The sequence below is a fragment of the Urtica dioica genome, chromosome 9, assembly GCF_054948205.1.
Source record: "Urtica dioica subsp. dioica isolate 48M chromosome 9, U.dioica_male_clone48M_v1_H2, whole genome shotgun sequence".
Taxonomy (NCBI): Eukaryota; Viridiplantae; Streptophyta; class Magnoliopsida; order Rosales; family Urticaceae; genus Urtica; species Urtica dioica.
In genome coordinates this window covers 19,753,263-19,825,351 of record NC_142764.1, presented here as the reverse complement: position 1 = coordinate 19,825,351, position 72,089 = coordinate 19,753,263, and the positions used below count along the sequence as shown (strand labels likewise).

The 72,089-nt window shown below is 37.3% G+C and overlaps 5 protein-coding genes across 5 annotated transcripts; 1 reads left to right on the top strand and 4 right to left on the bottom strand.

Annotated features, from left to right (window-relative positions):
- Positions 1–305: 305 nt before the first annotated feature.
- Positions 306–5,019, bottom strand: LOC149385596 (GDSL esterase/lipase 2-like). The gene is made up of 5 exons (XM_089626369.1): positions 4,764–5,019; positions 1,644–1,765; positions 1,309–1,539; positions 959–1,214; positions 306–793 (listed from the first exon to the last, which is right to left on the bottom strand). The coding sequence occupies exons 1-5, from the start codon at positions 5,017–5,019 to the stop codon at positions 570–572; spliced, it is 1,089 nt and encodes a 362-aa protein (XP_089482495.1). The 3' UTR covers positions 306–569.
- A 12,449-nt stretch (positions 5,020–17,468) lies between these two features.
- LOC149385595 (GDSL esterase/lipase 2-like) lies at positions 17,469–20,923 on the bottom strand. The gene is made up of 7 exons (XM_089626368.1): positions 20,689–20,923; positions 20,541–20,600; positions 19,497–19,618; positions 19,180–19,368; positions 18,342–18,377; positions 17,995–18,250; positions 17,469–17,803 (listed from the first exon to the last, which is right to left on the bottom strand). Exons 1-7 carry the CDS (start codon positions 20,921–20,923, stop codon positions 17,568–17,570), a joined length of 1,134 nt encoding a protein of 377 aa, XP_089482494.1. The 3' UTR covers positions 17,469–17,567.
- Positions 20,924–30,980: 10,057 nt separating this feature from the next.
- LOC149385593 (GDSL esterase/lipase 1-like) lies at positions 30,981–39,587 on the bottom strand. Its single transcript, XM_089627483.1, has 5 exons — positions 39,249–39,587; positions 39,028–39,149; positions 31,870–32,106; positions 31,520–31,766; positions 30,981–31,444 (listed from the first exon to the last, which is right to left on the bottom strand). The coding sequence occupies exons 1-5, from the start codon at positions 39,505–39,507 to the stop codon at positions 31,188–31,190; spliced, it is 1,122 nt and encodes a 373-aa protein (XP_089483609.1). The 5' UTR covers positions 39,508–39,587; the 3' UTR covers positions 30,981–31,187.
- LOC149385594 (uncharacterized) lies at positions 33,397–37,497 on the top strand. The gene has a single exon (XM_089625295.1). It carries the CDS (start codon positions 33,397–33,399, stop codon positions 37,495–37,497), a length of 4,101 nt encoding a protein of 1,366 aa, XP_089481421.1.
- A 24,290-nt stretch (positions 39,588–63,877) lies between the features above and the next one.
- LOC149385592 (GDSL esterase/lipase 2-like) lies at positions 63,878–66,654 on the bottom strand. Its single transcript, XM_089625952.1, has 5 exons — positions 66,288–66,654; positions 65,257–65,378; positions 64,899–65,129; positions 64,551–64,806; positions 63,878–64,358 (listed from the first exon to the last, which is right to left on the bottom strand). Exons 1-5 carry the CDS (start codon positions 66,544–66,546, stop codon positions 64,123–64,125), a joined length of 1,104 nt encoding a protein of 367 aa, XP_089482078.1. The 5' UTR covers positions 66,547–66,654; the 3' UTR covers positions 63,878–64,122.
- Positions 66,655–72,089: the final 5,435 nt, after the last annotated feature.

Sequence of the window (72,089 nt, the reverse complement as noted above, 5' to 3'; positions counted from 1 at the left end):
ATCCTCCACTTGGAAGGAGAGTTGTGTTACCACTTGGCCAAGCAAGCTTGGTAGTAAGTCATAGTTTTGTTGGTTAAAAGTCAATCTTTCGAGATGAAACCACACTATCTTAGTAGATTCGGTCCCATTAAATGATGCTAGATATAGCACCTGTCATTAATTTATTTCTTGCTTTGTGTGAAAATGAGAAATTATATAGCTTTGTTTAAGATATGCTGTTGGACAGCACAATAATGCTTTTTCCCTTGATTTTATCACACTTTTCTACGGAATAAAATCATATGTAAGTTGTATATCTACCAATCTTACAATAGTATATCGCTTATATATTATTCCATATCCACGGAATGAAATCATATGATCGTAAAAATATTAACAATAAGATAATACAAGCAGACACGCACAGTCCCCCAAAACAACAGCATATTGGGTATAGCTTCATAAGCATTATTAACTATTCCACACACAAAAAAAAAAAAAAAAAATGCATGAATAAAACAAGATTATTGCAAACAAGACAAGCATTATTTCATGAGAAGAATTTAGAGGATATCTCTCATGACCAATAATTAATGCTGAAATAACTCTTTGAGATTGTAAGGCTTGGTGAGATGAGAATCTCCACTCCACATGAGCTCGGCGAGTTGTTTGTAGGCCTGTTGAGTCGGATGAATTGGGTCGAAGAAGAAGTAGTCCCTAGGATCTTCACACAGCTCAAAGTTTTCTGTTCCGCAACTGAAAATTCCTCTAAATGGTCCGCTTCCACAACATGCCATATCCGCGTCTTTGAAGCCTTAATAGTTGATAAAAATTAAAAGAGTCGAAACAAAAATAAATAAGTACCATCAACAAGAGTAAATGATAAAAAGGACATCATTTTTCAAAATTCAAAAGTGAATTATTTTTTGCTTCTCTTTTTTAAATTCTTTTTCTTCATTGTTGCTTCTCAATAGATTACCATATTTTGATGGGTTCGCTAGTCTCTGGCTCATTGAAGTGTACATATCATGAAGTGAATACTTGAAGCCTGGAAGGTGAGGCTTAATCGATTCTAGGACTTTAGGAAGCTTATCGTTGTGCATCTTTGTTAGTTGATTAGCTTCTTCAAAGCAAGCGCCGGTGTTTCCCGGTACCAATAATTTTAAGAAAGGAGTACACCCCAATGGCAGCACTGTTAGGAACCCGAATTTCCTCGCCCCGATTTCGTACATTTCCTATCAATACACACACAAACCAAGATATTAGCTATTTAAATTTGAAGAATTGAGACTCAATATTAATGAACAAGTTAAAGCAGTAGTTATGTACTTGGATAACTTGGGTCATATTGCCAAGAGCCATGTTAATGTATTCTTGCTTAGATGTTTTGTAGTAGAAGCTGGAATTGTTTGTGAAAGGGTCGAGATAATCGTTGCCACCGATGCTGAGTAAGTAAACGGCCGAGGAGATCAACGCCTTTGATCTCTCAGCCCCGAGTTTTTGCTTTAATTGCTTCTCCACTTTCTTAAAATACGTTAGTTGAGTTTTAAGGTCTACCACCTTGTTGAGAAAAAAATAAACTAAATTAGAACATTAATCAAGTGAGTAATACTAATAACATTATATAATTCAAAATTTAGTAGTAAAAAAAATATGTTACTTACTAGACCTTGATGAGTTTCAACGAGAGCACCGGCGCCAGAAGAGGCGAAGTTCACACCGCGCGCATAGTCGTGGACTTCGGGATTTAAATACGCTGGAATGAAAGGTTGTTTTGTGTACTCGCCTATAATAACGATAGTATAAAACACTATCATAATCAACTAAAAAAACACAATCATGATAAACAACGAGAAAAATTATTAAATATTTCTGTTACATTTTCCAAGTTAGTGATAAAAGAAAAATATAACTAATTAAGGCCATTTGAAACAAATAAATTACAATTTAACCAATGTTTTATATATATGTTTTAAAAAAGGGAAAATAACACATTTATATCCTGTGTTTTAGTGAAATGTCGAGTTTAACCCTCGGTTTTCAAAAAATGTCGAGTCCATACCCTCTGTTTAACTAAAATGACGAAATTATACCATCTGTTTAACTAAAATGACGAAATTATACCCTGAAATAGACAACAGTGTCACGAATATTCTTTTTATTGACTTTTCATTGACGTTGACTATAATATTTATATATAAACACCAATTATCTTTATTCATTTGCGCCATATATGTAATTTATTTAAAAACTAAAAAATAAACAACAGTCTCTTAATAGTGAAGAACACAGAAAAAGACAAAGGGGTAAACATCGGTAGTTGATAGTCATCAAAATCGCATATTCGAATAGAGAATCCAGGATTTAGAGTTACAATTCGAACACAGAATGAAGTCATTTCTTAGGAGGTATGAGTTTTATTATTTAATTTCAATTTAAGGCTATTTTTATTTCAAAATTGAGAATTTGGAAGTTAGGGCACTGATTTAGATTTGATTTGATTTTTCTTATATAAGAGTTAATATCAATGAAAGAGAGATTTGTGACGCTGTTATTCATTTCAAGGTATAATTTCGTCATTTTAGTTAAACATAGGGTATAATTTCGTCATTTTAGTTAATCATAGGGTATAATTTCGTCATTTTAGTTAAACAGAGGGTATGAACTCGATATTTTTGAAAACCGATGGTTAAACTCGACATTTCACTAAAACACAAGGTATAAATGTGTTGTTTTCCCTTTAAAAAATAGCTAATTATTCTTACGTTGCAGTTTTAATTATATGCATATTACGTTCATAATCTTTATAAGTTTCTCATCCAAAAAATGAGTAGTACACAATGTTTCGAAAAAAATTAAGAATTAATTTCATTTTTGCCCCCTGAACTTTTTGACGAATCACAGACTTTATCTCACTTTATTTTTCATAACAAACATTTACCATCAACTTATTACTTTTTTCATAACCCGTCCTTCCGTCAAAATTTTTAACAGAATTTGACACATGTCAACATATCAATGAGTTTGGAAATAAATTTACTAATATACCCTTAAAATATGTTAATTTTAATAGTTAATCATCTCTCTCTCTCTCTCTCTCTCTCTCTCTCTCTCTCCTGAAAAGAAAAAAATATTAAAACTCACGCATTGTATTTTCTCTTTCTTTTACTTTCTTTTTTCCTGTTCGACATTCATGGCCTTCGATTTCTTTTCGCTTCAGCTTTATGATTATATATTATATCAGTTTTATAGTATATTAAATATATTATATTAAATATAATACCAGTTTACGATTTTACGGTTTTTACGATGAATATAATACCCTGTTATTAAATATATTACATTTAAAAAGAAAAATAAAATAAAATACTAGTTTTACGATTTTACCCTTAATTTTTAGGTGAATTCGTTAAATATTTGACGGAATGATGAGTTTTGAAAAAAATTAATAAGTTGATCAAAAAACGGTTGTAACGAAAAATAAAGTGGGATAATGTTTGTGGTTCATCAAAAAGTTCAGGAGGGAAAAATGAAATTAATCCAAAATTTAATTAATCATTTAACTTTTATTTTTTATTTTATGAGAGTTATTAATATTTTAATCTTGCTGATCTCCCTTAAATTTAAGGGTTAGTTTAATATTTAGAATCCATTTTGATCTACATTATTTATTTATTGAAGCATCGTGAATACTCTATCTTCAGTGAAGAAAATGGAAGAGATGAAGAATTGAGAGAGAGAATGATTCTAGATTGTTTCCGTTACGAATGAGTAATTGTGATTCTCATTAACAATTCACTAAAGCTTCGTTGAGCTGAAATACACAAGTTTGTTCTAACAGACTAACAATAAGTTAGTTACAAGTGACATGGCTTACGCTCGTTGGTACACGATGTGGATGAACCAGCACGTGTTGTGCAGTAAGTTCAAAAATAAGAACTACCATTTATTTCATTTTGAACCGATTTAAACTTCACCTTTTTGTTTGAAAATAAATTTAACCGTGATTGTTTTATAGACAGATTAAGACGGGGGTATTAAGCGTACATAAAGGATATGAGAAAGATAAGAAAAATAGATAAATAAACAAATAATGAGGTATTTACGGATAACGATATTTATATCCGAAAAAAAAAATTGTAAAGTTTTTCAATTTTTTTTCGGATATAAATATCGTTACCCGTAAATACCTCATTATTTGTTTATTTATCTATTTTTCTTATCTTTCTCATATTTTCAATTTTGATGTTATAATATATATTTTATCTGATTCATTTTTTGAAAATTTCATCATATCATCAGAATTTCCGACAAAAAGAAAACCTACTTAACTATTCTCTTAGAGTTGAAAATTCGGTTAACTTCAATTAACCATTTAACCGAATTTGTTTCTCACGGTTAATTGTTAACCGAAATAAAAAAGTGGACAATTAATTGTTTTAACCGAAAAAATAATAATAGTAATATAACAATTCGGTTAATGTATACCACTCAATGTAATGTATACCACTTTTCGGTATAAATTATTATTATTTTTTTCAATTAACCTAGGTCAATTGTTTTTTATTCGGTTAAAATTAACCGTTCGATTAATTTTAACCGAAAATTCTATTAAAATTAACCGTATGGTTAATTTTAACCGAATAATTTCAATTAAAATTTAAATCAAAATTTTTTCTTTAACCGAATTTTTTTCTTTACTATGCACATACAGCTGAAACGAGACCCAAAATCATATTTATTTATTTAGTATATAAGAAAGCTATAGTTTGATGGAATATTACTTATGAAGTCAGGAATGAGACGGCCGTCGGAGGGTCTTCCGGTTGGGACTCTGAAGTATGACTCGCCGTAAGGCGGGAAATTAGCCTTGAAAATTGTTTGGATGTAGTTGTTATTTCCCGGGTCGTACAGCGAGTCTCCGAACACAAACATTGCCACGTGTCCTTCTGGAAGCTGGTCGGCCACTGTGGCATCGAGGATGATCGCTAGGCATATCACGGCGCTGAAGCAGTAGTGGCTCAACAATTTAGTTCCCATGTCTATATATGTCTGTGTGTTTCACACCTCTATATATTTGGTTATATATATAGTGGATGCAATCATGAACGTGATATCAGATTGGATTTAGCCAGCTTTTTTGGCCAACAAAAATTAATATTATAACATGAGTTGGAAACTTCTTGAAGATGTTAAGCATTGAGTTTTATTGAAGATGTTTCAATCACGTCATGCATTTAAAAGTCCAATTCTTAAAGGTGTGAGGTTCCATCTAAAACCAAGCTTGATTTTAGATGGAAACCCACACCTTTAAGATGGTATCAGAGCGGGGCCCATTCTCGGTTGTGGGCTACTTGATCGGGTCTATACTTCACGCTTCCAGTGCCTGTGCCAATGTGTGCATGTGCCTGTGCGCGTGAGGGGGTGTATCAAGGATAGTCCCACATCGACTGGGTATTACGATCCTGGGCTCTTTATAAGGCTTGTGGGTTACTCCTCTAATTACCAAGCTTGGTTTCAGATGGAAACCCACACCTTTAAGACCAATGATAACTTTTCTTCAGGTTAATTTAAATTTAATGTTGCAGTAATATTATAATTTACAAAGGTCACGGAACCACTAATAACCGCCTGAATAACACATATAATTATAATATATGTTAAGGCGATATCTTCAGTTCTGTCTGTTAGTATTCGGAGCTCAATTTATGTTCTTGATCGTTTCTCACGTTTTCACATGTCGAACTGGATTTGTTCGGTGTTATGTGACTGTTCGTTATCATATGACTGTCCAGTGATATGATAAATTCCGATCATAACACATATACATATGCATATATATACCACCAGATGAGTTATTTAAAAGTGAGCTGACCTCAAAAGTAAGGAGCAATATATATATATATATATATAACAGAACTAGATTTACTAATATTCGTGTTTATGTTTATTTTCACAAAGTTCATATATTTCCTTAGTTAGAAATCTCATTAAATAATAAATTGATAATCTATTATCATAACGTTCTACATGTTATATTATAATAACCAAGACACCAAGAACATTTACAAGTATAAAAGATTAGTTTCGTGATGGACAATGTATGGGCCTGTTTGGAAGTTCACTCAAACTGTTTTTGTTTTCATATAGTTGTAGTCTAAAATTTTTTTGCAGTTGTTTTCAAATAACTGTTTGGTAAGGATTTCAGTTTTTTTTTTTATTCAGTTTTTTGTAATTGTAGTGTAATAATTCACATAAGAATTAGGCGTCGAAATATATACTAATTGAAAGTCTTTGCTGCGAATATAATGGTCGTACTTTTAGTAATAATGATTGTTCACAAGTTCATCGGAAAACACCGTTTGTCTTTGTAGTCAATACAACAAATATCAAATTTTGATACCTAATGTTGACTAAAAATAGTGAAAACTCATGTGTTCGACGAGAGGATCACGACCAATTAATAGTTTGTAAAATGGAGTTCCGATTGTTTAAAGTTTGCCATAATTGTAAAACTTAAGTTTTTCAGGGAACGAAAACAAATTCGATAATCAAAAGTGAGGAAAATGAAATGATGTTGATAGGAGAGAAAGAAATGCCAAGAGGATTTATTAAAAAAAAAAAAGAAAAAAAAAGTTAAAAAAATTGAGTGAAAAAATTAGAAAACACCTAAAAACAGTTTTCTAATTTTCTTCATTAAAACAGAAAACAGTTTGAAAACTTTATGAGTTGTATTATGAGAATCATCAAACAAACAGTCAATTCAGTTTTTTCAAAAAATTGTTCAAGTTAGAAAAATCAAAAACAGTTTTCAAATGAAGAAACAAACAGAGCCTATATATGATTGGCCAGGCAAACACTGTTGACATTTCGTGTCTGTCGTGATCTAAAATATCCGATTTAGTTGAATTGGGAATATGTCTATACGTAAGAGAGAGAGAGAGATGATATGAGCCTAGCTTCACGCTAAGTGAACGAATAGCTCACGTGTAACTATTTATTAAGGCTACAGAGATGTTGTGTTAATCAACACGCAAAAGTAAACTAAAAATGTCTATTACAGTGATTACGTTTTAGAATTATAAAAATATAAGGTTAATTTTACAATAAACAAAGTGTGATTAGCGGCAACTGAGTATTTCAATAAAACACATAAGATATTAATAATATATATTTACATATGATTTTGACTAGCACATGGGGCAATACAAAGATACGGCAATCGAACACAAATTTTTATTGTGATGATAATTTCATGCGGCAACACAGATATGCGGCAATTGAACATGATTTTGACTAACATGTGGTGATCTTAGTTACTATGGCCAAGGCCTTAGTATTTGAGTTGGGTTGCAATTGAACATAAAAATTCCTTCGATCAATACAATAGTCCATAAGAGACAAGGTGCAACAAAAACCTTTTTGTAATTTTTTTTAATGAGGAAACAGAAAGTATGGCTACGATACCTAATTTATATGTGATGGTTTCGGTGATGGTAAAAAAGGCGAAGGAAGGCTATGAATGAAAGCCAAGGAGCAGGTAGGAGGAATTTTTTTTTTTTTTTTTGGCAAAGTAATTTGGTCAATTAAGATCAAAATATATTGGTGGCTGTTTGTTTGTGTGTGTTGATACCTTGATAAGTTTGGAGTTTGGAAAAACAAGATATAATTGGAAGTTTACTTGAAATAGTCAAGTTAATTTGGGCTTCGTGACATTTTAAAGATCACGTACAATTGTAAACGTTGATCGAACACTTAATGAGTTGATTTGGGTAGGGATTTTATATTTATGAGAGCTTTAGTAGAAATTCACGTGTAATATTAAGAAGTAAAAAAATATTGAAAAATTGATCATTCAACTAAGATTATTATATACTATTTCTACCTAATAAATTTATTTTCACTGAGAGTATCATATCTCTCTATGCAATTGTTGGTCAATTTTGTGTCTTATTTATTTATCTACTTTTACTTTTGTGCATCCAATTCGTGTGTATGTTTATTTTCACAAGTTCATATATTTCTTTAGTCACTGTTTAGGAATCTCATTAAATAATAAATTGATTATATATTATCATATCGTTCTACAAGTTATATTATAATAACCAATAGCATTACAAGTATAAAATAGTAGTTTCGTTTCGTAATGGACAATCTGTGTAATCGGCCAGGCGAACGCCGTTGACATTCCGTGCCTGTCGTGATCTATAATATCCGTTTCAGTGGATTTGGGAGTATCTACGTAACGTGTATTAATATTATATCTATCAAAAGCTTAAGTGACGGACAGAAGAAACAGTATCAAATATATATATATATATATATATATACACTACCCATTTTTCATGCTTCAAAAGCGATATATATGAACCTAGCTACACGCTAATTGTACGAATAGAGCACGTGTGTAAGTGTAATTATTATCATAAGGCTACTAGCGGCAATCGTTAATTTTTGGGTGTATTGATAACAGCGGCGCCATCGCCGCGATTCTTCTCTCCGAACTCTCTCTGATTCGCTCTCTATCTCTCTCTCTAGTTCACTCTCTAATTCACAAATCAGTTAATTAATTAACTGATTAAATTATGTTAGGTTAATTAATTGACTGACTGATTGAATTAAGAATTAGCTTAGGTTCTGATTTTTTTTTAATAAAGTTAATTTACTAACTGACTGAATTATGAATTAGGTTAATTAATTAAATGTTTTGAATAAGAATTGACTTAAGTTTTATTTTTGTAAATTGTTTGTGAATTTCGAATTCAAACATTCAGTTAATTAATAAACCTAACTCAAATCATCAATCTGTTAATTAATTAACTGATTCGCGAAGGGTATAATTGTCTGCTAAGAAAAAATGGGCTATTTCGTTAATTAAATGAAACTTGAGCTATTTCTCTAATAAGAAGTGTAAGATGGGCTAGTTACCACAAATTTTCATAATTATTTATTTATTTTTTTACATAAAAAGAGAAGATGAACCATACTTAACTAATAAAGATGATCGTATATATATTTTAATGGGTACGTAGTGTTAATCGCGTTTTTGGATTAGCACTAAGAACCGTCCGTGGTTCGATCTAGGGTCGGATCCTATGAACGCACGTAGGTTAGGTTTGGTGAAGTTCTTCTATTCTCTTTGTCCTTGCCCCACCGAAAAATGGTTTTCGGCTCCTCGTCACTCCGCCAATAGTCGGCCTTCATGTTCTTCGCGTTCTTCAACCTGAGAATCAAGAAACATGAACTAGGGGACGCGGAGGGTTTTCCCCCGACGCGCACTCCGACGCTCAACATTAGTAGAGGTGAGAGGTCTCATCTCGTCTCTAGAGGGTAGAGAGATGAAATATTTCTCTAGTGAGAGAGCAGCAGAGCTTTTTCAAGTCCAGAGAGAACTTGCCTTGAGAGAGAGTTGAGAAGGGTATTTATAGAGGCTTGGGACTTGTCTTTATTATGAGTTCAATGAAAGAGAGGTTGGATGTGAGTTTTGCCATGTGGCAAGTGGGGTTGGTGGCAAGAAGCCCTTGGCAGGTTGGCGGCAAGGAGCCTTGGACAGGTTGCCGACATCATAGCTAGATGAGTTGGCAACAACTGCCTTTAGGTGAATTTTTGGGGTTGGCGGCAACCTGGAGTGGGCGGCATTTTGGGTTGGCGCCGTCAGGTTGGCGTCACCTCTGGTTGGTGCCAGAATCAGGTTGACTGCGTCATCAGGTTGGCGCCATCAAGTTGATGTAACCAGCAAGTTGACGGCATGACAGGTTGGCGACGTCATCAAGTTAATGGCATCGTCAGGTTGGCATCACCTCAAGTTGGTGCCACCATCAGGTTGATGGCATGGCAGGTTGGCGACACTATCAGGTTGGCGGCGCCATCAAGTTAGTGGCATCGTCAGGTTGACGTCACCTCAAGTTGGTGCCACCGTCGATTGATGGCATGCCAGGTTGGCGACACTATCAGGTTGGCGACGCCATCAAGTTAGTGGCATCGTCAGGTTGACGTCACCTCAAGTTGGTGCCACCATCAGGTTGATGGCATGACAGGTTGGCGCCATCAAGCTTGTCGTTTTTGCTCTCGGGGTGTCATTTCTACCTTGCGAAAATCTGACCCAACGCGTAGTAAAACTCTTTTTGTGTAGAATAATTTTGGGCTTTTATTTAATGTTAGAAATTCATTTCGATTTTTTATTGTGATCTACAAATAGACTTGTTAACCCTATTATATTTCTACAATGTTGCCATGTGAATAATATTAGAAAAATTTGTTGCAATTAGTCAATTTTTAGTTTTTTTTTTTTAAGATTTTAGTCAAAATTTCATTTTATTAAAAAACCCACCAGACTAAGGTAAATTAAATTTAAAAAGTTAATTTAATTTACTTTGGGATGAGCTAATTTTTTTTTTAATGAAATGAAACTTTAATTATTTAAAAAAAAAATGTGGACTATTGAACTACTGACATAATTATCCCATAATATTACAGTAAGATGGCACACCCAAACTATATATATATATATATATATATATATATATATATATATATATATATTCTTAAGATCAAGACTAAATGCATTATATGCAGGTAAGAAGTTGGAAATTGTTGGGGCTGACAATTAATAATTTATAATCTTATAGTTTTTTTTTTTTGTAGAACTCGATAATGTTATTGATTAAATAGTTCTATAAAAAAAAATTAGTGATGATATAATAAAATACTTAATATATATATATATACATAATATTTAAGATGAAAAATAATTAACACAACATTTTGTATTTAATATTTGTTTGGTTTTAATCACAACTCTTTTTCCAAGTCTAAAGAATGACATATATGTTTCCTATACTTGTGTGTGTGTGTGTGTGTGTATATATATATATTAAACTCATGTAGAAATTAAAAATTAAAAATAAAATATAAGTATGTCCATTAGACTATGTGGATATTGATGAATAAAATATGGGGCTTCAAAATTATTTATGTAATTGAAATATTCAAAAATTAAATACATATATATAAAACTATAAAATACTAATTAGTCTCGTAACATGGTTTTAAAATTGGTAATTATAACATTATTTTGACCATAAATCCTATTTCTTGAAGTCAAATTCATTTAAAGTTCAAACCATGTAAAACATATAGAAAAATCTCAATGGCGTAGCTCATTTAAAACGTTAAGTTTAAAATTTAGCCAACGTCTCAAACATGTTTTAAGTCTAGTCATATTTAATGACGTGACCTTATTAATTATACAACATTTTACATGATTGTCTCTAGTATTTTCATGCATTGATTTTTGTTAATTTTGATAAATAAATCATTTGCAAAAATAAATGAAATGTTGACTAATTTCTTAAAATCAAGTTTGAAATTGACTAAATAACTATGTAACCCAAATATATGCAGGCACGAAGCCAGGTGGATTCGAAGGGGGGTTATAGCCCCCCTTAAAAAAAAATTGCACTTTTTGCCCATTTTTTAATTTTTTTTTACATTTTTTTACCCTCAAAATTTACAAACCAATCCCCCTGAACTTTTTGTTGCAAATTAGCCCTCTCCCCTTATTCTATATTCTTGGCTTCATCCCTGTATGTATGTATACATCCTTCGATAGATAATAACTATCTTTTTGGTTATACATCATCTGATACATCATTAATAACTCCACAAAAGATCTTTTTTGTGTGTACACTACCTCTAAAAGAATGAATGAGTTGGCTATAGCATGATCTATGGGTCCCTATATAATTGGTGCTTAATTGCTTGGTGATTAAAAAAGAAGGAAAATAGCTTCAAATGAGCCACATAACGTTTCAACATTCTTTACAGACTAATCAAATTGATGACGTGGCAATTAATCTATTTTTTTGTTTCTCGATTTTGTCCCTATTAATTATTTATAAGAAAATAAGAAAAATAGTCAACTTCTATTTGTAAATTTTAGATAAATAGTCTTAAATGATGACGTAATTTAATACATGAAAGATGTTATTTACCTAAGATTTATGTCTGTAAATATATGAAAGTGAGTATTTACCTAAGATTTACCAAACGTTGACTATTTAGCAATGTCAAATGTTCAAAATTGCTATTTCCCTATTGGACTCATTATTTATACGAAAAATGTATATAAAAAATTTTCCCACAAAAAAAAAAAAAAAAAAAAAACTTTAAGTATTTAGTTATTATTGTGATATTTTGTTTTATTTACCTCTCTCTAGGTGTCTCGTGGACTATAATCATGAAAAAGAAGATCAACAAGACTGCTATGTTTTTTTTTTCTATTAGAGGGCTTAATTTTTTTTACGCCGCGCCAATAGTGGTGGACTCAAAATTTAAAAATGGTTGGGTCGGGAAACAAAAAAAAATTGGCTGAAAAAAAATAGCTAATTTTTTTTTTTTTTTTTTTTTTTTTTTTTGCGAGAAACTAGCATTCTAAAGGATGCACTTGGATCCGTCACTGCGCCTCAAAAAACCCTTCAAACACAAATTGTGATGGTTCGGTAAGCATTTACAACTATTGATTATTTTTTTCAATTAATATATCATTTGTCTGTATGTAACTTCATACTAAAAAAAAAAGATATGTCTTCATACTTCTTCAATGTTTATTATTCCGCATAAGTGCATAACTTTACGTGGAACTCTTGTATTTCATTTCATACAAACAACTATTGTGTTTACACAATTAATATGTTTCTTTAAGCACACTTTGAACATCAATTTCTCATTCATTATAGCTTCGATTTTGACAAACTTATAACCGATATTATACTTCATTTCGCAAGGAACAATAATACGCTAGAATTATCTAATTCCGTCGAGTGAAGCATACTAAAATATTTTTCAAAAATAACCGCTCACAAGATAATAAATAGTCTTTATTATTCATAATCTCTACTTTATTTCAACGTGGAAATGGCATCAACTAGTAGCAATTTGAATAATTTGGACAAAGACAAAAATAGTAGCACCTATTGTTGTCGCTCGTTTTCAGACAACGATTTAGGAGCCTAAAGTGGTTAGACCCAATGCCGGACCAAGTGGTCTCACTTCGGCTCGAGCATGTCGGACTTGGTATCCCAAGTCGTCCCTTAGCTGTGAATGTCCCTTGAGTTCGTCTAAGTACCTGAAAAGGAAGAAAGAACAGGTGAACGAGGAAGGGAAAATAGAGGGGGTGCCTTTGTTTACCTCTCCGATGCTCAACATTAGTAGGATTGAGGTAGAGTATAGAGGTTTTAGAGGTGGTGAGAGGCCAAAGATGAGCGAAACGAGTGAAGTACGAGTTCGACAGCGTTTCGGGACTCAAAATTGGATTACCTTTGGGAGAGGGCGGACCTCTCTATTTATAGGCGACCAAGGGGTGTTTTGGGCAACCCCTTGGCCGAGTGAGCCTTTGGGTCGGCCATTGGCCGAGTGAAGTGCTTGGCCGACTGAAGGTTCACTCGGCCATTGGCCGAGTGAACTGCATGGCCGGCTGAAGGTTCACTCGGCCATTGGCCGAGTGAACTGCCTGGAAGGTTCACTCGGCCATTGGCCGAGTGAACTGCATGGTCGGCTGAAGGTTCACTCGACCATTGGCCGAGTGAACTGCCTGGAAGGTTCACTCGTCCATTGGCCGAGTGAACTGCATCGCCGGTTGAAGGTTCACTCGGCCATTGGCCGAGTGAACTGCCTGGAAGGTTCACTCGGCCATTGGTAAGTACCAATTAATGATGGACACAATTAGAGGGACACGGCCAAGGGGATTTGGCGCAAATCTTGTGCCCAACTCTCCTTAAAATTTGTCCATCTCATATTGTGCAAGACCCAATTGCTTAAAACCCAATTAATTATTTATTTACTTGGTCCAACAATAAACAAATAAGTAATTGATTAATTTTTTACTTGATCAAACAATAAATATTAATACTACCATAAATAATTATTTAATTATGCAAATACTCATATTTCAAAATTGATGCTGTCAATCACAATTACAGCTAGTGAGATTATAATAATAAAAAAATTATTATTCGAAAGTTCTTATCCGCCTTTATCAGAGCCGAATTGAGGACTATGGACCTAGTCTTAGAAGCTTAACAAATCCGATGAAAAGACAAAAAAGTCATTTATCTTAACTACATCAATTTGTCTAATCTTGGTCAGACTCCACCTGGCAAGCCAAGACTGAATCCTCCTTGGTACTAGAATTATATTTAGTCATTGTGACGAGTGTCCACTGATATAGTCAGTTCATGATCAAGATCCCCCAGGTTCAATCTGTTGAGAAAAGTCAATTATTCTATTATACTTTTCTTGACACCTATAAGCTCTAAGCATTGTTGATTCCCCAGCGAAAGATTCTTCCGAACGTATAAACTTCGGAAGTGCGCGCAATATATCGGTTCTGGAATTTACCCTTAGGTGAGAGAACATTTACCTTATTTCAGGAACGTTGGATTCTGTATCTGTAAATCACTTCCCACTCGAATCATGTTCCGCAACTCCCAAGACATAAGCTGTGATTAACATGATAGTGTCCATGATCACTTCAGTATTTAGATCAAGTCTTACTGTGACTATCATTTGTGACCTCGGTTAGTGTGTCGTAATGGTCCTTAAACGACACATCTACAACCAAGACTTGTCCGGGTCGTACACTTACCACAAGTGTAAAATGCTCCCACTAAGTGATCAACCTTAACTTGTGTTCCACATATATGATTTCAGATTCAGCTACCCAGGCATGAACCAATCATCGACCAGTTTTAGTTCATTGCCCAAGCTCAGATGCCGTGCATGTGACTTAGTTCGATACAGAGACTATGAGTTGATAAATGTTTGATAAATCTTAATATATAAGAAATAACGCTTTCAATTCAAATAACTTATAAATGTCAAAAATATTATTTTATTAATATTTCAGTGAGAATTTACAAAAAACATCTTTTCGTGGGCAAGAATTCTTGACACTGATCACTATATCAGAATGTGCTCTAGCCGGATAATTAGGACAAAGTCACCGGTGAATTTTGACGTGGGCCCACGATGCCCATTGGAGGTTGCAGTGGTTGATGGAGCTCAGGCCATGCCGGCGTTGCTTAAGTTCGTGGCGGTGGTGGCCGGAAAGAGGCGGCAGAGAGAGGATTGGGAGGCCATGAAAGCTTTTAAGATTTTTTTTGCTATGTGTTGAAAGAGAGAGACTGAGAGAACAAAGAATGAGAGATTGATTTTGTGGGGAAAAAAAGAAAATAAAGTCTTTGCACAGTTGGCCAACTAGTAGAATTGTCCAAATTAACATTTGATGGAAATAGGAGGTGGGTCATCAAATGGCAGTAGATATGTCAATTTCTCTAATATTTATTGAAATGAGTATTTACAAGAATCCCCCCTGAACTTCAACACGGTTAACACTTTGCCGTTTGTACTCGAAAAACGTACATAACAAACCTTGAAATCTAGAATTGTATCAAAATGAGTCCTTCTGTCAACAATTTTTTACAGACATTGGGTTTTTTGTCACGTTTTTAGCACGTGACATGGTTGTATTTTGGAAAGTATCAAAATATCCCTATATTTAAAGATAAAATTGTAAATTCAATTTTAAGTTATTTTTGATTTTTTATTCACACCTCTCTCTCTCCAACACAAAAAACATGTACGATATCATCTCAAACCCGATGCCCTCTCTTGGGCTGCCGGAGCTTCGCCACCAAAACAACCGAAGTCGGACTCTCTTCAGCAACGCTGATGACTCGTCCTCTCCGACGACAATCACCAGTCCGAAAAACCCTTAATTAAACCACTTCACTGTCCTCATGCCTGACGACTTCGACATCGATAATTCTTCCTCTCCTCAGACCACTCATCCCTCAAACGTGTTAATGGATCGGTTTAGCGACTCTGACTATTACTCATCACGTCCTCTGATGATGGGCTTCACCGAGAACGGTTTGACGAGAAAAAAAAATCAAGATTTGGGGTTTCAATTGATACCCACTTAGCGTAGAGGTGGAGAAAGATGACAAATTCGGAACTGGGATTACAATTCATCGCATGAACAAAGAAAAGTTTCAACACAAAAGACTTGAGATGAGAGTAGGGATCGGATATAGGGAAAGAGATTTGGCAGGTTTTAGGGTGAGGATCTCTGATGGCTCACTTTCGAATCGCGTTGGCAGCAACATCGGAATTCAACTCGATCCTCATCGTTCGCTCCACTTAAAGTGAAGATTTGGTCCGAGAAGAAGAAGAAGCCCGAGGATATGACTGGATTTCCTTTCGGTCAGGGTGGTCTCGGATTTGGGCGATTACTTCGATCAGGTGGTACGGTGGGGAAGAGTTGGGGTTTGGAGATGGGTAGGGTTTCCAGCCATGAAATTGGAGGCGGTGTGGTTTGAAATACATTTTAAACAAAATAAAAAATATAAAGAAAAGGAAAATACGTTTTACCCTTAACTGCATAACACCGTTTGAAATTTTTTGACAGAATGATTTATTTTGATACAATGCAAGATTTCAAGGTTTTCTTGTGTACGTTTTTCGAGTATAAGGGGCAAAGTGTTACTCGTGTAAGACTTCAAGGGGATCCTTGTAAATACTATATAGAGGAGAAAAATATATTTTTTAAGTGAATCTTATTTGAACTTGTATTTGGATAAATTTGAAATTTATGATAAAATCGGTTTCTTGATGTCACAATATAGTGTTATTGACAAGATGGGTTATGCAATTTCAGTGTGCAAAGTATGCAACACAAACCCTCTAGACGCATAATTACTTCAAACTGACTATGAATTCAAGCACCATTGATCATCACCTATTTTTAGCACCTTTTTTTTTTTTTTTTTCTTTCTCTACTTACTTATTGTATTCAAATTCGTCTAATATAAGATCAATCCGATCTAAATCTCCGGTGTATGGATTGATCACCCTATTCAGCCAAGACAATTATTCTCATAATTTTTTTTTATCATCAACGTTAACGGTAACAATAACTATTTCCGTATAAACATTGAAGAAAACTCATCGACAGAAAAAGGCAAAATTCATATGCGTGCCACAGATGATAAAGCTTCAAAATATATACTAGCAAGCAATAAAGCTTCACTTTATACGAGACAACCGACCAGTATAAAATGTCACCAACAATCCAGAAGTAGAAATGGAAAGTGCTCCCGTGTTATTAAAGAACAACGTCCTAATAATATATCGGAATAATATGAATTGAAATAAATGAGAGGATGACAAATATGTGACACGACAAGTTTTTTTTGTTTTTGTTTTTATTATTTTTTATTTTTTTATTTTTATCATTATCTCCTCTATATGCGTGTTTATGAACATTTAGAAATACCTTGTAAAGTTCAAATTGAAAAATTCAGTTCCTTATCCATGCCAACATTTAATATATATTTATAAGAAAATGTACGTGTATAAATACACATGATACATGATAGAAAAAAGCAGACCTGAACTAATACAATCTCACAAAAACAACACCAATTATTAACTATCAGTCACACTACTGAACAAAACAAGATTATTGCAAACAAGACACCCATTAATTGATGAGAAGAAATCTTCAGGATTTCTCTCATCACCGGTAATTAATGCTGAAAAAATGATTTGAGATTATAAGGCTTGGTGAGAAGAGAATCTCCACTCCATATAAGCTCAGCAAGTTGTTTGTAGGCCTTTTGAGATGGATGAAATGCGTCAAAGAAGAAGTAGTCTCTAGCATCCTCGCAAACCTCAAACTCTTCAACTCCTCTCTTCCCTCCACAGCTAAAAATCCCTCTAAACGGTCCGCTTCCACAACACGCCATATCCGTGCCTTTGAACCCTAAATTCAAACAAATTACAAGATACAAAAATATATAACCATCATATCAAGAGTAGATGATCATCAACAAATTACCGGCTATTACAAGGCCGGACTAAGGGCAAGGCAATCTAGGCCATCGCCTAGGACTCCCAAACCCAAAAGACTTCATTTTTCAAAATTCAAAATTATATAGTTAATCATAAGGTTACCATATTTTGATGGGTTCTCTAGTCTCTGGTTCATTGAAGTGTACATATCATGAAGCGAATAGTTGAAGCCTGGGAGGTGAGATTTAGTCGATTCTAGGACTTTGGGAAGTTGTTCGTTGTGCATCTTTGCGAGTTGATTAGCTTCTTCGAAGCAAGCTCCGGTGTTTCCCGGTACAAATAATTTTGACCCAGGAGCACAGCCTAATGACACCATTGTTAAGAACCCAAATTTCCTCGCCCCGATCTCGTACATTCCCTATAACCAAATCGATCAAAACACCATGTAATTATCCATTTGAAGGGTTGAGACTCTAATATTAATAGAACAAGTGACATATAGTAGTTACATGGATAACTTGGGTCATATTGCCAAGAACCAGGCCCGGCCCAACATGTAAGCCACTTAAGCAATTGCTTAAGGCCTCCAAAATTTTGAGAAATAAAAGGCCCAAAATGAGGCCTATTTTATTATTATTTTCTATGTTAAAATGTAGTTGAATATGTGGCAATCCGGTTGGTTAATTGTTATGAGAATCTGATAATTGTGATTAATGAGCCTCATTGTGCTATATGTGTTCAGCCATCCATTAATTGTGATAAGGCCCCATTATTTATTTTTTCCCAGTCACTTATTTTGTTAGATTATATAGCCACGATTGAGATATTTAAAACCTTGAAATTATAGAAAACATGGTCAAGATTATAAGTTTTTTTTTTTTTTTTTTTTTTGTCATAATACTTTTTAAAAATTTTGGAGCAAATACTCCCTATCTTTTGTGATTATAGCAGTATTTATTTATTAAAAATACTTAACATATTTACAAACTAAAAGAGGTTATTTATAGTTTTAAAAACCCATTATTAGAATAAAAAAACACTAAAAATCTAAAAATGTTTAATCTATATTTAATGTTTTAGGATATACAATTTATTTATTTTCTTTTGTTAAATTAAAACGATGTTTTAGTTTAAAAATATGTTTTAAGTTGTTTAGGTTTTGAGTTAAAAAAAAATGAAAAAGCACAAAAATATTTCAAATCTAATAGTTTATTGACCAAAATGATCTAAAAAAATTTAGAGACCAAAATGATATGTATATGTACTATTTGCATTAAAAAAAAAATATGAGGCCTAATTATTAGTTCTCGCTTAAGGCCTTGGTATTGGGCCGGCAAGAACCATGCTAATATATTCTTTTTTAGTGTATTGGTCGTAGAAGCTGGAATTGGCGGTGAAAGGGCTGATATAATCGTTGCCTCCGATGCTCAATAAGTAGACGGCCGAGGAGATCAAAGCCTTTGATTTCTCAGCGCCGCTCTTTAATTGCTTCTCCACTTTCTTGAAATACTTTAGCTGAGTTTTAAGGTCTACCACCTAATTGAAAGAACCAAAAATGAAATAAGAAAACACACTAGATTATACATCAAACCAATGAAGTAGCAATAGCTATAACTAAAAATAAAATAGCAATATTACAAATTTTCACAAAATCTGTCACTTACAAATCCTTGATTAGTTACACTGAGAGCGCCGGCCCCAGCGGAGGCAAAGTTCACACCGCATGCATAGTCGTGGACCCCGGGATTTAAATACGCGGGAATTAACGGTAAGTTTGCATACTCACCTGCAGTTTTAATAATAATAAAAAATAAGATAAATGAAAAAAACAACCATAAATAACCCCGCCCTTTAATCATAATAACAAAATATTGCTGTAAATTCATACAACTCATTGATGAAGCCAATGTGATCCGGTACTTCCTCCTCATTTTGATATTATTTGAAATTTTATGAAAACGGAAAAAATATCTAATAGTTTTTCAAAATTTCAAAAAAAAAATGTTTTACTCATATTTTGGACGATGTTTTCTTTTATAATTTATTGTAAACGTTTTTTAATTCTTACATTTATTGAAGTTGTTTACAATTAACGAAATTGTTTACACACATATTTGAATACCTAAATGTAAATATTTCAATAAGTAGTCATTAGAATAACAATAAGTTTTTAAAATCTAAACAAATTCCATAAATATGACATTTGAATAATTAAAAACAACACATGTCAAAATATAAACAGTTTTGATAAATGTAAACAACTTTTAAAATGTACCTATATATTTTGAAAAAAAATAAATAAAAGATACAAACATTTTTACTAAATTTATTCATAAATTAAAGCTATAAAATGATCAATTTAAATAAATGCAAAACACAAATGATTAAAAAAATAAAGTCATTAAAAGAAATTAACAAAAAATCCAAATAAAAGTACTAGAAAAGAGGAAAAGTACAGATTTAAAAATGAGTATATATACTCTAAGAATTAAACTATTTAAGTTGGTATTTTTATAAATAAAATTAAAAAAATCCGCAATAAAATGTATCATCGCCCCATATTCAAAGAAATGACTACTAGAAGAAATGACCACATAAGCGACCCTTATACAAAACCTTGGCTATTTAGCAATTTCTAAGGTTTGAGTTGGCTATTTTGCTAAATTACCTTTATTTATATACTTCTAATTAGTATATATATACTTAACAGACGAAATCAGGAATGACCCATACGAGAATACCACAGATAAAAGTCAGACGATAAATGACTCAAACGAAAGGAAAATAAATCCACACTAGAAGCATCCACATTCGATATTTTGAGTTCATCCAAGACATAGAGTCCATCTTGCTTACGGCCTATCCCAATCACCGTCTGAGTTTGTGGATCCTGAACACAATAGGTAGAAGAAGAAAAAGTGACCAATAAACCAGAATCACACAATTGACTGACAGAATCACACAATTGACTGACAGACACAAGATTCATAGCAAGACTAGAGATATAGTAGACATCAGGAAGCGAAATATGAGATGCGACAACAGAACAAACACCCTCCTCCGATGGCATTGGGGTGCCATTGACAGCCATAATGGGAAGAGATGAATGACAATGCAATGATACAAATGATAGAAAGTGAGGGGACATATGGTTGGAAGCATAGAATCAAGACAGACATGGCCCGCTGCTGCGAATTAAGGAACTATTGGAACTGCTCAAACATGTACGGATCAACAAATAGGGGAGCAAAATCTTTGGTGAACTGAGGTACCCACGGAGCCATCAGATGAGGTGCCCACAGTTGGGGTAGACGTTGTTGTTGAGTTGGTCGTTGTTGTTGCTGCAGTTTGCCTATGCTAAACAAGAGTGGACACTGAGCCTTCCAATACTTTTTTCCTTATAAAAAGACACACTTATCCAAAGGGACTGCCATCGATGTCCTGGGCGCACTACCATCGGACGACCGATATGGGGCAACAAGGACATCAGGTGTTGCGGGTGGTGAAGTCTCCTTGTCAATCTTAGACTTGAGACGAACCTCACCGGCCAGCAGCTTGTTAACCACATAATCAACAGAAGGAAGATGATTGCGGTGAAGAATCGCACCACACAATCCCTCAAAGTTGTCGTGAAGTGCCATAAAAGACTGAATCAATCGCTGCTCTTTACGCCGAGAGATGTAAGCCACCACTGACCTTAACTCAGCCGACTCAGTAAATTCCAACTGATCCTACAACAAGAACATGGCAGAATAGAACTCTTGAGTACTCATACTATTTTGCCGAAGCGCACGAATATCCTTCTCCAACGGATACTGCTTGGTAGATTGAGTGTAGAGTCTCTCCAAATGTTCCCAAACCTCATTCGCAGTCTCGTACTTCGTCAACTGAGCACCGATCGAGTGAGTAACATAATTGTTAATCCACATGATAATCTTTGCATTATCAGCCTCCCAAACATCCGTTAGAGTCATCAAATCATCGACCTTCTTATCGGAAGGCTTAGGTCGCCCACCTGTCATAAAACTCTACACGCAAAAAATTCCTCATAACGTAACTCCAATATGAGTAATTTTTGCCATCTAGTTGAACACCAAACGCCTGAAGGGAATCTCTCTACGACCCGCCATATCGAAAAACATCAATCCAAACATCCAAAAACGAAATCCAAACAAACAGAGAGAAACCCCAAAATCGAAATCCAAAAACGCAATCACCAACACATTCAAACAACACAAAAAGGGAGGACGAAACAATCACCCAATCAATTACGACATCCACAAATGAAGAAAAAAAGACGAAAATATCAATTGCACGGACGAAAAACGTAGTTCGATTTGCAAACAGCGTGGTTGATATATTAACTTTCTTCAATCAATCAACAAAATCATGGGTGAGAGAAGATGATTTTGATACCATGAAGATTTAGAGATTCAGAGAAAAGAGAGTGTCTGAATAATGAAGCGTAATAATGAAAATACAATAGTTTGGATATATAACCCTAATACAATCAAATAAGTAAAAGACTAAAATAACTCTACATAAATAAAATAATGATGTGGGGGTATAAAAATTCAAACATTTAAATATTATTTCGGATGGGCTTTGACCCGACTAAAGCCCATAATCAGTTTGAAGACCGGCCCACGAAATCAAGTACGGGCCTAATTCGCTCTCCGCAGATCGGCCCAAGCCCAACGACACTTCCCGCCTCGATGAAGGACTCCAGCTCGACCACGTCTTCTCGATCAGAAGGATCGGTCAGTCAGAGTAGACCACGCCGCGAAGACCGGATCTCGGACGACTTCAGCCTTGGCGAGAAGTGTGGATTGAAGAACACGTGTCTTCGGCCGGAAGATTCCATTTCGCCTATAAATAGAAGAGGAGAGGACGATTTTCGCACATGCAAGCTCTACATCTCAGTTTTCAATTAATTCTATTTTGTATTCTTATATTCACGATCTTGAGTTCGACCTGTTGAGTTCGTCACCTCGTCCATTTGTAACCTTCTCTAAATAAATAAAATTAACTAATATTCGTATATTATTATAGTTCTTTATAATTGAATTGTTTCTTATACGACGTCTTTCTAAACCCCTTTAAAATATTCTATCATTTCGCTTTTCATTTGTGATTGTTGATTGATCTAAAAATCGACATCAACAAATGATAAATATACTATGCTAATAGAAACAACCACAAAGTACACACTATGGATTGAGTCTAACCTACAGAGATCTAATATTATAGTTTTCATATAATAGAAAGTATAAATGTGTATATTATAAGGCAGTGTAGCAAAATAGCCAAAATGAAACTATGCAATTTGTTTTTAGCCTACGTTTCACAATTTTTAGGGCAATAGCCAACAAGTTTATGTGGCAATAATTAAGGTCTGATATGCCCTTATTTATTAACAAATTCGTCATTTTCTCTCTCCTACTTTTTTTCTACACTTTTTTAGATAAAACTTCAAAAAACCATATCTATCTCATATGAACTCGAAATTGAATGACTCCAAATCCTACGGATTCGTGACGCTGAGATCTTCAAAAATAGATCAATTGTGTTTGATGAAAAATCATGTTTAATACCATAGATGTAGAAAAATCACGTTACTACCTTAAATATGGAAATAACTGAAATTTTTTGAAATTATCAAAAAAATAAATGGAAACGTAAATATGATACATTAAACATAATTTTTCATCAAACACAATGGATCTATTTTTGAAGATCTCGACGCCACGATTTTGTAGGATATGAAATTACTCAATTTCGAGATCGTATGAGAAATATATGAATTTTTGAAATTTTGATTAAAAAAATTATTTGAAAAAAAATAGGAGAGAGAAAGTGACAAATTTGTTAATAAATAAGGGCAAATCATACCTTAATTATTGTCACATAAGTCATTTGGCTATATCCCTAAAAATTGTCAAACGTAGGCTAGATCCAAAATCACATGTTTAAAGTGGCCTAGTTAGTTACAAATCTCTATATTATTAGGGATGACAATTTGACCAGTTACCCGTGTTTCGGCCCGTTACCCGATTTATTCGGGTCGGATAATACCCGTTCCTTTTGGGTAAACGGGTAATACCCGTTAAGGTTTAACGGGTCCGGGTACGGGTAACGGAATAGTCATCCCGTACCCGGTTACCCGGGACCCGATCCGTTAACTTTTAAATATTTAAAAATATAATTAATCATATGTTTACCTAATTAGATGATATAGTTTAAACATTGTTTTTATACATAAGAATAATAAAAAGTTGGTTCTTTCATATATGTTACACCCTTTTTTTTTAGGGAATAACTTATGAGATCCAGTGTGATAACGTTGCAATGAAAATGACCAAATTTACAATGAAGATGATCCAATTTGCAATGAAGACTTCTTTTGTATTTTTTATTTATTTTGAATTTTAATGTCCTTTATATTGTAATAGCACTTTAATATTTTTCACCTAAATTTTATTATTTTTAAACTTTACATTGTTAAAGGATTTTTATTTTATAAACGGGAAAGCGGGTCTACCCGACCCGCTACCCTTTTTTTTAAACCGGGTAAACGGGTAACGGGTCCAATATTTTTAACCCGTTTACCCGGCGGGTATCCCCGTTACCCGGCCCGTCTCAAAATCCGGGTAAACGGGTCCGGGTAACGGGTAAAAAAATTATAGCGGGTACGGGTAACGGAATAGGTGTACCCGACCTTACCCGTACCCGTTGCCATCCCTATATATTATAATATAGTTTTCAAATATATGCGTATTTATGGAAAACTACACCATTTAATGTAATATGTTATTGTGGTTTTTAGTATAGTCTAGTTGATAATTCTACATTATTTTTAAAGTCGAGGTCACGAGTTCAATCTCATATATATATATATATATATATATATATATATTTATATATATATATAATATATATATATAATATATATATATATATAAATAAAACAAAAAATTGGTTACGTAAACCACCTAAACTATATGAATTGTAAATTAGTCAACCTTTGATAAATACTTTGTAAATAGCCAACTTGCATACGTGGCAGCCTATTAACTACTTTTTTTTTTACATGTTTGGCTGGATTAAATAAGTATTTTATTAATCTGTTAATAAGTTAACTTGGCTATTTATAAAAAATTAACGAAAAGTGGGCTATATCCCGATTCACTATAACCGTGTGGCTATATAACTTAATAACCCAAAATAAAATATGTTGTCAGTTATCTTTTCTTCTCTCTTTTGTGTGTATCCGTCCAAAATTGAGTGCAGTATTGTAATGGGTTCTTTACTACTCATCTCCACAATATTATCGGAAAATATCGAAATTGACGTGCCAACTATTTTGTGATTAGAACGAAACACACGCGCCAGCGATGCTTACATTTAAATTAGTGTATGTTGTGGCGTCAAAAGTGCACTATTTGTGTTGTCTGAATGAAAAATTAAACAATTTAATAGTTTTAAAATTATTGATTAGGTAAACAGTCATGGATTTACGTTTTTAAGAAAAATTAAATGTATAAAAAATGTTCACATGTTAATTAACTAAAATATTTATAGTGTGAGAATGTATACAATCCGTGTAATATTAATAGTTTATGGTATCAGAGATTTCTTTCAGTAATGGCAGCACCTGAGTACAATTCCAATTCTCAACCTAGTTATCATCATATGTTATTGTTTGCTCTATTCTTGTTATTTTTCTAAAACTCATGTCCGATTCTTTATGATTGTGTTAATTCATAATTGGTAAAGTGTCTCAGAAGTTGTCACAATGCCTATGACATCTCTATACAAAATTAGTATTTCTAACTTGTTGAGATACCGGTGATATTTTCACAAGAGGAAACAGATTGTAGCTAAGTTAGATATTGACCAAGTAACATTTTTCTCCAAAGCTAAGAATCTCTCAGTAATTTTGATGATTGAAAATAGATCTTGTCTATACACATACTTGTTCAGATATATTTTTGTATTAACGGCGAATGCTTTCGGTAAGCTCTACTCTTAACCCTTGTCCTCCCAAAGTGATTGCCAAATATCATTCAAAATAGTCCAACAACCAAATTTTATGAATTTATCATTCGGTCAATTAGTAAATGCAGTCAAAATGTAGCAATGGTGAAAGATATAACCATATTGATTGTTAGAGATATTGAGCGAGCTGAGGAGCGAGCTGTGCTGAGGAGTGAGTTGAGGAGCGAGCTGAGCCGAGGAGCGAGCTGTGCTGAGGGGCGAGCTGAGGAGCGAGTTGTGCTGAGGGGCGAGCTGAGGAGCGAGCTGTGTCTTATCTGTTGCGTGTCGTTTACGTCTCTCTTTCTACTTGTTGTCGTTTATTTCCTTCTCTAGATCGGTAGCTATAAATACTGATCTTCTTTGTACTTTCTCATCCATCAATGAAATCTCGTTTACTCATTTGATCCAAACACTCTCTAGCTTTATCGCTAACATGGTATCAGAGCTGATCTCGTTTGACGCCTGATCGTCGATCTTCGTCTTCTTCGATCGTCGTCCTCTGATCTTGATCTTCTTTTTGCTGTCCTTTGAGATGGAAAACAATGCAGCACAATTTGTTACCTTCGCGCATCCAATTGCGACGAAGTTGGATTCGAACAATTACATCGTCTGGAGAAAACAAGTGTTTGCGACACTGCGAGGCCACAATTTGCAGAGATTTCTTCTTGTTGAAGTTACTGCACCACCAGAATTCACCACTGAACGTAATCGAGAGCTCGGAGTTGTAAATCCGGCGTTTGTTGCTTGGGATCGACAAGATCAGCTCATAATCTCGTGGCTCATGGCGTCGATGAGTGAAAGCCTGTTGTCGCGAGTGGTCTCATGTGAAACCTCAGCTCAGATCTGGAGTACATTGAGGACGTACTTTGCGTCACAAGTGAGAGCTAAAATCTCACAGTTCAAGTCTCAATTGAACGGTTTGAAGAAAGGATCTCTATCCACAGATGAGTATCTGCTCAAGATTCGCAATCTAGTGGACTTACTCGCCATGGTTGGAGAAGAATTCAAAGCCAAGGATCACATCGAAGCAATCTTCAATGGTTAACCTGAAGAATATGAGAATTTTGTTATGAACATGGACACTAGACTTGATCCAATCTCAGTTGTCGATGTTGAATCTCTTCTGCTCACTCAGGAAAGCAGAATTGAGAAGAAGTCACAAAGCCTAGGTCAATCTGAAACACCTATGGCCAATGTAGCTCAATACAACCTCAATTCCAACTGGAACAGAGGTCGTGGTTCAGGATCTGGCCGTGGTCAATACTACAATGGAGCTCAATTCAATCGAGGAGGACACTACTCTCAGCGTGGTCAAAACTATTATTGTAGCGGCTACAGCAACGCTCAACCATCATTCACCACTGGACGCTCGTTCGCTCCTCGAGGTCGTGGATCGTTTGGTCGCGGACGAATCCAGTGCCAATTGTGTGGAAAAACTGGACATCTGGTAACCTCGTGCTTCTACAGGTTTGATCAGAACTTCTCTGGTCCAAGCCAGTTACAAGACAGTCATGACGCTCAAGGACACCTCGCTGAGTTTGGTGAAGAAGTCTTCATAGAGCCTCAGTACAATCTTGGCTCCGATAACAGCTATGAGCTTCCTCAGAGTGACTTCTCACCAGCAGCTATGCTCGCAACACCATCCACGTCCTGTGACTACAACTGGTATCCTGACTCTGGCGCCACCAATCACATAAGTTCCGCTGAAGATAACCTAACAATGAAGCAAGAATTCACAGGCTCCGAGAAAGTACTACTTGGCAATGATATGGGTCTCCAAATCTCTCACATAGGTTGCTCTTTCTTTTCAACACCTGACCACAGAAAATCTCTTATCCTAGACCTGCTTCTTCATGTTCCACAAATCACTAAAAATCTCCTTAGTGTGTCTAAGTTTTGTGCAAACAATAATGCATTTTTTGAATTCCATTCAAACTTTTGTCTTGTGAAGGATCAGGCTACTAGGAGTGTTCTGATGCAAGGTCATCTCCACAATGGACTCTATGTGTTTGATAAAAGTCAGTTACCTCTCACCAAGTCAAATCAAGTCAAGTCAAGTCCTCTAGCCAAGCAAGAGTCAAGAGTCAAGAGTCAAGAGCCAAGCAAGAGTCAAGAGTCAAGCCATTCTACATCTGCTCAGGCACAAGCTACTCCTTCAAGTCTGTCATGTCCTCTCAGAAAATTGTTCAAACTGTCTTACATCAATGTAAAGTGCCTTATGTCAATACAGATTCCTTTTGTTCAGCTTGCTGCTTAGGTAAAATTTACAAGAGTCCTTATTTCTCATCTGAAACAAAATACACAAAACCTCTAGAACTCGTTCACACAGACCTATGGGGACCCTCACCATGCCATTCTGCGAGTGGATACAAGTACTACATACACTTCATTGATGCCTATTCTAGGTATACATGGATCTATTTGTTGAGACAGAAATCAGATGCACTCGCAACGTTCAAGCTGTTTCAGAAGCATGTTGAATTACAACTTGGACACAAGATCCTAGCAGTGCAGTCAGATTGGGGTGGTGAGTATAGGCCATTCACTGGCTTTCTTCACTCCCAAGGCATAGTCCACAGGAACTCATGTCCACATTCTCACCAGCAGAATGGACTTGCTGAAAGAAAGCATCAGCAGATTGTGGAAACATGACTGACACTCTTAGCTCAAGCAACGATGCCAATCAAGTTCTGGGATGAAGCCTTCAGAACAGCTGTTTTTCTGATAAACAGATTGCCAACACCTCTACTTCACATGGCTACACCCTTGAAACTCTATTCCACATCAAACCTTCCTACACTCAGCTGAAAGTCTTTGGCTGTGAATGCTTCCCAAACACTCGACCATACAACAATCATAAGCTAGACTTTCGATCCAAACCATGCATCTTTCTGGGTTACAGTCTTAACCACAAGGGGTACAAGTGCCTTGACTCCACAAATAGAGTCTTCATATCTCGTGATGTAGTCTTTAATGAGACATCCTTCCCCTATTCTACTCTGTTTCCCACACCCTCACCTTCCCTTTTCTCTAACCCAATCACCCCTAATTCCCCACTCCCAGTCCTTAACCCTACTGATCATACTGCCAATCCACTAGTCACATCGTCCACATCCAACTCCTCACCTAGTTCCCATACATCCTCAGCCTCATCTAGCTCTCATACATCCTCCGCCTCACCTAACTCTCCTACATCCTCACACTCGCCTAACCCTCATAGATCTTCACCCTCACCTGTCTCAGACTCATCCTCCTCAACCTCTTCACCCACAATCTCACTGGCATCTCCATCATCATCTTCCTCACCCTCTGTCCCTGTCAATCCCTCTCCAGTCCCACAACCGACTCACCCTATGATCACTCGTGGGAGGAATGGCATTTTTAAACCTAAGGCATTGCTTGCAGCTAAAGAGCCTGAGTCTGTCTCAGAAGCCTTGGCATCTGAGGCATGGAAACATGCCATGACAGATGAATACCTAGCCTTACTCAGGAATCACACGTGGAGCCTTGTCCCACTCCCCAAGGATCGAAAGGCTATTGGCAGGCAGCAAGTGGGTGTTCAAGCTGAAACAGAATTCTGATGGCACACTGAATAAGCACAAGGCCAAGTTTGTGGCAAAGGGATTCAAACAAGTTGTTGGTTTTGACTTCCATGAGACCTTTAGCCCTGTGGTTAAGCAAACATCTATACGGGTTGTCCTCACCCTGGCTTTGGCAAAAGGTTGGTCAATCCGCCAGTTGGATGTCAACAATGCGTTTTTGAATGGTGATCTGAAAGAGGAGGTATATCTACAACAACCTGAGGGTTTCACTGATACTTCTTCTCCTAACTTGGTGTGTCGGCTTCACAAATCCTTGTACGGACTTAAACAGGCGCCTCGTGCCTGGTTCGAGAAGTTGCATCTTGTCTTGCTCAAGGCTGGGTTCAATTCAGCCAAGAGTGATCAGTCTCTCTTCATCAAGGTTTCACCAAGTCTCACTCAATATGTCCTTGTCTATGTGGATGATATCCTGGTTGTGAGCAGTTGCAACGCAGCTCTTGAGACTCTAGTTCACCACCTACATGTTCAGTTTGCTCTCAAAGATCTAGGTGCATTGAGCTACTTCCTTGGTTTACAAGTCACTGATGTGCCTACTGGTCTATTACTATCTCAAACGAAGTATGCCAAAGATCTTTTGACCAGAGTGAACATGCACACCGCAAAGGGCATGGCCTCTCCTATGGCCTCTGGGATCAATCTCACTGCTTATGGCCACGATGAGTTCGACTCTCCATCGCTGTATAGGAGTGTCGTGGGTGCTCTACAATACCTAACCATCACCAGGCTTGAGATTTCTTTCCCTGTCAACAAGGTTTGCCAATTTATGCAAAAACCTCTGGTCTCTCACTGGAAGGCTGTTAAGCGAATTCTTCGATACATTGCTGGCACAGTTGAGTTTGGTCTGCTCATTCGGCGTCAACCACTGTCTGATCTGTCCTTATCAGGGTTCAGTGACGCTGACTGGGCCTCTGATTGTGACGATCGGAAGTCCACCTCAGGCTTCTGCGTCTTTCTGGGCGCAAATTTGGTCGCTTGGTCGTCACACAAGCAACACACCATCTCTCGCTCTACAGCCGAAGCAGAGTTTCGTAGCCTCGCTAGCCTTGTCTCGGAAGTCACGTGGGTTCAATCTCTCCTCCACGAGCTGGGCCACGTCCCTTCTCGCCGGCCAGTCCTCTGGTGTGGCAACCTGAGCGCTGTCCAGATTGCTGCTAATCCGGTCCTCCATGCCCGGACCAAGCATATCGAAATCGACCTCTACTTCGTGCGAGACAAGGTTCTACAACGCCAGCTTGAGGTGCGTCATGTCCCTGCCATTGATCAGACGGCTGATATTCTCACCAAGCCCATCTCCAGCCTCCAATTTCCTGTCTTGCGCTCCAAGCTTCGCGTTGAGTCTCCCTCCACGCTCGGCTTGCGGGGGGCTGTTAGAGATACTGAGCGAGCTGAGGAGCGAGCTGTGCTGAGGAGCGAGCTGTGCTGAGGGGCGAGCTGAGGAGCGAGTTGTGCTGAGGGGCGAGCTGAGGAGCGAGCTGTGTCTTATCTGTTGCGTGTCGTTTACGTCTCTCTTTCTACTTGTTGTCGTTTATTTCCTTCTCTAGATCGGTAGCTATAAATACTGATCTTATTTGTACTTTCTCATCCATCAATGAAATCTCGTTTACTCATTTGATCCAAACACTCTCTAGCTTTATCGCTAACATTGATAATGTAAAACACCTGAATAATGATGGAGATGGAGAATATTTTATTTTTATTTTGTAATAATGTCAAGAGCTAAATAGCTTGTAATTTAAAGGATTCTTTGCCCATTTCAAAGAGTTGTTTGAGACTGTACGGCCATGCCATGTTCGAATTTCCAGTCCAAAATAGCTCAGCCAAGTGCTCATAGACCATCTCTGTTGGGTGTACATCATCGAAAAAGAGGAATTCATTTGGATTTTTGCACAATTCATACTCTGAAACCTTTCCACAAGTATTATATCCTCTATACGGACCAGACCCGCAACAAGCCATCTTCGCTTCCTTGAAACCTTAAGGAGTAAAAACAAGAACGTTATTGTGATGTATAACTGGAGCATATATTTTATTTACGTCTAATTAATTACCGTATTTTGACGGATTGTTTGATATTTGGCTAATTGAAGCGAAAAAGTCAAGGATCGAGTACTTGAAACCGTCAAGCTGGTTCTGAGCTAGGCTTTGAAGGGTTTGAGAAAGTACTTTGTTGTGTAGCTTTGCAACTTCAACTAGCTCTTCAACACAACCGTCTTTCCGCGCTCTCAATGAAGGAGTGCAACCAATAGGCGACAAGTTTAAAAACCCAAATTTTTGGCCTCCTTTATTATGTATCTCCTGAATTAAGAAAAAAAAAATCTATTTATTTTTGTTCACATTGCAATTATAAAAGAGATTGCTTCATTATTAGACAATGAACTTATGTATTTTACTTTCTTACTTGTATAATATTTGTATAATTGCTAATTACGATGCCAATGAACTCTTCCATGGAGCGTTGAGAGAGAAAGAGAGATGGGTTTTTGTCAAATGCGTCGAAATAATCGTTGCCCCCAACACTAAATAAGTAGACAGCCGAGGAAAAGAATGCTTTTGCTTCCTCTTCGCCGCCTAATTCCTGCCGCAACCGTTTCTCTACATTGTTGAAGTTTCTCACTTGTGTTCTGAGGTCTATCACCTGAATGAGTTCAGAAACACGAAAACTACATTAAAACGCTCCCAAGAGCTTTGAATTTTGCGACCTAAATTTTTCTTTGCGTGCATAACACTTTTTGCACAAAGCACCGATGGTAGAAAAAAATAAAGGACACAAAAAAGGCCGGTATTTTAATTGATTATGTTTTCTTTCGCCGTGAGTCAAACTCATTTACTTATTTATGGGTGCGTAACATCGAGTTGACCGCTCTTGTCAGGTATGAATTTTTATTTTTTTATGATAGGAATATAAATTCACACTGAAAGCCTAACATAGTACCTTTAAGAACTTCGTCCGATGTCAGGTGGTGATTCCGGTGGCTGGGACGATCTGTCCAGGGAGATTTGTGCCTTTTGAAGGCCGGAAAGTCTGGGTGGAGTTCAAGTTTGAACGCCTGCCTTTTATGTGCTATCGTTGTGGGAAAATTGGCCACGAAACTCGCTCTTGTGAGTCTCCAGTGATGAAGATTGTGATGCCGGACGGTAGTGAGTCACCGGCGTTTGGTGATTGGCTGAAGGTAGAGTTCAACCGGGGTGGTACAGCCGTCACCGGAAATCTGGGTCGAAAACACAGGGATGGCCCATCGGAGCAACCTTTGATGGGGACTCGTGCAGTCCTGGGGAAAAGTGGTACGGGCGTGCGAGATCCTAGTTTCGAGAAGCCTATTGATGAAGAAGTGCAAGGTTCCAAGAGTAATCCTCAAGTCCCCAAACCGGCAGTTTTTAGCTCGTCACGTGATGGCCACGTGGGGTCTCCTTCAATCCGGCTCGTACCGGCCCATACTGATACTCAAAGCCCAATGAGGGGGCAAGCCTCCCTGAAGATGGGCTCTTCCATTTCGGCTGACGGCCCAACTTCTGCGAATGAAGGGCCCGTGTCCACGTCAATTTTTGGGGTGATCCAGGATGATGACGGGCCTAAAACTTCGAAGAAGAGACGTTCCTCCACTGGCACACCTATTGCTGCGGTCTCCACTCCGAAGAAATCCACTCGCGTCAAAAAACCGTCCAGGAAGAAACGCGAAAGTTTTAGCTCCATCTCTTCGGGTTGTACGGCTGGCCAGGATGCGAAGGCGGATCTGGGAGTGGCAGTCAATGATCCTGGACATCCGTCGCTGGCCTTCACTGCGCACTCAGAGAGCACGGTGGAGGATATTACTGATGATATCTCTGAAATTCCTGTCTCTGCTATGGAGGTTTCTGAAAAGTCGGATTCTTTCACGGCACCCCCTACTGAAGCGGCGAGCCTTGAGATGCAAGGCCGCCGAGAGCAATGAATCTCATTCTGTGGAATGTCCAGGGGCTGGGGAGCCCCGGGACAGTGAGAGCTCTTTGTTCTCACATACAGAATTACTCCCCAGAGGTGATCTTTCTATCTGAAACCAAGATGACTAAAGTGCAGATGGAGAGAGTTCGAGTACGGGTGGGTTTTGAGAATTGCTTTGCTGTTGATCGTGTGGGGCTGAGTGGGGGACTTGGTATTTTGTGGCGTGATTCGGTGGAAGTTTCGGTGGGATCGTTCTCACGATTTCACGTGGACGTACAAGTTAAGGATGACGCAGGGGTTGGATGGAGGTTCGCAGGTATGTACGGCAATCCAGACTCGTCCCAACGGAAGCATTCTTGGGACCTTATAAGACGGGTTAATGGGTTGAGCATCGGGCCATGGCTGTGTGGGGGTGACCTTAATGAAGTCCGATGTGATTCGGAAATTTGGGGAGGACTGCCTAGGCCTCCGGGTCAAATAGAAGCCTTCAAGCAGGTTATTGGGGATTGTGGGCTGGAAGAGGTTCCGTTCGTTGGAGACTGTTTTTCTTGGAGACGTTTGAGAAAAGATGGATCCATTTTGGAAAGGCTGGATAGATGTCTAGCAAACCTGGACTGGATTGAGCTTTTTCCAAACGGTGTGGTGAAATATCTGGAGTTCCGTGGCTCAGATCACCGCCCGATGGTGCTGATGACAGGTGGAGAAACAAAGAAGGTTCTGGGACTGAATAAGAACCGTCGACGCTTTTTCTTTGAGGAGTCCTGGTGCGACGAGGAGGCGTGTGAGGATCTGATTTCCTCGGCTTGGCTGACGGAGGAAGTAGGACAAGAGGCCTTCCTGGAAGCTGTTGGGAATGTTCAAAAATCCCTAAGTAAATGGGGAAGGAATAAACTTAAAGATCTTCGAGAGGCTATTAGAGTTCAAACAGAGATTGTGAGCAGGCTGAACTCTTCCCTCATGGTGGCTTCCGTTGATTCGGTGCGGAAAGAGGAGAAGAGGCTGGAAGCTTTGTTGGATAAAGAAGAAAAATACTGGTTTCAGAGAAGCCGGGCTGACTGGTTGAAAGGAGGAGATCGGAACACGCGTTTCTTTCATCGAAAAGCTTCTCAAAGGAAAAAGAAAAACACCATAAAAGGGTTGTGTGATTCTAACGGCAACTGGGTGGAGGAGCACCAACAAATCAGCGAGGTCGTGGTAGAATATTTTGCGAATATTTTTAGCTCATCGGGGCCTTCTTCGGAGCTGATTGCGTCGGTGATAAACATGTCCGAGCCTAGAATTTCAGCGGAGATGAATGAGATGCTCTTGCAGCCTTTTTCGAGTGAGGAGGTCAGACGAGAAGTCTTCAGAATGGCCCCGTCAAAAGCCCCAGGTAAAGATGGACTTCCAGCCAGTTTTTATCAGCGATATTGGAAGATTGTTGGAGAGAAGCTCTCGGCCGTGTGTCTTGAAATTTTGAACTCTGAGAAGGGGCCGGGTCTTCTTAATGAGACTGTAATCTCTCTTATTCCGAAAGTGAAGGAGCCGAGGTTGGTGAAGGATTTTCGACCCATTAGCCTTTGTAACGTGGTGTACAAAGTCGTGTCTCGCTGCCTTACGGAACGCCTCAAGGGTACGATGAACGCGGCGATATCGGAGGAGCAAAGCGCTTTTGTGGGAAATCGAAACATTCATGATAATGTCATAACAGGTTATGAGAGCATCCATACGATGAGACGCGGGAGATTTGGCAACGGAGATGTCGCAGCCTTGAAACTCGACCTCTCTAAGGCGTACGATCGAGTAGAGTGGGACTTTTTGGAAGCGATGATGGCTCGTTTGGGTTATGCGCAAGAATGGATAGTGAAAGTGATGAAGTGTGTTACGTCGGTGAAATTCACTTTCAACATCAACGGCAGCCTAGTTGGGTCGGTGACTCCTCAACGAGGACTGAGACAGGGAGATCCACTTTCTCCTTTTCTCTTTCTCTTTGTGGCGGAAGGGCTTTCAGGTATGCTTCGAAAAAAGGAGGAAGAAGGAAGCCTCCGAGGCATTCGGTTCGGGATGGAAGGGCCGCGAGTTTCCCACCTTCTCTTTGCCGATGACAGTTTTGTTTTTTTCAAAGCTACTGTTGAGGAGGGGATGGTGATTACAGCTACACTGGATGAATATGCGGCAGCTTCGGGGCAAGTGGTTAATTATGACAAGTCCGAAATCTGCTTTGGCCGGGATGTAGACGGGAGTTTGGGTGAAGAGATTGCTACGAGACTTGGGGTGGTTCATTCTAAGTGCCATGAACAATACCTAGGTCTCCCTACAGTAGTAGGACGAAGGAAGAAAGACACTTTTGACTTTGTTCGGAAAAGAGTTTGGAATAAGGTAAAGGGTTGGAAGGCTTCGGTGTTCTCTATGGCGGGTAAAGAGGTGCTGATTAAATCGGTTATCCAATCGATTCCTTCCTATGTCATGAGTGTCTTCAAGCTCCCGGTGAGTCTTATTAAGGAAATTGAGAAACTGCTGGTACGGTTCTGGTGGGGTAGCACGGCTGAGAGGAAGAAGATTCATTGGGGAGCGTGGTTGAAGCTTTGCAAGCCGAAAGCTGAGGGGGGGATGGGTTTTCGGGATGTCACAGCCTTCAACCAAGCCTTTTTAGCTAAAAGAGTGTGGAGCATCATTCGGCAGCCTCAACTTTTGTCTAATCGGGTTCTAAAAGCCGCTTACTTTCCCAATACTGACGTGATGAGGGCTCCGATCTCGAAATCAGGCTCGGCTATTTGGAAAGGGATCCTATGGGGGCGGGAGGTCATTGAGAAAGGGTCTAGATGGCGAGTTGGGAACGGGGAAGATGTGGACATTGTAGAGGATCGTTGGATTCCGCGTATGGACAATTCTAAACTTCTAAACCCGCCTTTCATCCCGGCGGGCCTTCGAGTTGTAGATTTGAAGCTTGGCAACGGAGAGTGGAACAAGGAGTTTGTTACCGGATTATTGGGCGAGGAGGTCGCGAAGGAGATTTTTCAGATTCCGTGCTCAAGAATGGACCCGGCGGATGTTCGTATTTGGCATTACACGTCGAATGGGGATTACACTGTGAAGTCGGGTTACCACATTGCTTGTTGCAGAGGAGCTGGAGAAGGATCGTCGGAGACTGGTATCACTTCCAAGTGGTGGAGACTTTTATGGGGACTGAAAATTCTCCCGAAAGTCAAAACCTTTATATGGAAGTTGTGTAATAACTGGCTATCAGTGAAATCCAGTTTAGTCAGACGCCACATAGTGAGGGACGGAGTTTGTGAAAGGTGTTGTTCGACGATGGAATCGAGGATGCATGCTCTGGTTCGTTGTCGGGATTCTGCCCGGTTCTGGAAGGCAGCAGGCTCTTTGCCTTTCAAAGGGAAGCCGGAGGAGATTGATTGGGTCTTGGAGCTGCACGATGTTGGGGAAACAGCAGGTACATTGGAATTGGAGAGGCTGATTATGTTACTATGGCAAAGCTGGAACCTGCGAAACACTGCGATTTTCCAAAAAAGGAAGGACGACCCGCACAGGTCGGTGGAGTGGGTGCTGCAAGTTGCGAGTGACTTCAGAGAAGCTTCGGCAACAACTACAATCTCAGGCCCGAGACGATCAGAGATAACCAAATGGCCTCCTCCTCCGGAGGGATGGGTGGCGGCTTCGGTGGACGCAGCTACAGACCGGGAGCATGGACGAGTTAGCGCTGGAGTGTTGATCAGGAACACAACTGGAGCAGTTCTCTCTGCGATGTTTGATCCTTTGTCGAGTCCTCTGAGCGTGGCGGCAGCAGAAGCTCGGGCGGTCCTGATTGGTCTCCAACATGCTTTGGAAACAGGTCATCGGAAGGTTGTAGTTCAATCGGACAATGCTCAGGTGATCACAGTTCTTAAGGATAAATCTCATTCTTTGGCTGAGTTCGGGACGTTCATAGATGATATTCACTTTGTTAGCAATTTTCTGGATGATATTTCTTTTATGTATGTTCCGCGTCTTTGTAATTGGCCAGCGCATTGTTTAGCGAGAATGGCTCTTAAGTTTGATAATACTGTTCATTGGGAGGGGTTGGTTCCTCCAATGGTGGCTGAAGCTGTCATAGCAGACTTGCAGATTTAATGAAATTCCAGTTTTGTGCTTCAAAAAAAAAAAAAAAAAAGCCTAACATAGTACAAAACGAGTAACTGGTCTAATTGCTAGGGCTCGATTTTATATGAGTGAACGCAAAAAGCCACCCTCTTGAAGGACATGTTATTAATTTAAAAAGAGAATAAAAATTAACAAAGATGAATAAAGTTATGAGTAACTCATCTCGTGTGTTACGTGTAGATTAGGAAAAGTATATACAAATATTTATTATTTAAATTTGTGAACCCAAAGAGAACAAAACTTGCATTCTTGTGGGTAGTAGTGTAGTGATTACTCCAAGAATTATCGCCATGGAGGAAGGGTCACATCCTCAAACCATGCGTCGTTTTGTTAATTTTTTTTAAAATAAAAAAAAAAAAGCCTCGTTAAAGCATGTTTTTGAACATTCTAATAATAAACACTACTTTTCTGATATCTTTCTTCTTTACTTTACAAATATTCCACGCGTGCAATTTGAAATCAGATGCGTTAATGTATATATAATATAGTAAGGGTAATTTAGCAAAATAGCCAATTTAAACGTTGAGAATTGCTAAATAGACAAGGTTTGGTAAATAGTAGGTAAATAGTCATTTTTATATATTTACAAACGTAAATATCAAGTAAATAACCACTGTCATATTAAGCCACGTCATCATTTATGGCTATTTACTTAATATTTATCAAACATTGATTATTTAGCAATATCAAACGTTTAAATTGACTATTTTTCTAATTTTTTGATATAGTAATCGAATTTAATAGTGCGTTTGGAACTTTGAATGTAGAATGGAAATGAAAGTATAGTCCATACTGATATTCCATATTGTTATTATTCTTGTGTTATTATGTTTGAGTTGAGAAAACTTTGAAGGAAATAAAATAAAAGGGAAAATAGGATGAAAAATGTGTAATTAAACGAGGGATTCCATTCTCCTTGAAAATCTGTCTTTTTTTTCCCCTCAAAATTTTTATGGCTTCCAAAATTAATAATTTTAATTTTATCATCAGATTTACCTGTTAATAATTACATTTTCCTTTAAATTTTTAATTTCTCTCATATTTTCCGGCTTGCAAACAGAACGCACATTTTATATACTTCAAAATTTCAGCGTTAATAATAAAATCATTTCAATGTATAATAATCACACGTACATGGGCGAGTCAGGGTGTTTACCACTGAACTAGTTCTTTTGTGAAAAACTTGTAGCTCTTGAAAAGACACAGTATTCTCTTTCAAAGAAAAAGAAATCCAATCTTTTCGAATATTTAAAATATAAACACCACTTTAATTTTTTTTTTTTTTTTTGTTTTCTTACTTTCTAAACTTTCACGGTTACTAGATCATTACGATTGAAAATAAGATGCTTGTTTGATAAGAAAAAAAGATGCTTATTAAGAAAAGACATTCTTATATAATATATATATATATATATATATATATATATATATATATATATATATATATATATATATTGAAATAAAGTGATTTGTTTGATGTGTTGAATAATGATCACTTACACGGCCTTGATGAGTTTCGGAAAGAACTCCGGCCGCACCAGAAGCGAAGTTGACACCGTAAGTGTAGTTGCGAAAACCGGGCTGTAAATACGGCGAAACCAAAGGCAATTTGGCGTACTCACCTACAAAAATTAACAATCCACGAACACGCACTAAGTATATTAATTGTTGTTGTTCTAACTAGTATTCAAAGTCCTATATATGACATGGCTATACTTAACTGATGAAATCAGGAATGGTACGGCCATTCGTATATCTGCCTGTGGGATGACCAAAGAAGGTTTCTCCGTACGGCCATACATTCACGTGACGTGGGGTTTCTATGTAGTTGTTGTTTCCTGCGTCGAATATCGAGTCTCCAAAAACAAACATTGCCGTCGGCTTCTCGGCTCCGGCGAAGATTAGGGACGGAATTAATAGTGTGAAAACTACGGACCAAATATAATTGGCAAACACGGTCGACTTTTTCGGGCACGTCATGATCGATGATTTGGAGTTGAAGGAGAGCCACGAACTGACGATGGATTAAGAGTCTATATCTGGTGGTTTGAGCAACGTCGTACGATATTGTATATATGCTTGGGACATGTATATATACACGCTAAGTTATTTAATATGGTTATATTTATTTCTTTCCTTTTACTGTGTCGTGCACCCACGTAATAATTGAGTTTGGTATAGAATTGTATGTGGGTCCTGCATACTTTATCTGGCAATATAAAACTTTCCACGAGCAATGCATTATTCTTTGTTTAATATATATATAAAACACTCCACAAACAATGCATTATTCTTTGTTTAACATATATATATATATATATATATATATATCTATATATATATATATATATATTTGAGTTTTCGTTATCCGAATTGGTAAGTTGGGTAAGATATATAGGTATAAATTAGGGTAATTTAGCAAAATAGCCAACTCAAACCTTAAAAATTGCTAAATAATCAAGGTTTTGTAAATATTAAGTAAATAGCCAGCAGGAATTAACTACCTGTCCAAGATTACTAAATGCCCAAAAAACATTTCCCGCCCATTCGTCCATTTAATGATGAAAAAAAAATAAAGAAATTTCTATTCCCGAGATTCTAGGTTATTAAACCTCTTCATTAACCGCTGGACCATTTACTCGGTAAAAAAAAAAAAAAGCTCTCAAAGAAAAAGAAAAATCTTTGTCTCTCCTCCGACGAAATCCAGTCCACCATCGCCAACCTCCGATTTCGGCTGCAGCGACTCTCTCAGGTATGGATTTGTAGATGTTCTTGATGGTTTTACAAGTATTTACTAATTTCAGAAAAAGAATTACACAAAAAGTGGAAAGATAACCTGGGTTTTTTATTCGATTTCTGAAAACATTTAGTTTGTGTTAATCATCTTCCTCGTCGATAAAGATTTAGGATTGTAAATGGATGTTAATATTCGTATATAGCTTATTCAAAATCCTAGATTTTTTTTCCATAAACCCAAGAAATTTTAGACGAGATTTGGAGGTTCGGGTTGTAAATGGCTTGATGTGTGTTTGTATATTTACATATATTTACTGCATAATATGTCTAGTTCTGAATTTGTTATGACTAAATTGGAATATTAACACGTATTTACTGTAAAACAAGGTTAATAAAGCTCAACCACGATGACGGGTATGAAAATAGCTGCCGTAAAAAATAGAAGCTCATAATAACGCCGTCCACCGAAAAACAGTTGTAAATCATTTTGATTACATTTTGTATTTACACCACCTGACAATGGGTTATGGTTTTCCAGCTATTGACGTTCAAAAAGCTTCACTGCAATATAATAGCGACAGTAAATATACGTAAATACAAAGTAATTTTATGTAAACCGGTATGAGAATAGACTAAAATTAAAAAAAAAATGAGAAGAATACATTAATTTCAAAACTTAAAAAATTACACCACCTGATTTTATAAGAGAAAATCTAGACATGGTGTGGATGGTTGATATCTCAGCGTTTGAAATTACATGAGCGGTGGAAAATAGAGAAATTTAAATATGATAAAGGAATCAAGAAAAATCAATCAGTAAATACATAATAATATATATAAGGAAACAAATAATTTTCCAATGCCACGTACAAAACAGTTACTACATATAAGGAGTCATTAACTACATGTTATCATGTTCACACTTGATATCAGGAAATTTAAGTTACAAAATTCGGGATGGTTATATAATTCGAATTTCAAAAAAATTCGAAATTCAAAACTCAAATAAGGGCAATTTTCGGAAAGACCAAAAATTATAATTGGGCCATGTCATCTGTGTGGCTATTTATAATATTTACAAAACCTTGACTATATAACAAATCACAACGTTTGAATTGGTTATTTTGCTAATTTTTTGTATAAATTATAATACTCATAGACTATCATAATTTTACGCAGTGTTATTGACCAGAATTCACTCTAATATTCCATATGCAAGTAAAAGATGTTCATGAATGGAAATTCCGAACACCAACAAATCCGGGCTTCTCTGTTGCGATTGGACTACTGAAAAAACAACGGAGCTGTTTTTACTCGGCAAACATAACCGGCCAGTTCGAAATCAAGGTCCTCTATTGTGTTTGGAAATAGAAAAAATAAATAAATCGAAAGAAACAAAATGGACAGAGTTAGAAGAGATACAGAGACATGAGATCTCCCACACTTCTAAATTTGCTTGGATTTAAATTTTCATTTCGTTTTTCGATGATAAATCAAACTCAATTTGAGTTATACCATGGATTTTGCCAACAGAAGAAAAATACCACGGACTTTTTTTTGCATCAAATTATTTTGGGTTATAAACATAACGTAAGTGAAACCAGAAATAGGAAGCATTGTTTGTGCAAAAAACCTACAAGACGTTTGAGAGATTGAAAATAAATTTATAAATCATTTTCAAAATTTCAAAGTAATCAAACCATTTATATGAAAAGTGTTATACACGGCGCCTCAATTACTAAAAATGATGTTACAATAGCGAAAACGACATCATAATGCAAAAAGGATAACTCGGTCAAACGACCCGAAAATCTGTTTGATAAAAACTGAGGATTGGTAAACATGCTTGCGAGTTATTTCATGATGGCACACAGTCATGCTTCACGCCCAAGCGATAAGCGTCAAGCGCCATACACCAAGCGACAAACGCCACGCGCCAAGCACTAAGCGATAAGCGTCATGCACCAAGCGACAAGCGCCAAACGTCATGCGCCACGCGCCAAGCGTCAAAAGCCACGCACCAAGTGTCAAGCACCAAGAGCCAAGCGCCAACATTCTATAAATAACTCACTCACACAAACTATGAGGTAAGTCATTATTAACTCACAAAAGTGATTTCAAATTGGTGATTCTTGTGATAGAAACTTTCGTGGTTATTTGAGTTTTCGCGAAGAACGAAGAAAGACGAGCTGCGTGGGGAGACGAACGTTTCAACCTTCCTAAAGCTTCTCAACGTTCAAGCTTCACAAAGGTTTTTAAATGACTAATGCTCTTTGATAATTTTAATTTAAAAATAAACATGTGCTTGCTCTTTGTCTAGGTTAGTAAAATCGTTTTACTTGTTTAATAGAAAATTTTTAAAGTCCGCCGCTTGCTTGAAGCATTAAGTCTTTTCTCAACCCTAGATCAATTCCAACACATAGGTCACAACCACCTCGAAGGGGCACGAGAAGTTCGTGAACATCACCGACGCCGTGAGGCTCGTCGAACGATGGTCGAGCCAATGCCACAAAACCACCCGGCTGCCTCACGAAGTTCTCACTCCTTCTCTGAGACTAGAATAGATCGGCCGCGTCCGTCCGCCTTCGATTGCCGAGGCCACAAAGAGGACATGGAAAATAGCAGCGACACTCGAAGGTTTGCGCCACCAAGACGCGTCCACGACCCGAGACCTGTGACTCGCCATGACGAGGATAGAAGACAACAACTCAATGCCCAATGGGAGATTCCACGGGAACCCCCGCCTCTCAAACTAGCGAACCCCCGAGCTGCAACAGGGCCGATCCCGACTGACCCAACTCCATCACACATCACGCCTCTCGACCAAACATCTAACGAGAGGACGAACGAAAAGACTTGCCCCCGTAGCAAACCCCACCGAGGAACTTCCCGAATCCGGAAGCATATGAGATTTCGACGTCGAAATTCTCGCAGAGGACTCTGAGTAGCCTCCGCCAGCCGTCGACACAAAATCCGATGCGCGCCCAGATCCAGAAGCTGAAGCTGACGGTCTCGCCTCTCCTGTCGGCGTTGAAGCCGGTGGCGATTGAAATGAAACGGGTCCAACCTCTCTCTGAGCCGGAGCACATAAGAGGCTCTCGAGTATGGCCCACTTCTCCTCGTTCGCCCAAGAACACATGTTGGAGGTTCAGAAGCTCGTGACGTGCCTCATCTGGGTCGGGCGGCTCGACCGATCACTGTATCAGAACGTGCTCTAGCCGGAGAATTGGGACAAAGTCGCTGGAGAGTTTGACGTGGGCTCACGAGAGCCCATTGGAGGTGGCGGTGGTGGATGGAGCTCAGGCCATGCCGGCGCTGCTTAAGTTCGTGGCGGTGGTGGCCGGAAAAAGGCGACATAGAGAGAATTGTGAGGCCATGAAAGATTTTAAGAATTTTCTTTTCTATGTGTTGAAAGAGAGAGAATGAGATAACAAAGAATGAGAGATTGATTTTGAGGGGGAAAAAAGGGTAAAAGAGTCTTTGCACACTTGGCCAACTAGTAGAATTGTCAAATTAACATTTGATGGAAAATATGAGGTGGGTTATCAAATGGCAGTAGATATGTCAATTTCTCTAATATTTATTGAAATGAGTATTTACTAGAATCCCCCTTGAACTTCTACACGGTTAACAGTTTGTCTCTTGTACTCGAAAAACGTACACAACAAACCTTGAAATCTTGCATTGTATCAAAATGAGTCCTTCTCTCAACAATTTTTTTTTACAGACGTTGAGTTTTTGGTCACGTTTTTAGCACGTGACATGGTTGTATTTTGGAAAGAATCAAAATATCCCTATATTTAAAGATAAAATTGTAAATTCAATTTTAATTTATTTTTAATTTTTTATTCTCTCTCTCTCTCTCTCTCTCTCTCTCTCTCTCTCTCTCTCTCTCTCTCTCTCTCTCTCTCTCTCTCTCTCTCTCTCTCTCTCTCCAAAACCAAAAAACATGTACAACATCATCTCAAACCCAACGCTCTTTCTTGGGCCGCCGGAGCTCCGCCACCAAAACAATCACAGTCGGACTCTCTTCAGCAACGACGACGACTCGTCCTCTCCGACGACAATCACCAATCCGAAAAATCCTTAATTAAACCGCTTCGCGGTCCTCATGCCCGACGACTTCGACACCGACAATTCTTCCTCTCCTCAGACCACTCATCCCGCAAACGAGTTCATGGATCGGTTCAGCGACTCTGACCATTAGTCCTCGTGTTCCTTGATGATGGGCTTCACCAAGAACGGTTCGGCGAGGAATTTTTTTTATTTTTTATTTTTTTTTCAGATTTGGGGTTTCAATTGATACCCACTTGGCATAGAGGTGGAGAAAGATGACGATTTCGATACTGAGATTACAGTTCATCGAGGAACAAAGAAAAGTTTCAACACAAAAGACTTGAGAAAGGAGAGTAGAGATCAGATATAGGAAAATAGATTTGGCAGGGTTTGGGGCGAGGATCTCCGATGTCTTCACTTTCGAATTGCGTTCGCAGCTACAATGAAATTCAACTCGATCCTCGTCGTTCGCTCCGGTCAAAGTGAAGATTTGGTCCGAGAAGAAGAAGAAGCTCCGAGCGAGGGGATATGACTGGATTTCCTTTCGGTCAGGGTGGTCTCGGAATCGGGCGATTACTTCGATCAGGTGGTACGGCGGTGAAGGGTTGGGGTTTGGAGATGAGTATGGTTTCCAGCCATGGAATATATCAGAGGCGGTGTGGTTTGAAATACATTTTAAACAAAATAAAAAAGAATATAAAGAAAAAGAAAATATGTTTTTACCCTTAATTGCATAACACCGTTTGAAATTTTTTGACAGAAGGATTTATTTGGATACAATGCAAAATTTCAGGGTTCGTTGTGTATGTTTTTTAAGTACAAGGGGTAAAGTAACACTCGTGTAAGAGTTCAAAGGGATCCTTGTAAATACTAAAAGAAAAAAAAAAGATCGTTATATATATTATGGACCAGATATAATTGAAAAACGTCGTTGATTTTTTTTGTGCCTGTCAGTTTGGTGGGTTTGGAGTCTATCTCCATACATGACATCAATTAATTGTATATATAATAAGGTTAGGTGACAAATAGAGACAGTAGTATTTTATATCATTAGTAGACACAAAAATTATATTTAGGCCTACGACATTTGGCATATTATATAAAGCTATATGTGAACCTCGTGGAGAACAATTAAATGTGTAAATATTCTTCTTTACGTATCCTCTATGATTGAACGAGTAAAGTATAATATTGTACGTGAGAGCAATGCAACTATCAGGCAATATCCTAAACTGGCGCTAATCGCTGATTATGATTGACTAATGTTTTACCCGAAATTTCTCAAACTTTAAAAATACGTTTTTTATTATAAAAAATTAAAAACTTTTAGAATTGATTCTAATGTGTTTTAATAACATCCCAAAGTCATAGAAAATCAACATGATTTTTAATTTAAAGGCACGAGCAATAAATTAAAAAAAATCTAAGGTAACAATCATAACTTGTAAAAAAACGAGTAATCTTTCGAAAACGATTTTCAAGCTCATAGTTTTAATCACATGTACATGCATATCTTTGACCATAGCTCTGATACTATTTGTTGGAATTGATCTAGGGTTAAGAAAAGATTTAACGCTTCGAGCAAGCGGCGGAAAATAAAAATTTTCTTTTAAACAAGTAAAACGATTTTACTAACCTAGACAAAGAGCAAGCACATGTTTATATTTAAATTAAAACTATTAAAGAGCATTACTCGTTTACTAACCTTTGTGAAGCTTGAACGTTGAGAAGCCTTAGGAAGGTTGAAACGTTCGTCTCCCCACGCAGCTCTTTCTTCGTTCTTCGGGAACTAACCACGAAAGTTTCTATCACATGAATCACTCGAGAAAAGAATGAATTAGTGTGTGAGCACTTTTAAACACGACGACTCAAGAACAAGTCTAAGAGTCGAAGAGCTAAAACACTATGTCAAATGTGGACCTAGGTGCCAAAACAAAAACGAAAAGAACTAGAGAGAGAGGGGGACTTGGGCGGCCACAATGTCTAGAGAGAGAAGCTCTCAATCTCTAACTTATGTGGAATGAGAAAATGAGAGGAATGATGGCTCTATTTATAGGAGAAGGATTACCTTCAAAAGGTAGTTTCCTTTTGTCCATAGAATATCACATATTCATGAGCAAATATTATTTACTCTTTTTCACACCTCATGGGCGTCCAACATGCTTCATGAAATCTTTGGATTTGTTTCTTCATTTGATTTCTTCTCTCTTGGCCGAAATCCTCTTTGCTTCTAGAAGCAAATTTGTTTCCTCTTTTTCTTTTGGCAAGTATCTTCATACATTAATGCACAAAATAAACTCTATTTCTCTCTATGCTATGGACGGCCAAAGGGGCTTCTAGAATGAGCTTCTAGATGCTTCTTTACTTGTTCATGACAATATAAGAAAAGCCCATTAAGAATTTTCAAGTAAAATTCCATGAAATGAAGACAATATAAGAAAAACCCATTAAGAATTTTCAAGTAAAATTCCATGAAATGAAATTAATCCTCAAGGCCCAAAAATCTCATCATGGCCGAGTATTTCATTTGTCATCATATGACAATGTCAAAAAATTTATTGACATTCATTTCGTCCTATGTCCAAAAAGACAAAAATGCCCTTTAGACAATTTTCGTAAAACTTGTCTCGTTCTTGTTTTGACTTAGCTTCTAGTTTAACTAATCCTACTCGATATGACTTGTGACAGTGACCTCATGGATCCAAATGAACAAAGCTTGAGCTAACATACTTGGACTCAAAGGTTCACAAAGTTTTTCCAAGTTTAGCTTAATGTCAACTGACTCCACTGAAGAGTTGACACTGAGAATCTCTCGGTTCAAATGAATTTATTTTCTATCAAGATTTCAACTTAATTGTGATGAGTGGATCCAATTAATATTATCTATTTTTACCCTTCATGAATATCATCAGCTAGTTGTGATTTACAAAATTACCATTTTACTATTCTAGCTGTTATTTCCTCAACTCATTTGTCGCTTGTGAATAAGTTAGAAGTAATGTATTGAAGAGGAGCTAACAAGTCACATTGATTCATCCAAAAGAGTCATGACTCAATTTGGAAACTGGCCAGTTCATTTATTCACATTCTAAGGAACAAAACATGAGGTGATATACATTGCATTTCAGCAATCTTATACATGAATTCCATATCTATGAGATCTTCATAAAGTTACTCATGACATCTTTATAACTTAGTACTTCACCAATTTCAGAATCACATAGTGAATCCGAACTCTGACTTTCTCAAATGAGAATACGTAAGCTATGAAATGACATGTCTCATTTCAGGATTGAGGTAAGCATGATGCAATTCATATGTAGTGACTCCGAGACATAAGAGGTTAAATGATTTGTTCTTATTCTGTCTCTAGAAGTGGACTGGTCAATTCAGTACCTTCAGAAGATACCTAGATGAACTATAGAGTCTCCAACTCTCAATATCCCATAATCAGACATCATACATTCTCCTAACAATCGTACTGAGATCAATAATACTTTGATCCTTAGATTGCGAATATATTTTTTAAGCAAACCATGAAGAGTTTGTTCATGCAAATCTACATTTGTCTCTTCATGTATTGTTAGGTTTGTTTAAGGAGTAAAGACTATAGATTATCGTAAAGCTTCAAACAGACAAGGAAGAATGAATGAACGTTTCAACTTTTATTAATGATTCAGTAATTACAAGCAAGAGTCTTCGTGAGACTATTTTACATCAAATGTACATAAGTAAAGACTACTACTCTTTTTATGAGCACCATTGACAACAAAATAGGAGGTGAGTTATCAAATGGCAACATATATGTCAATTTCTCTAATATTTATTGAAATGGTTCATGTAAATATTTTAAAAAAATGTTATTAATTTAAGAAGAGAAACCAATATTTTTAAAAATTCAAGCAATTTTAATAACCGTAAATATTTCATGACAAAGTTAAAAATATTTTGAATAAAATATAAATAAAACATTAATAGAGAAAATACACACTACGAAATAAACTGATCGATTGCATTATGGAATTAAAGTCTTCAAGTAGATACTATATAGAGGAGAAAAATCTTTTTTTTTTTTAAAGTGAATCTTATTTGAACTTGTATTTGGATAAATTTGAAATTTATGATAAAATCTGTATCTTGATGTCACTTTATAGTGTTATTGACAAGATGGGTTATGCAATTTCAGTGTGCAAAGTATGCAACACAAATCCTCTAGACGCAATATTACTTCAAACTCACTATGAATTCAAGCACCATTGGTCATCACCTATTTTAGCTCCTTTTTTTTTCTCTACTTATTGTATTCAAATTCGTCAAATATCAGATCAATCCGATCTAAATCTCCGGTGTATGGATTGATCACTCTATTCAGCCAAGACAATTATTCTCATAATTATTTTTATCATCAACGTTAACGGTAACTATAACTATTCGTGCCCCAGATGATAAAGCTTCAAAATATATACTAGACAAGCAATAAAGCTTCACTTTATACGAGACAACCGACCAGCATAAAATGTCACCACCAATCCAGAAGTAGAAATGGAAAGTGCTCCAGTGTTATTAAAGAACAATGACTCAATAATATATCGGAACAATAAGAATGGAAATAAATGAGAGGATGACAAATATGTGACACGACACGAATTTTTTTTTTTAATTAATTTTTTTTTTTATCATTATCTCCTCTATGCGTGTTTATGAACATTTAGAAATACCGTAAAGTTCAAAATAAATTGAAAAATTCAGTTCCTCATCCATGCCTGTTTGTAATGAATTAGTATTGTTTACGTGTAAATACTGCTGCTGACGTGTATGTAGTATAAAACCAAAATACTCTGTTATGGTCAAATCATGAGAATCACAATAACATTCTCTGAAGATATTATTCTCTCATCTTCTCTCTCTCTCTCTCTCTCTCTCTCTCTCTTCTCTTTCATGGTATCAGAGCCATTCTAGGGTTCAATACCTATCTCAACGGCGAACTCAAATTCGTCAATCAATGTCAATACAAATGGCGTCTCTTCCTCAATGTTTCAATCCACACCGATCTTCTCACCTAACCTGAATCCTCTATCTCTGCGCTTGGATAGTAACAACTTCGTGCTATGGAGGTCTCAAGTTCTTCATGCGGTTCGTGCTCATGGATTTGAAGAAATCCTACTCGGAACTGCTGTGATTCCTTCTCAGTTTGTTGAAACCAGCACAGATTCAAATCGCTCAGCTCCACAGCCAAATCCAGAGTTCCAAAACTGGCGTCGATACGATCAATTCCTGATGAGCTGGCTTCTCGCTTCGATTCATGAAACTCAGCTTGGACATGTGAGTCATTGTCAGACCTCTGCGGAGATCTGGAGTGTGATCGGAAGAATCAACTCAACTCAGTCCAAAGCTCGCCTTCTTCAATTGCGTCTTCAGCTACAGACAATGAAGAAAGGATCTGCTACGATTGACGAATACATTTTGAAGATGAAAAATGTTGTAGATGTTCACAACACGTCAGGATCAATCATTTCTGATGACGAACTCATACTCTACATCCTCGGAGGTGTTGGCCAAGAGTATGAGTCAGTGGTTGTGAATCTAACGTCCAGGCAAGGAGATCTGAATCATCAAGAGGTTCAGTACATGCTTCAGTCTCATGAAATGCGAATTGAAGCCAATAATGTCGCTCAAGGCCTAACGAGCAACATGACTGCAAACTATGCCTATGCTGGAACAAATCGAGGTCGTGGAGGTGCAAATCGAGGCTCAAATCGTGGTGGAGGAACAAATCGCGGAAGAGGCGGTAGAGGAGGTCGTGGATCTGGATCTAGTGGCAGAGGACGTCCTTACTGTCAACTATGTGGTCGTGTTGGCCACACAGCAGTAAAGTGCTGGCACAGATTTGATCAGAACTTCCATGGTGCAAGTGATGAACATAAGACTCAAGCTCATCAGAGTCAATTGCAGTCAGATAACCACCAGTCAAGCTTTGATCAGTCACAATCAAGCAATGACGAAGCGTGGTACAATCCTTTGTTGTCAATGGTGCCCACAAGAAGAGTAGTAGTGTCTATTTGTGTACATTTGATGTAATGTAGTCTCACGAAGACTCTTGCTTGTAATTGCTTATTCATTAATAAAAAGTTGAAACGTTCATTCAATCTTCCTTGTTTGAAGCTTTATGATAAAACCTTAGTCTTTTAGTCCATAAACAAACTTAACAACTTACGAAGAGACAAATGTAGATTTGCATGAACAAACTCTTCGTAGTTTGCTTAAAACGATATATTCGCAATCTTAGGGTCAAAGGACTATTGACCTCAGTATGATTGTTAGAAGAATCTATGATGTCTGGTTATGAGGCATTGAGAGTTGGGGACTCTATAGTTCTTCTAGGTATCTTCCGAAGGTACTGAATTGACCAGTGCACTTCTAGAGACAATATAAGAACAAACCATTTAACCTCTTATGTCTCGAAGTCACTATGTATGAATTGCATCATGCTTACCTTAATCCTGAAATGAGACATGCCATTTCACACCTTAGTATTCTCATTTGAGAAAGTCAAAGTTCGGACTCACTATGTGATTCCGAACAAGGCCTATTGGTGAAGTACTAAGTTGTGAGTCTGTCATGAGTAACTTTGTGAAGTTCTCATAGATATGGAATTCATGTACAAGATTGCTGAAATGCAATGTATGTCACCTCATGCTTTGTTCCTTGGAGTGTGAATAAATGAACTGGCCAGTGTCCAAATTGAGTCCTGACTCTTTTGGATGAAACAATGTGACTTGTTAGCTCCTCGTCAATACATTGTTTCTAACTTATTCACAAGCGACAAAGGAGTTGAGGAAATAACAGCTAGAAGGGTAAAATGGTAATTTAGTAAATCCCGACTAGCTGATGACATTCATGAAGGGTAAACATAGATAATATTCAGTGGATCCGCTCATTACAATTAGGTGAATTCTTGAGTAGAAAATAAATTCATTTGAACCGAGAGATTTTCAGTGTCAGCTCTTTAGTGGAGTCAGTTGGCATTAAGCTAAACTTGGAAAAGGTTTGTGAACTTTTGAGTCCAAGTGTTTAGCTAAAGCTTTGTTCATTTGGGTCCATGAGGTCACTGTCACGAATCACATCGATAGGAATAGTTAAACTGGAAGCTAAGTCAAAACAAGAACGAAAATAGTCAAAATGGTATTTTTGTCTTTTGAGACAAAGGATGAAATGAATGTCAATAAATTTTTTGACAAGTTCATTTGATGACTTAATGTCACTCGGCCATGACTTGATCATTGGGCCTTGTGAATTAATTTCATTTCATAAGAATTTTATTGAAAGTTCTAAATGGGCATTTTCTTATGTTGTCATGAACAAGTGAAGAAAATTCTAGAAGCCTTTTCTAGAAGATTATGGGCGCCTACCCTATAGAGAAATAGGAGAGTTTATTTTGTGCATAAATGTATTTAGATACTTGCCAAAAGAAAAAGAGGAAACAAATTTCCCACACATGCATGGGGAATTTCGGCCAAGTGAGAAAAGGGCAAGCCAAGGAACAAAAAAGGAAACAAATCCAAGCCTCTAGGAGGCAGCCTTGGGCGCCCAAGATAGAATGGGAAATAAAGGATTTTTGCTCATGAATATGTGATATTCTATAGAAGAGGAAACTACCTTATTGAAGGTAAAACCTCTCCTATAAATAGGAGCCCCATTCCTCACTTTTCCATCATCCAAAGTTTTAGAGATTGAGAGCTTCTCTCTCTAGACTTGGCCGCCCCTTCCTCTCTCTCTCTCTAGTTTATATTTTCGATTTTTCTTGTCTTGGCACCTAGGTCCTCACTCGACCTAGTGTTTAGCTCTGCGACTTCGAGACTCGTTCTTAAGTCGTAGTGTTTAAAAGTGCTCACTCAATGATTCCTTCTTTTCGAGTGATTTAGTGATAGAAACTTTCGTGGTTGCTCGAGGTACCGAGGAAAGAAAGAGAGACGTGCTGCGAGGGGAGACGAGCGTTGCAAACTTTCCACAAGCTTCTTCAAAGTTCAAGCTTCAAGAAAGGTTAGTAAACTTCTAGCTCATATTGGTTTTTAATTACATGTACTTGCACTTGTCTAGGTTAGTAAAAACTGTTTTACTTGTAAAAGAAATTTTTTAAAATTCCGCCGCTTACCGAAGCGTTAATTATTTTCTCAAACCCTAGATCGATTCCAACAAATGGTATCAGAGCTATGGTCAAAGATTAGCATGTACATGTTTTTAAAATTATGAGCTTGAAAATCGTTTTCGAAAGTTTACTAATTTTGTGACAAGTTAGAATTGTTATCTTAGATTTTTTTTTTAATTTATTGCTCATGTCTTTAAATTAAAAAGCATGTTGATTTTCTATGAGTTTGGGATGTTTTTAAAACACATTAGAATCAGTTCTAAAAGTTTTTAATTTTTTATATTGAAAAACGTGTTTTAAAGGTTTGAGAAATTTCGGTAAATTTTGTGACTAGTTACTTTGTCTTTCTAGTTTCTTTTATTTACCGTATTCGTTTTATGCTTGTTGTTATTTCTTTTATTCTATGTTATTACCCTGCTAATAAAACACAAATAAAAGCTTTAAACAACATCTTAAAACGTTCCGTTACACTTGATTCTTTTTCGCACCTAAATAGGACCAAGCTTTAATTTATTTCTTTTTCTTCGAGCTGGAGTAAACCCGCATTAAAAGTGGCATAACTCTCTGCTCAGAAATCGAAATTTAATGATCCTTGAATCAAATTAAAGCTCTGTCTGTCCTCTGTCCAATGCCACCGGTTTCGGCTCAAAAGGACATCGGAGCCGCCAGATATGGCGATTTTACTCCGAGGTGCGCGGCTGTCTGAAACTCCAGTTTTTTAGAAATCCGGATTTTCAAACCCCACTACCATGAGTTATAGAACTCTAATGAGAAAATTTTCTTGAGCAAAAATGTTTTTCATATGATTATAAACATGATGTGTAAGATTAAAATGTTTTGATTTTTGGAAGTTTAATTGAAATTGAATTTTTACAAAACTAGTTTGAATTTTGAAAAACCGTTTTCACTTTCAAACTTGAAAATATTTTGTCATCCAAATCAAATAAATTTTCAAAATGTTTTCAAAACTATATCTATATCACATATGTTCAAAATCTATATGCTCTTGAAAATTTGAGTGGGAGGTCTCCTTGTAGACAAGCCGAAAAATAAAAAGATGTGTAATCTCAAACTTTCAAGTGTTCGAGTGAGTTGAAGTTCACACTTCCCTCACGCACTTTCCCGAAATAGAAAATAGGAAAAGATCGAGTATGTACCTTGTGCCTTTATGCACTAATACTGCTCTGAACATGTCGATCTAGGATTCTCTTCTAGTTGTCCGCTCTGTCGCTCTCTAACTAGGAAATTTGTTTCCGAACTTATAAGAGTCGATGAACCATCTCCAAAAACTAAGTGGGAGGGTTATACTTGTTGTTTGTAACCCACGATCCCCAACACTAATGAAAAGTGCAAGTGTCGCCGGACTAAGAGTCACCCTCGTGGCCCTCTCTTAAATGAGAGTACTCAAGGGCGCTTTGCTCTGATCATTGCTCAATGAGCTACGTCCGAGAGTGATATGATGATGACAAGGCCTCCCCTTGGGGGATTGTTTTTCAAAGTTGACCTTTTGGACTAAGTGGTTGGTTGCACACTTAGACTCAATCCCTAGTAATCCTCCCTCGAGGTTCTGCGAAAGGATGTGAGTGATCAAACCAATTTACAAGGTGGCTAGTCAAAATTGATGTATTGACATCTTGGCTATGCATTAATGATGAGTCATTTACTTATGAAAGGAGACTCGTTGCGGCCTTCCCTCGAAGGAGTAAAGTGTCATTGCGTTCATAACACCTTTGGATTTTATAAAGTATTAAACAAACTTAAATCCTAAACCAAAGACTAATCATAAACTTGTTTCAACTTATATAGGCAATATGTCTCTCAACCATCTCTCTATCTTTCTTTCCTCGATCAAACTCGAAAACGAAAACTACGTAGATTTGAAACGTAACCTCGACATAATATCTTCCGTTAACAAGCACAAATGGGTACTCACCACCCCGTGTCCTCTTCTGACGAATGATGATTCAACTCAAGAGGACAATGACGCCTTAGCGGCCTGGCTTCGATCCGATGAGATTGTGAGGTGCTATATCTTGGCATCTATGAACAATATGCTGAAAGAGCAACATCGTGACATTGAGACTGTCGCTAACATGCTCTACAATCTCCTTGAGATGTTTGGAGGGCAAAGGCGTCAAATAAGGCTACAAGCAGTCCGACAGTTTATGAACTGTCATATGCAGGCTAGGACTCCTGTTGGAAACTTCATGATACTGATCATTAGTTTTCTGAATAAAATGGAAATCCTAGGATCTGAGATTGATGGGAAGAATATCATAGATATGATCTTAGAAACTCTCCCCGCATCTCTTGATACCTCCAAGATGAACTACTCCATAAACAAGCTAGAGTACACTGTTACCAAGCTTATGGAGGAACTTCACACTGCTTTAGGTCTCACTAAGAACAAGAGGAATCAAGGAGAGGCACATGCTACTGAGCAAAAAGCCTCCGCCTCTGGAACTGTGAAGAGACCTCACAAGGCCGATAAAAAGAACTGTCCTGCCAATCTCAAAGCAAAGGAACATAGTATTGTACTAGTTACCGAAGCATGCTTAGTAGCTGATAATGTATCAACGTGGATTCTTGACTCCGCTGCTACTAACCACATTTGTTGTTCCTTGAATGGTTTCAAGAAAACCAAAAGCTTAGAGGAAGGCGAGTTCTGTTTCAAATAGGGGTGATGAGAGCCTGGTGTCTGCAAAGGCTGTGGGATCCGTGACGCTGTCTTTTGAAGACCGCACTTTAAACTTGAATAATGTTTATTTTGTTCCTACCTTTGGGAAGAACTTAATATCCGTTCCTCGTCTTTTTTAGCAAGATTATTGTTTAAAGTTCATTAAGAATGGAATTCGTATTTCGTTTCCTGATAATTCTTTTGTCACTGATGCATGTATGAAGAATGCTCTTTTTTACATCTATCCCACTCAACCTTCTCTTTTAGACACCGAAATAGATAACGATCTAATTAGGGAGCCAAAGAGGATCAAACCTTTTGAATCCTCCGATCTAACAAAATCAACATACCTATGGCACTTAAGACTTGGTCATATCAGTCTAGATAGGATTAAGAGACTTGTGAGGGATGGTCCACTCCAAGCCTCTGCAATAGGTTCACTACCTACTTGTGAATCCTGCATAGAAGGAAAAATGACTAAGCGACCTTTCTCTGAGAAGGGTCGAAGAGCCACTGAGTTGCTGGAACTAATACATTCTGATGTATGTGGTCCGCTCAGCCAACAGGCACGTGGAGGATACGAATACTTCGTTACCTTCACTGATGATTACTCAAGATATGGGTTTGTCTATTTGCTTAAACACAAATCCGAGACCTTTAACGTATTTAAGGTCTTTAGGGCTTTAGTGGAAAAGCAAACTGGCAAAGTGATCAAAACCCTTCGATCTGATCGAGGTGGTGAGTATATGTCTGGAGAGTTCGATGACTTTCTTAAAGAAGAAGGTATCGCTTCTCAGATTACCGCACCTGGCACACCTCAACAAAACGGAGTGTCAGAGAGAAGAAACCGAACTCTTATGGAGATGGTTAGATCAATGATGAGTTACTCATCACTCCCGCTTTCCTTTTAGGGATATGCCCTTGAAACAGCCGCTTACATTCTGAACCAAGTTCCGTCTAAAACGGTTCCTCGTACTCCTTATGAACGATGGACTGGCCGTAAAGTGAATCTTGGCCGCATCCGAATTTGGGGTTGCCCTGCACACGTGCTGAGGCAAAAGACTAGCAAGTTGGCTAGTAGGTCAGAATTGTGCCTGATTGTAGGATATCCGAAGGAAACCAAAGGTTTTACTTTCTATAGTCCCGAGGACGATAAGACTTTCGTTAGCACGAATGCTCGTTTCCTTGAGGAGGACTTTATGAAGGATGCGAAACCTAGAAGCAAAATTGTGCTTGAAGAAAAGTTAGGTGAGGAAGCTTCTACCTCATCTGTAAGAACTGTTCTTACCCCAACTGAAACACAACCTAACTCATCAGAATCTCGTCAAGTAGTACTTCGACGTAGTGGGAGGGCTGTTCAACAGCCTGACAGGTACATGTCTTATGGAGACTCTCTTGTAGCCGTCTCCGACATGGATGACCCTGTTTCCTATAGCCAAGCGATGGCTTGTTCTGAATCAAACCTTTGGCTTGACGCCATGAAAGTTGAAATGCACTCGATGTATGTCAACAAAGTCTGGAAACTTGTAGACCTTCCTGAAGGGATTAAACCCGTAGGGTGTAAGTGGATATACAAGAAGAAAAGGGGTCCTGATGGGAACGTCGAGACGTTCAAAGCACGACTTGTGGCGAAGGGTTATACCCAACAAGAAGGGATTGACTATGAAGAAACCTTCTCACCAGTCGCGATGCTTAAATCCATCCGCATACTCCTATCCATAGCTGCAGCTCTCGACTATGAGATCTGGCAAATGGATGTCAAGACAGCCTTTCTGAATGGCAATCTTGACGAGCGCATTTACATGGCTCAACCAGACGGTTTCGTGGATAAAGGTCAAGAGACCAAGGTTTGTGAGTTGCTTAAATCCATTTATGGACTAAAGCAAGCATCTAGGTCATGGAATATTAGATTCGATGAAACTGTAAAGAGCTTTGGCTTTGAACAGTCAATAGATGAGCCTTGTGTTTACAAGTTAATACACGAAGGTAAAGTTCTGTTTCTGGTACTGTATGTCGATGATATACTACTCATTGGTAATGACGTGGGTAAGTTATCTGAGGTTAAGGTCTGGCTAGCAAAGCAATTCGATATGAAGGATCTAGGAGAAGCCGCGTACATTCTGGGGATCCAAATCTTTCGAGATAGGAAAAACCGGACCCTGTCGCTCTCTCAAGCATCTTATATTGATAAGGTGATGGATCGCTTCTCGATGCAAGACTGCAAGAGGGGTCAAACACCCTTTAGGCATGGAGTTTCACTCTCTAAAGACCAGTCTCCCAAGACTGCACAAGAGATTGAAGACATGAGGAAGATTCCTTACGCCTCTGCCGTAGGAAGCCTCATGTATGCTATGCTTTGCACTAGACCTGATATATGTTTCGCCGTTGGCGTAGTTAGCCGTTTCAATCCAACCCTGGACCCGAACACTGGATTGCTGTTAAGCATGTTCTTAAGTATCTTCGAAGAACTAGGAACTTGATGCTTACATACTCAGGTACTGACCTGACTATGACGGGATATACCGACTCCGATTTTCAAGAGGATAAGGATTCCAGGAAATCCACTTCGGGATCTGTGTTCATCCTTAATGGTGGAGCTGTTGTGTGGAGAAGTATTAAGCAATCTTGCATTGCTGACTCCACAATGGAAGCAGAATATGTGGCTGCTTGTGAAGCATCCAAAGAGGCTGTATGGCTTAGAAAATTCCTTAAGTATTTGGAAGTTGTTCCAAACGTCGACGAGCCCATGACCCTTTATTGTGATAATAGTGGGGCTGTCGCTAACTCAAAGGAACCTAGAAGCCACAAGCGCTCTAAGCATATTGAGAGGAAATACCATTTGATTCGAGAGATCGCGCAACGCGGAGACGTGGAGGTGAAGTAGATCTCTGGCAGATCCATTCACCAAGGCCCTAGCGAACATGGTCTTCGACCAACATCGAGAGGGATTAGGCATAAAGGACTACTCACATCTTCTTTGAGTCAAGTGGGAGTTTGTTGTCAATGGTGCCCACAAGAAGAGTAGTAGTGTCTATTTGTGTACATTTGATGTAATGTAGTCTCACGAAGACTCTTGCTTGTAATTGCTTATTCATTAATAAAAAGTTGAAACGTTCATTCAATCTTCCTTGTTTGAAGCTGTATGATAAAACCTTAGTCTTTTAGTCCATAAACAAACTTAACAACTTACGAAGAGACAAATGTAGATTTGCATGAACAAACTCTTCGTAGTTTGCTTAAAACGATATATTCGCAATCTTAGGGTCAAAGGACTATTGACCTCAGTATGATTGTTAGAAGAATCTATGATGTCTGGTTATGAGGCATTGAGAGTTGGGGACTCTATAGTTCTTCTAGGTATCTTCCGAAGGTACTGAATTGACCAGTGCACTTCTAGAGACAATATAAGAACAAACCATTTAACCTCTTATGTCTCGAAGTCACTATGTATGAATTGCATCATGCTTACCTTAATCCTGAAATGAGACATGCCATTTCACACCTTAGTATTCTCATTTGAGAAAGTCAAAGTTCGGACTCACTATGTGATTCCGAACAAGGCCTATTGGTGAAGTACTAAGTTGTGAGTCTGTCATGAGTAACTTTGTGAAGTTCTCATAGATATGGAATTCATGTACAAGATTGCTGAAATGCAATGTATGTCACCTCATGCTTTGTTCCTTGGAGTGTGAATAAATGAACTGGCCAGTGTCCAAATTGAGTCCTGACTCTTTTGGATGAAACAATGTGACTTGTTAGCTCCTCGTCAATACATTGTTTCTAACTTATTCACAAGCGACAAAGGAGTTGAGGAAATAACAGCTAGAAGGGTAAAATGGTAATTTAGTAAATCCCGACTAGCTGATGACATTCATGAAGGGTAAACATAGATAATATTCAGTGGATCCGCTCATTACAATTAGGTGAATTCTTGAGTAGAAAATAAATTCATTTGAACCGAGAGATTTTCAGTGTCAGCTCTTTAGTGGAGTCAGTTGGCATTAAGCTAAACTTGGAAAAGGTTTGTGAACTTTTGAGTCCAAGTGTTTAGCTAAAGCTTTGTTCATTTGGGTCCATGAGGTCACTGTCACGAATCACATCGATAGGAATAGTTAAACTGGAAGCTAAGTCAAAACAAGAACGAAAATAGTCAAAATGGTATTTTTGTCTTTTGAGACAAAGGATGAAATGAATGTCAATAAATTTTTTGACAAGTTCATTTGATGACTTAATGTCACTCGGCCATGACTTGATCATTGGGCCTTGTGAATTAATTTCATTTCATAAGAATTTTATTGAAAGTTCTAAATGGGCATTTTCTTATGTTGTCATGAACAAGTGAAGAAAATTCTAGAAGCCTTTTCTAGAAGATTATGGGCGCCTACCCTATAGAGAAATAGGAGAGTTTATTTTGTGCATAAATGTATTTAGATACTTGCCAAAAGAAAAAGAGGAAACAAATTTCCCACACATGCATGGGGAATTTCGGCCAAGTGAGAAAAGGGCAAGCCAAGGAACAAAAAAGGAAACAAATCCAAGCCTCTAGGAGGCAGCCTTGGGCGCCCAAGATAGAATGGGAAATAAAGGATTTTTGCTCATGAATATGTGATATTCTATAGAAGAGGAAACTACCTTATTGAAGGTAAAACCTCTCCTATAAATAGGAGCCCCATTCCTCACTTTTCCATCATCCAAAGTTTTAGAGATTGAGAGCTTCTCTCTCTAGACTTGGCCGCCCCTTCCTCTCTCTCTCTCTAGTTTATATTTTCGATTTTTCTTGTCTTGGCACCTAGGTCCTCACTCGACCTAGTGTTTAGCTCTGCGACTTCGAGACTCGTTCTTAAGTCGTAGTGTTTAAAAGTGCCCACTCACTGATTCCTTCTTTTCGAGTGATTTAGTGATAGAAACTTTCGTGGTTGCTCGAGGTACCGAGGAAAGAAAGAGAGACGTGCTGCGAGGGGAGACGAGCGTTGCAAACTTTCCACAAGCTTCTTCAAAGTTCAAGCTTCAAGAGAGGTTAGTAAACTTCTAGCTCATATTGGTTTTTAATTACATGTACTTGCACTTGTCTAGGTTAGTAAAAACTGTTTTACTTGTAAAAGAAAATTTTTAAAATTCCGCCGCTTACCGAAGCGTTAATTATTTTCTCAAACCCTAGATCGATTCCAACATCCTTGCACACATGATCTACACTCGAACAATTCAGTCCAGCCACAAGCACACACAGCTAGCTCTTCATCGGCTTCATGCTACCTTCCTGGCAAACCTAAACTAGCATGGTACTTAGACAGCGGAGCTACAAATCATGTCACTGCTTAGCTTGACAACCTCTCAGTTCAGTCCGACTACAGAGGAAATGGAAAGCTGGCTGTAGGTAATGGCTCTCTACTTGACATTTCTCATATTGGTGACTCATTATTGCATTTTCCTGCCACACAATCAAACCTCAAACTCAAAAACATTCTTCATGTCCCTGACATTTCCAAAAATCTGCTTAGCATATCCAAGTTCACTTGTGATAACCGTGTCGTTATTGAATTCAATAGTGAATCGTGTCTAATCAAGGATGAACGCAATGGACGTGTCTTAGCAAGAGGATATCTGAGGAATGGTCTCTATCAATTGTGTCTGTCTCCTAGTAAAGCTGTGCAAGCCAAAACAAGTGTCAAAGCTCAGAAAGTCTGCAATCTTAGTAGTCAACATAAGTTTAGAAGTTCTTCTGCTCAATGTAAAAACCACTGTACTTAGTCAGTTTCAAACCTATCCACAAACTCTGTTTCTGTGTGTAAGAATAAGACTGGATTAAGCTCATCTGATGTAATTCTTTGGCATAGAAGGCTTGGCCACCATTCTAGTTCTGTCCTAAAGCTTGTAATGCCTTTCAGTCATAATGAAATTGCAAAGTTACCTCTATGCTCAGCTTGTGTTAGAGGAAAATTACATCAAAAACCGTTTCCAAAGTCCATGTCTAAGTCATCTGCTCCTTTTGAGATTGTGCACTCTGATCTTTGGGGACCTTCACCAAAAGTATCTTGTGATGGCTATAGATACTATGTTGTGTTTGTGGATGACTTTACCAGGTTCACTTGGCTTTTTCCCTTGAAATTAAAATCTGAAACCACACAGATCTTTCAACACTTCAATACATTCATAGAAAGACAATTTACACACAAAATCAAGGTTCTTCACACAGATTGGGGTGGTGAATATCGTCCTCTAAAGCCTATTCTAGACAGCCTTGGCATAAAACACATTCTGTCATGTCCTCACATCCATCAACAAAATGGAATTTCTGAACGAAAACACCAACATGTGGTTGAAACAGGTCTGTCATTACTTGATCAGTCAAAACTTCCATTTCATTTTTGGTGGGATTCGTTTAGTACTGCTGTCTCCTTGATCAACATCCTGCCCACTCATGTCCTTCACAACAAGTCACCCTTTCAAATGCTATATAACAAACAGCCAGATATGTCTAGTGTCAAAACCTTTGGTTGTGCCTATTATCCTTTTCTCAGACCATACAATCCTCACAAATTTGATTATCATTCTTCTAAATGTGTGTATCTAGGTCCGAGTCCTCTTCACAAGGGTTATAGGTGTCTACATCCAACTGGTCGTCTTTATGTTGTGCGTGATGTCATTTTTGATGAGTCTGAATTCCCATATGATACCTTGTTCTCTAAGTCAAGTGCTCCTGTTTCTTTCACAGTGCCTCAGTCAAATTGGGTCATTCCAACACCTCTGTCCATTAAGTCTCCACTAAGTGCTCCAACTCAGTCCTCTAGTACTTCTCAAAGCACATCACCAAGCCTGTCTCGTACACCTACTCCTATCTACACCTATCCAACTCAGCCTAGTTCCCACACACCTGACTGTCAATTCTCTCATAGTCAATTGCAGCAGCCAATTCTTCCTACACCTGTCAGTCCACCAACCCAACCCATTCAGTCAGCTCACCAAATGATTACCAGATCAAAACATGGAATTTTCAAGCCAAAATTATTCCTTGCTGACTATTTAACACCAGACACACCACTTGAGCCACAAACAACCACTGAAGCCCTAACCATCCCTGAGTGGAAAAAGGCAATGCAATATGAGTTTGAGGCCCTTCTCAAGAATGACACTTGGGAACCGGTGCCTCTAGAACCAGATATGAATGTCATAACCACAAAGTGGGTGTTCAGAAACAAGTTCAAGGCAGCTGGAGCTCTTGATAAACACAAGGCACACCTGGTTGCTCGTGGTTTTCAACAAACAGCTGGCATTGACTACTTTGACACCTTCAGTCCAATGGCTAAGCACTCTACAATTAGGGTTGTGTTTACCCTTGCCACGGTTTTTGGCTGGAGCATTCAACAAGTGGACATTAACAATGCCTTCCTGAATGGTGTTCTTCATGAAAAAGTATTCACTGAGCAGCCACAAGGGTTTGTCAACGCTGCCTTTCCCAACCATGTTTGTCGTCTCAAGAAGGCTCTTTATGGCTTGAAACAGGCTCCAAGAGCCTGGTTTGACCAACTCAGTTCAGCTCTCACCGGGTTTGGTTTTGCCTCTTCTGCCTCTGACAAGTCACTCTTCTTCAAGGGCACTGGTTGTGATATCATCCTGATTCTTGTCTATGTTGACGACATCCTGATCACAGGGGGTGATAGTGCAGCGATCAGGACGCTTGTCAACTCATTGAACAGCCAATTTGCTCTTAAGGATCTAGGTCCGGTGAATTTCTTTCTTGGATTTGAAGCAACCAAAAGAGAGGATGGCTATCACCTGACACAACACAAGTACACAGTTGATCTCCTCACCAAGACAAATATGCTAAATGCAAACTCAAGTCCCTCTCCAATGTGTCAAAACAAGAACTTGACAAAGGAGAGTGGAGTGGCTTTTGAAAATCCTCAGTTGTACAGGTCCACTGTGGGAGCTCTGCAGTATCTCACACTAACCAGGCCAGACATAGCCTTTCCAGTAAACAAATTGAGCCAATTTATGCAAGCTCCGACGAATGAACACTGGTGTGCCTGCAAGAGATTGTTGAGATACTTGAAGGGAACTCTTGATCGTGGCATTCAGTTCAGTCGTGAGAGTGCAATGGACTTGGTCTGTTTTTCAGATGCAGATTATGCTGGTTCTGTGGATGACAGACGCTCAACAACTGGGTACTGCGTGTTCTTAGCATGATGCTTGATAAATTGGTGTTCAAAGAAACAAAAGGTGGTGTCCAGATCTAGCTGTGAAGCTGAGTACAGAGCTGTGGCAGAAGCAGTGTCTGAGTTAACATGGCTGAAACATTTGCTCAAAGAACTGAGGATTGAAGTTAATGGCCAGGCCATTCTCTGGTGTGACAATGTGGGAGCTGCTCAACTAGCAACAAACCCTGTTCATCATGCCAGGACTAAGCATGTTGAAGTAGACGTGCATTTTGTCCGAGAGAAAGTCATGGCTAAAGAAGTTGAAATCAGATATGTTCCATCAGCTCAACAAACAGCAGACATATTTACAAAAGCGCTTCCTGTTCCACGATTCCAAGAACTGTGTGACAAGCTTACCTCCATCTGATGTGAGGCCAAGCTTGATGGGGTGTGTTTGTAATGAATTAGTATTGCTTACGTGTAAATACTGTTGCTGACGTGTATGTAGTATAAAACCAAAATACTCTGTTATGGTCAAATAATGAGAATCACAATAACATTCTCTAAAGATATTATTCTCTCGTCTTCTCTCTCTCTCTCTTCTCTTTCAATGCCAACATTTAATATATTTATAAGAAAATGTACGTGTATGAATATAGATGATACATGATGGAAAAAAGCAGACCTGATTTAATACAATCTCACAAAAACAACACCATATCGAGTATAGCTTCATAAGCATTATTAACTATCAGTCACATTACTGAACGAAACAAGATTATTGCAAACAAGACACCCATTAACTTATGAGAAGAAATCTTCAGGATTTCTCTCATGACCGGTAATTAATCCTGAAAAAATGATTTGAGATTATAAGGCTTGGTGAGAAGAGAATCTCCACTCCATATAAGCTCAGCAAGTTGTTTGTAGGCCTTTTGAGATGGATGAAATGCGTCAAAGAAGAAGTAGTCTCTAGCATCCTCGCAAACCTCAAACTCTTTAACTCCTCTCTTCCCTCCGCAGCTAAAAATCCCTCTAAACGGTCCGCTTCCACAACACGCCATATCCGTGCCTTTGAAGCCTAAATTCAAACAAATTACAAGATACAAAAAATATATAACCATCATATCAAGAGTAGATGATCATCAACAATTGCCGGCTATTACAAGGCCGGACTAAGGGGCATGGCAATCTAGGCCATCGCCTAGGACTCCCAAACCCAAAGGACTTCAGTTTTCAAAATTCAAAATTATATAGTTAATCATAAGGTTACCATATTTTGATGGGTTCTCTAGTCTCTGGTTCATTGAAGTGTACGTATCATGAAGCGAATAGTTGAAGCCTGGGAGGTGAGATTTAGTCGATTCTAGGACTTTGGGAAGTTGTTCGTTGTGCATCTTTGCGAGTTGATTAGCTTCTTCGAAGCAAGCTCCGGTGTTTCCTGGTACAAATAATTTTGACCCAGGAGCACAGCCTAATGACACCATTGTTAAGAACCCAAATTTCCTCGCCCCGATCTCGTACATTCCCTATAACCAAATCGATCAAAGCACCATGTAATTATCCATTTGAAGGTTTGAGACTCTAATATTAATAGAACAAGTGACACTATAGTAGTTACATGGATAACTTGGGTCATATTGCCAAGAACCATGCTAATATATTCTTGTTTAGTGTATTGGTCGTAGAAGCTGGAATTGGCGGTGAAAGGGCTGATATAATCGTTGCCTCCGATGCTCAATAAGTAGACGGCCGAGGAGATCAAAGCCTTTGATTTCTCAGCGCCGAGTTCGCTATTTAATTGCTTCTCCACTTTCTTGAAATACTTTAGCTGAGTTTTAAGGTCTACCACCTAATTGAAAGAACCAAAAATGAAAATAGAAAACACACTAGATTATAAATCAAACAAATGAAGTAGCAATAGCTATAAATAAAAATAAATAACAACATTACAAATTTTCACAAAATTTGTCACTTACAAATCCTTGATTAGTTACACTGAGAGCGCCGGCCCCAGCGGAGGCAAAGTTCACACCGCATGCATAGTCGTGGACCCCGGGATTTAAATACGCGGGAATTAACGGTAAGTTTGCATACTGACCTGCAGTTTTAATAATAATAATAAATAATATAAATGAAAAAAAACAACCATAAATAACCCCACCCTTTAATCATAATAACAAAATATTGCTGTAAATTCATAGAACTCATTGATGAAGCCAATGTGATCCGGTACTTCCTCCTCATTTTGATATTATTTGAAATTTTATGAAAACGGAAAAAATATCTAATAGTTTTTCAAAATTTCAAAAAAAATGTTTTACTCATATTTTGGACGATGTTTTCTTTTATAATTTATTTTAAAAGTTTTTTAATGTTTACATTTATTGAAGTTGTTTACAATTAACGAAATTGTTTACACACAAATTTGAATACCTAAAATGTAAATATTTCAATAAGTAATCATTAGAATAACAATAAGTTTTTAAAATTTAAACAAATTCCATAAATATGACATTTGAATAATTAAAAACAACACATGTGAAAATATAAACAGTTTTGATAAATGTAAAAACTTTTAAAATGCACCTATATATTTTGAAAAAAATAAATAAAAGATACAAACATTTTTACTAAATTTATTCATAAATTAAAGCTATAAATGATCAATTTAAATAAATGCAAAACACAATGATTAAAAAAAATAAGTCATTAAAAGAAATTAACAAAAAATCCAAATAAAAATACTAGAAAAGAGGAAAAGTACAGATTTAAAAATGAGTATCTATACTCTAAGAATTAAACTATTTAAGTTGGTATTTTTATAAATAAAATTAAAAGATCCCCAATAAAATGTATCATCGCCCCATATTCTAAGAAATGACTACCAGAAGAAATTACCACATAAACGACGTCTGTACACGTTTCTGTGCGTGTCAAGAAACCAAAATTTATATGGCAAAAAATATACACTAAAGAAAAAGGTATGTATAGATAGAGGGAATGTTACTGATGAAGTCGGGAACGAGACGGCCATCCGAGAATCTTCCGGTCGGGACTTTGAAGTAGGACTCGCCATAGGGCGGGAAATTTGCCTGAAAAGCAGGAAGGGTTTTGATGTAGTTGTTGTTCCCCGGATCGTACAGCGAGTCTCCAAACACGAACATCGCCACGTGTCCTTCAGGCTGCTGATTTGCCAGCGTGGCATCGACGACGATGACTAGGCATATCACGGCCACGAAGTAGCGGATCAGTAATCTACTTCCCATGTCGATATTTGTGTGTGTATTACCGCCAAACTATAATTAACGCTCTTTTTTTTTACTATGTGAGCTTTGGTGCGTTAAAAGGGTATATATATATATGGATAAACACACATATGTGTATATGTATATATGTGTATATATATATATATATATATATATATATATAATATGGATGAGACATGAGCATGAAAAGGAGATTGGATTAATTTAAGAAAGCGTTCTGGCCAAGTAAAATAATGTTATCATAGAGTTGGAAACAACTGATCACATTCTTGGGTTACTAAGTCAAAACGGAATATATTATTTTGACTAGCTCAAGAAGTCTTATGAATTTTTTTTTTATAAAGATCAAGAACAAGAAGGTTAGCTAATCAATCCTTACATTGATATTTTTGGGGCATTTTTAGACAAATATCAAATCTTTCGCGCGTCATTATAATTAATGTTCGTAACAGTACGCGTGTGATCACCAAATTTCAGAATAACACCTCACATCTACGTTGGCGAGGGTAATTACCAAATTTCAGAATAATCGGACCTTATAATCGCACGTGTATAAGAGGCTCATGAAATCCTCTTATTGATGCTCTCAGCTTGATAGGTTGGGCTATTTGTCTTTATGTGATCACCTTGAATACGAGTATCGTTTCCTCTATGAAAAATAGGACACCAAGAGTACGTTTATTTAACAGTATTATTTAATGAAAAATACATACATACATATATATATATATATATACATACATATATATATACATACATATATATATATATAGGATTAATTACTTATTATGAATGCTTGATTAACATCTGATGGAAATGAGGGATTTGTGTTTATAAATGCGAGTCGAAAAATGTGTTTTTAGCCGGACAATTGAAGGAGTAATTTGTCCGATTGTTAGATCCAAAGCAATGATAGTCATTTTTTGGAAATTAACAGTGGAATAACATGTTTTGGCGGGTAGGGCATGTTCAATGGTTGACCCTCATGTACAGTCTTATAATACCCTCAGTGACATTTTAAGGACCTTTTTTGCTCCAACCTACGCGTCAAATTTAACTCTAAAAAACCTATATATATATATATATATATATATATATATATATTATATAATAGTTCTTAATGTTTAATACTATTAGACATTGTAATACTTTCATAAATAATAATAAAACATACATAACATAAAGGCTACATATAAATTGTAAAATATAGATGAAAACATAAAATTACACACAAATAATAATAAAACATATATTAAAAGCATAAAATTACACACAAATATATCAATTCATTAAATTAAAAAAATCTTATAACAATATATTTATCTTTATGTGCTACAAAATAAAATATATTACTAAATTTAAATAACAGGGTCAATTATAATAACTAATATTAAAAAAATCTTAAAAAAAAACGAAACAGAAGTTTAAAGATCTAAATAGTATACGCTCAATTTCAAGGTGCACGGACACCCTTAAAATGAGGGTTTGTTGGTCCCTATAAAAGATGCATAAATCATTAATATGAGAGTCCAGGGTCCAATTTCAACGGTTTGTTTGAGTTTAAGGGTTCATTGTAGACCATTCATTTAAGTATTTGACAAAATAAATAAGTAAATGCAAAGAAAGAATTCGCACATATTGCATTATATAAGTGTTTACATATTGTTTGAAAGTTATGAAGAACGGTAAACCAAAAAAAAAAAAAAAAAAAAGAAGAATTGTTATATATATTACGGACTAGATGTAATTGACAAACGTCGTTGATTTTTTTTTGTGCCTGTCAGTTTGGTGGATTTGGAGTCTATCTATACATGACATCAATTAATTGTATATAAGATAAGGTTAGGTGACAAACAGAGTAAAAAATTGTATATAATTCACCGGGGGGCCTTAGGCGAATCAATATTTTGGGGCCCTAAAATACTAATAAAAAATTAAATTTTCAGGGTAAAAAATGGGCCAAAACTGTAAATTTTTAGGGTAAAAAACGTAAATTTTCTTAAAAATAGGCAAAAAGTGTAAATTTTTGGGGCCCATCCACATATGGGGCCCTAGGCCTGGGTCTAGCTCGCCTTAGCCCAGGGCCGGCCTTGCAGAGACAGTAGTATTTTATATCATTAGTAGACACAAAAATTATATTTAGGCCTACGACATTTGGCATATTATATAAAACTATATGTGAACCTCGTGGAGAACAATTAAATGTGTAAATATTCTTCTTTAGCGTATCCTCTAGGATTGAACGAGTAAAGTATAATATTGTACGTGAGAGCTATATATGCAATGCAACTATCAGGCAATATCCTAAACTGGCGCTAATTATGATTGACTAATGTTTTAAAATGAAATGTGTATTGTTTGTGTTTTCAGAACGCGTATTATATGTTGAATGATATACGCTAAAATCATGATCGATGACTTTCAGTAGAAACAACCACGAAACTAACGATGGATATAGAAAAGTATAGTTTACTCAATCACATAGTAACGAGGTGAGTTAAGCGTAAAACTGTTAAAAGGTCGGGCCAATCCTTTTTCTTCAAGGTTAAAAGAAGTTCGAGCCCGACCCAAAATCTTTTATTGGAGGGTCACATCGGACCGGGCCTAAAGAACAGAACTTTAGGTCCAATCTTGAACTAAGACCTCGACCTTCGGACCGGATTTGAAAATGGCTAAGTTGTGCCACAAAAACCCAAACTATAATCAATTCAAATATATATATATATATATATATATATATAAATATTTTTTAAAATTTAAAATATTTACAACTTTAATCAGCAACAACAAAAATGTGAGTAAGAAAATATTTATATCATTAATATAAAATTAAATGTATGTGTCAAAACTATTTTTTGTACATAAAAACATAATTTTGAAAAGAAATATTTATTTTATTTAACAAGGATCGGGCCCGAACCATGTCTAGTTAGGATCGGCCGGGGCTTGTGGTTCTATATCCTAAGCCCAGCCTAAGCCCTTCATGAATCTCGGTTCGGTCCGACCCTTTTTCGAAAAGGGTCCGACCGGCCCAAAAACTCTAAAAAAGCGGGCCGGGGAAGTTAGTCCATGGACAGCCCGGCCCAATTAACAGCTTTAGTTAGGCGTGATTGTGGCATGGGCTTGGCCTTTTATAAGCCCAGTTGGATTGTTGCCCTACCAACTGACCCATATGTATTTTTCTTTTGAAATGGACCCATATACTCACGAAGATGTATTACGTAACATATCACCGTTTTAAGCTTAATTTCCTAACATTAAAAACTTTATAATCCCATAAGATCCGGATTGTCTCCTGTTATTTTATTTTATTTTTTTATTTTTTTTTAGTTTATTTGATAAATTGAAGATGAATGGTGGCTTTTCTCCTACCTTTTGCAAAATCGTGATCCTAACTGCTCTTCTTAATAAAAATTCAATTTTTTTTGTCATTTCAATTTCACCATCAAACAAATAATTAATTTAGTTATTTTTCCTTTTCAAAACAGCTTTTTTAAATGACTCTGGATTCAATTAGAAACACTTGCTACGTCCATATATTTTAATTTTTAGTGCAAGTAAGTTCGATATCCTCAGAAAAATATAGGGTGATATACCTAAATAGTCAATTTTAATTTATGAATTTACAAAATAGCCAAAATTTATCTTAATTTAATGAATTAGCCAAAATATGCAATAATCTTATTTCAAATTTTTTTTACCCCAAGATTAATTTTTTGAAAGCGACAAAGTCAAAAAAATTTTGAAAACCTAAATTTGACTACTTTGTAGAGAAATTGAAACTTTGGCTATTTTGTTAATCAATAAGTTTCAAATGACTATTTTGTACAATTTTTCCAAAAATATATTCTAAGGTTTCGTGTTGTTTAGCCGCCGCTTTTCTTGGGGCGTCAGAATCAGTGATCATTAGTGCTCTTATACCTTCGTAGAGGTTCAATGACGATTCCTTCTTCTGCAAGTCTTCACGTGAGACCTTCTTCGACACCAATGACAAATTTTCTTCTTCTTATTTTATGAGATGTTTCAAAAATTTGAAGTTAAATGTGGTTTTTGTATTACCAGATCTATGTTTTGTGTGGTTTTATTTCCATTAATTCATATCTTATAAGTTGCTATTTATTTTCTATTGCGTGGATATCAGTCAGACGGAGTTGCTCCAATAATGATGACCTCGGAGAACGCAATATTCTACAACAGATGAAGGTAGAAGATTTCATTAGTGGTTCGTGTAACCTAAGAAAGATAAGTGCAAGCTGTCATTTTTAACAAGTGAAAAACGACAAGCTCAAGAGCAAAAACGACTTGAATTCCCTTAAGGCGTTCTTCGTCGGACCATAAAATCCGCCCCAAAGATCTTTTTTGTGAGGCCACAAGTTTCGCCCTGAAGACCTTCCATGATTGACCACAAAATCCGCCCCAAAACCTTTTTTTCTGGGCCACAAAATCCACCCAAAAGACCTTTTTTTTGCTAGGACATGGAATCTGCTTCGAAGACCTTCTTCGCGGGGCCGTGAATTCCACCTCAATTACCTTTCGCCGGTCCTCAAATTCTGCCCCGAAGACCTTCTTCGATGCGCCACAAGATCTGCCCCGGAGACCTTCTTCATTGGGTCAATAGCCAACACTCACTATAAATAGACCATTGGCTCAAATGAGAAAGATGTAACACAATTTCAAGAGACCATAGATTGCCCAAGTTATTCCTCACATTCTTTTCTCTAGACACTCAAAAAAAAAAAAAAAAAATACTAACTCATTTTAAATGGAATTAATGTTGAACGTCGCGCACGACTGGGGAAACCCTTTGCGCCCCTAGAACTCATTTTCTCTATTTTGTTTAGGCGAAGGACCCCGAAGGAGAGACCATATTCCAAGAAGGATATGAACGGAAACAAGAAAGGCATCACAAGGAGCCCATCACAAATCCTTGGATCCTCTTTAGATAGTGACTTTCGGTATGCCCCAAGTCTTCACGACTCTCTCAAGACCCACGGAAGCATGACCATCCCGATCACAAACCTATTGATTCTCTTGAGATAGTGACTTTCAGGTTCGCTCCAAATCTTCATGATTCTCCCGAGATCCACGGAAGTGTGACCATTCTCCCCTTGAGATAGTGTCTACGATCTCTTGAGACCGACATAAGCGTGACCTTGAGGACCTTCAAGCCGTGTGTCTCGCAAGTGTTATTCGAGAAATCGTATTAACAACAGATAACATATTTTTTTTATTGCATTTGTGTGAATAAGTTTTCATCTTAAAAAGTGTTGAATTATCCTCTGTATTTACTTGTAACTAAAACTTTTATTTGCTTTTATCTATAGATTTTATATATTTGTGTTGAGGAGCCTTTTTATTAAAAAAGAAAAAAAGAAAAAGTTCGATCTTCATGGTCACAAATCTATAGTACTTGAAATTCATACGTAAAGTATATGCGTGCTCAATGTGTTATTGTGGTAGACTAGTGTTCTCGTGGTGTCAAGGCTTAAAGAAGAAACTGCATTCAATCAGAAAAAAGATCGAATAACATCAGCCCAAAAGAA

Excerpts from the sequence above, each read along its gene's own strand:
- LOC149385592 (XM_089625952.1), bottom strand. The coding sequence starts at position 66,546 with ATGGGAAGTAGATTACTGATCCGCTACTTCGTGGCCGTGATATGCCTA. Across the intron at positions 65,130-65,256 it reads GTGTAACTAATCAAGGATTT|GTGGTAGACCTTAAAACTCA; the intron begins GTAAGTGACAAA and ends TCTTTCAATTAG. Across the intron at positions 64,807-64,898 it reads ATATGACCCAAGTTATCCAT|GGAATGTACGAGATCGGGGC; the intron begins GTAACTACTATA and ends ATTTGGTTATAG.
- LOC149385595 (XM_089626368.1), bottom strand. The coding sequence starts at position 20,923 with ATGGCTGTCAATGGCACCCCAATGCCATCGGAGGAGGGTGTTTGTTCT. Across the intron at positions 19,619-20,540 it reads GGTCATTCCTGATTTCGTCT|GTGAGTATGCAAACTTACCG; the intron begins GTTAAGTATATA and ends TTAAAACTGCAG. Across the intron at positions 17,804-17,994 it reads AGAGAACCCATCAAAATATG|GGTTCAAAGGCACGGATATG; the intron begins GTAACCTTATGA and ends GTTTGAATTTAG.
- LOC149385594 (XM_089625295.1), top strand. The coding sequence starts at position 33,397 with ATGAATCTCATTCTGTGGAATGTCCAGGGGCTGGGGAGCCCCGGGACA.
- LOC149385593 (XM_089627483.1), bottom strand. The coding sequence starts at position 39,507 with ATGACGTGCCCGAAAAAGTCGACCGTGTTTGCCAATTATATTTGGTCC. Across the intron at positions 31,767-31,869 it reads ATTATACAAATATTATACAA|GAGATACATAATAAAGGAGG; the intron begins GTAAGAAAGTAA and ends TTCTTAATTCAG. Across the intron at positions 31,445-31,519 it reads AAACAATCCGTCAAAATACG|GTTTCAAGGAAGCGAAGATG; the intron begins GTAATTAATTAG and ends TTACTCCTTAAG.
- LOC149385596 (XM_089626369.1), bottom strand. The coding sequence starts at position 5,019 with ATGGGAACTAAATTGTTGAGCCACTACTGCTTCAGCGCCGTGATATGC. Across the intron at positions 1,766-4,763 it reads TCTCATTCCTGACTTCATAA|GCGAGTACACAAAACAACCT; the intron begins GTAATATTCCAT and ends TCGTTATTATAG. Across the intron at positions 1,540-1,643 it reads TTGAAACTCATCAAGGTCTA|GTGGTAGACCTTAAAACTCA; the intron begins GTAAGTAACATA and ends TTTCTCAACAAG.